Source organism: Bufo bufo, chromosome 5 (genome assembly GCF_905171765.1).
Source record: "Bufo bufo chromosome 5, aBufBuf1.1, whole genome shotgun sequence".
Classification (NCBI taxonomy): Eukaryota; Metazoa; Chordata; class Amphibia; order Anura; family Bufonidae; genus Bufo; species Bufo bufo.
The window spans coordinates 380,851,282-380,923,370 of NC_053393.1; positions in this window are offsets into that span (position 1 = coordinate 380,851,282).

Consider the following 72,089-nt stretch of genomic DNA (forward strand, 5'->3'; position numbering starts at 1 on the left):
CCAATGAACGAGATACTGGAGGGATCTCCGGAGAACTCGAGAGTCCATAATCCTGCTGATCTGAAATTCTAAATTGCCGGCCACCATGACAGGAGTGGCAAGGAGGACGGCTCAACAGGTTCGACACATTTCTTTAGCAATGATTTATGAAATACGTTATGGATTTTCAATGCCTGAGGAAGTTCAAGACGGAAGGCTACAGGGTTAACCATAGCAGTGATCTTATATGGACCAATAAATCTTGGGCCCAACTTCCAAGAATTTTGTATTTACATTTAGTCTAAGACTACTAGTTGCCTGCTCTTGACATGTGCGTGTTTGGTTTTTTGGTATTTTTTTATAAAAATTTACTTTTATTGTTTCTTTATTTAATAAATTGTAAACACTTATATCTAACCTACTAAATTAAAACTCTCTACAGTAGACCCTTTGTGTGCTATACTTGCGTTTATTTTTCTCTTGCAGTAGCTAATATTGCAGTAGCTATTCAGTGTCTATTCCTTCTGACACATTTGTATAACATTGTTGCCCTTGTTTGTTACTGTTATTGGTAGCTATTCGATTGCTGCACTTGCTGCCTTCTAACTATCTCCTTTGGCTCATTCAATTCATGTGCTTCGGTTCTGATGGCGGCGCAATCGCTTACTAAACTACCTACTAGCTACTCGGTAGCTTGCACACTTATACTGGGTCTTCTGTAGCCTAAAATACTAAACACTGCCCCCCGACATGTTTCGCCATATACATGGCGTCTTCAGGGGATCGGGCAGTCTGCAAGAAGGTACCTTAAGTTTAATGTTTCTTGTAGACAACCACACATAATCACCCACTCTCAGGTCCCGACCACTCATACGTCTCCTGTCAGCCACACGCTTATACCTGTTGCCCATCTTTTTCAGGTTATTTTGGATTTTCCGCCAAATAGAAGACAAAGAAGAGGAAAATCGTTCCTCCTCAGGAATGCCGGAATTTTGAGCACCAGAAAATGTACCAAACTGTGGATGGAACCCATATGCCCCAAAAAACGGCGACTTATCAGTGGATTCCTGTCTACGGTTATTTATAGCAAACTCAGCTAACGACAAAAATGAAGACCACTCTTCCTGATTCTCTGAAACAAAACATCTCAAGTAAGTCTCCAGATTCTGATTAGTGCGCTCCCTCTGTCCGTTCGACTGAGGATGAAAAGCCGAAGAGAAGGACAATTGTACACCCAGACGAGTACAGAACGCTTTCCAGAATCTGGAAACAAACTGAGTCCCGCTATCGGACACCACATCAGAGTAGTTTCACAATGTTGTTGACAAACACCTGTGCAAGAGTTTTAGCATTGGGTAGACTAGGTAATGCAATAAAGTGTGCCATTTTACTAAAACAATCTACAACCACCAGAATCACAGTTTTTCCCAAAGAATTCGGTAAATCTGTGATAAAATCCATGGGCAAATGGGTCCAAGGTCTGGACGGGATGGGCAATGGAAGCAGAGATCCGGAAGGCCGAGTATGTGTCACCTAAGCACGTGCACAGGTAGCACAGGCTGACACATAGTCCTCAACACACTTACGCAACCCCGGCCACCAAAATCTGCGAGAGATGAGATCGACAGTCGATCTGCTCCCAGGGTTCCCAGCAAGCACCGTACAGTGATGTTCCTCGAACAACTTGTGACGTAATTCGGAGGGAACAAACAACTTGCCCAGAGGACAAGAGTCCGGAGCATCCTCCTGTGCCTCCAACACCCTGGCCTCAAGATCAGGATAAAGAGCGGATATGACTACCCCTTCAGATAAAATGGGACTAGGGTCATTAGACTCACCCCCCCCCCCCAGGAAAGCTACGCGACAAAGCATCCGCCTTGACGTTCTTAACCCCAGGGCGGTAAGTGACGATGAAGTTAAATCTGGTGAAAAACAATGACCATCTGGCCTGCCTTGGGTTCAGTCGCTTAACCGACTCCAGGTAGGGCAGATTCTTGTGATACGTAATTACCGTAATAGGGTGAATTGCTCCTTCCAACCAATGCCGCCATTCCTCAAACGCCAACTTAATGGCCAGCAATTCCCTATTCCCCACATCATAATTCCTTTTAGCAGTAGAGAGTTTTTTAGAGAAAAATGCACATGGGCACCATTTACTAGGTGAAGGACCTTGCGACAAGATTGCTCCTACCCCTACGTCGGACGCGTCAACCTCAACAATAAATGGCTGAGTCACGTCCGGTTGCATCAGAATAGGGGCCGAAGCAAAACATTCTTTCACAGCAGAAAAGGCCTGTAATGCCGCATCAGACCAGACAGAAATATCCACACCCTTCCTAGTCATCTCTGTTAAAGGTTTAACCACCGATGAATAGTTCAAGATAAATTTACGGTAGTAGTTGGTAAACCCCAAAAAACGCATAAGCGCTTTCTGATATTCGGGTCGATCCCAGTCCAACACGGAACGGATCTTCTCGGGATCCATACGAAAACCTGAGGATGAGATCAGGTAACCCAGAAATTGTACTTCCTGTACAGCAAATACACACTTTTCCATCTTAGCATACAACTTATTCTCTCTTAGGATCTGTAACACCATTCTCACATGATCCTGATGAGTCTCCATATCAGGCGAATAAATTAGTATGTCATCAAGGTATACAACGACAAACCTCCCCACCAGATGATGAAAGATGTCATTGACAAAGTGTTGAAAAACCGCAGGAGCATTGGTTAACCCAAAGGGCATGACCAGGTTTTCAAAATGACCCTCAGGGGTATTAAATGCGGTCTTTCACTCATCCCCCCCTTGATCCTTACCAGATTATATGCCCCCCTCAGATCCAACTTAGAGAACACCTTGGCACCGACAATCTGACTAAACAAATCCGGAATCATAGGAAGGGGGTAAGGATCATGGACAGTAATACGATTGAGCTCACGGAAGTCCAGGCATGGTCTCAGGGTACCATCTTTTTTCTTTACAAAGAAAAACCCAGCAGCCACTGGGGACTTGGATGGTCTAATATGTCCCCTTGCCAAACTCTCGGTAATATACTCTCGCATGGCCTTTCTTTCGGGTTCCGAAAGATTATACAACCGAGATTTGGGCAATTTAGCTCCGGGAATAAGATTGATGGGACAGTCATACTCCCGGCGCGGAGGCAACTCCTGATTACCACTCTCAGAGAAAACATCACAAAATTCTGAAATGAACGAGGGTACAGTTTTAGTGGTCACCATAGAGAATGATGCATTAAGACAGTTGTCCATGCAAAAATCACTCCAATCGAGAATCTGTCTCGCTTGCCAGTTGATGTTAGGGTTATGTTTGCTTAACCATGGTAAGCCCAACACCAACGGAGCAGGCAGACCCTCCAATACATAACAGGAGATAGATTCCTGTTGCAAATCATCCACTCTTAAATGAATGTCATTCACTACCTGCGACAGGCATTTTTGGGTAAGAGGTGCTGAGTCAATTGCAAAGACAGAAATACTTTTCTCTAATGCATTAGTAGTCAACCCATGAATGCATACAAACTCTCCATCAATCAAGTTAACTCCTGCCCCACTGTCGATAAATGCTTCGATTTTCACAGTTTTGGACTCTACCGCCACCTCGGCAGACAGGAGAAAACTGGTACTACCAGTAAAAGACAAATGTCGGTTTTCTTGCTCCCCATCCACACCACCAATAGTAATTTGAGGATTAAAAGGTTTTTTCTTTCTGTTTACACCTTGATGCTGCAAGTACGGACAAATGTTCACAAAATGTCCCTTCTTGCCACAATAAAAGCAGACTCCTTTCACATGACCCAAGCTTTTGCCGGGAGTAGCTCCTCCTAACTGCAAAGGCTCATCACAAGGCGCAACTACCAGTGTCTCTCAACCATAAGTGTCAAAGGAAGCAGTACCCTTATTGGACAGTACGTCCTGAAGGTGAGGACCCCTAGATCTCTCCCTCAGGCGTCTATCTAGACGTACAGCAAGGGACATAGCTGCCTCCAATGACACAGGATTTTCACGAAAGGCCAACGCGTCCTGCAGTCTCTCAGAGAGACCCTGACAGAATTGGTTGCGGAGAGCAGGATCGTTCCACTTAGTATCGGTAGCCCATCTCCTAAATTCAGAGCAATAGGTCTCCGCGGAACGATCTCCCTGCCACAAACTCCGTACTTTGGTCTCAGCCTGAGAGATCCGATCCGGGTCATCGTAGATGAGACCCAAGGCTCTGAAGAATTCATCTACCGACCGGAAGGACAGTGATCCGGGCGGCAGAGAAAAAGCCCAAGATTGGGCGTCCTCTTTAAGCAATGAAATAATCATAACCACACGTTGACACTCATCCCCAGAAGAGTATGGACGCAGCTTAAAGTATAATTTACATGACTCCCTGAACCAGATGAAATGGTCACTACCCCCGGAAAACCTGTCCGGGAGAGCCACCTTCGGTTCAGGACAGGCCTGGGACCCACCACCGGAACAAGCAGCATGTGGACTCTTAATCTGCAAGACAGTTGCACGGAGGTCTGCTACCTCCAAAGTCAGATTCTGCATCTGTTTGACCAGTGCAGACATAGTATCCATAGCTGCACAGATCAGAACAAAAATGGCGGTATGGGCTTGGGATAATGTCACGGATGTAGTAGGGGAGAACACCAAAAGACAACCAAGAAGGAAGGGGAAAGACAGTAGGCCTCACCGCTAGGGAAGGAAAAGGGTCACCACCTATAAAACCCTGCTCCTGGCCCTAACTCCTATCCGTATGGGCACCTCTCGATGGTAGAGATACCCATACACGGGAACCTAGAAAACCCTGGTGACCCTCAGATGCCCTAAAGATAATGACAGGGCAGAGACCACCTGTTCCTTCCCTGGTGAAGGAACTAGCGTCTCACTGAGGCCTAGTAAACAACCGAAGGGGGGGGATACAAAACACGACAAGCGGAACACTTAACTTCAGAGGATGAAGGATGAACAGGACTTCAGCACGAACCACACTCCAGCTCTTCCAAGACCAAATGAAGCTATCCCAAGCAAGGAGTGATGGGAAAAGTCAGACTAAATAGGGCGAGGTAAAGGTCACATGATCCACACCTGAACAGGAGGTGTGGACATACCAGCAACACACATAGTGAAACCAAAAGAGGCTGTCAGATCACTAATGCGTAGATAATCTTTCAGATCTTCTGGGACCTGTCACAGATGTGACACTCTGAAAGTATATTTAGGGTTTTTTGACCTGCTGGAAGGTGAACCTCTGCCCCAGTCTCAAGTCTTTTGCCGTCTCTAAGGTTTTCCTCCATTATTGTCCTGTATTTAGCTCCATCCATCTTCCCATGAACTCTGAACAGTTTCCCTGTCCCTGCTAAAGAAAAGCATCCCCACATCATGATGCTGCCACCACCATGTTTCACAGCGTGTTCAGGGTGATGTGCAGCCTTAGTTTTCCACCACATATAGAGTTTTTCATTTAGGCCAAAAAGTTCAACTTTGGTCTCATCTGACCAGAGCACCTTCTTCCACATGTTTGTTGTGTCCTCTACATGGCTCGTGGTGAACTGCAAACTGGACTTCTTATAGTTTTCTTTAAAAAATGGCTTTCTTCTTGCCGCTCTTCCATAAAGGCCGTATTTGTTAAGTAAACGACTAATAGTTGTCTTGTGGACAGATTCTCCCACCTGACCTGTGGATGTCTACAGCTTCTCCATAGTGACCATAAGCCTCTTGGCTGCTTCTCTAATTAGTGTTTTCCTTGCCTGGGCTGTCGGTTTTGGTGGACGTTCATGTCTTGGTAGGTTTGTAGTTGTGCCATACTTCTTCCATTTTCAGATGATGGATTGAACAGTGCTCCGTGAGATGTTCAGAGCTTGGGATACTTTTTTATAACCTAACTCTGCTTTATACTTCTCCACAACTTCATCCTTGACCTGGTATGTTCCTTGGTTTTCATGATGTTGTTTGATTACTAATGTTCACTAACAAACCTCTGAGACCTTCACAGAACTGCTGTAGTTATGCTGAGAATAAATTACACACAGGTGGACTGTATTTACTAATTAGGTGACTTCTGAAGGCAATTGGTCACACTGTATTTTATTTAGGAGTATCAGAGTACAGGGGGCTGAATACAAATGCACACCTCAGATTTGTATTTATTAAAAATTTTGAAAACCATATATAATTTTATTTTCACTTCGCACATACAGTTAAAGGCTTTATCTCATCTCAATGTTACTAAGGCGAGATGAGACACAGTCCCAACCACCTTCCGGCCGAGAAACAGCAGAGTGCTCCAGCACTCACTGTTTCAGTAGTTCTCATTGTCATGCATGCAAGCTATGGAAATAGCATAGCAAGACATGCAATGCTGTTTTCCTAACTGAGAAACAGCATAGATTGCTGTGCTACGCTGTTTCCGTAGCTCTAATGCACCGCCATAGGTGCTACTGAAACAGCAAGTGCTCTGCTGTTTCCTGCCCGTGAGGTGGTCGGTCGGCACTGTGCCTCATCTCGCCTTAGTAATGGTGAGATGAGACAACCCCTTTAAGTTTCTGAATGTAATGTGAAAAAATTGGAAAAAGTTCAAGTGGTATGAATACTTTTTTCAAGGCACTGTATGCGGGCAGAACAGTGGAGTTGTTTGGAAGAAGTATGAGAAGGTATGTCTGCACCATTTTGTCTTGAAGGAGTTGTCCAACTTTGGGCCCTTTTTAACTATGGACAGTAGTGTGTTGTACTTGTTGAAAAAAATTATACTCATCCCTGCCGCTTTGTTCAGTCCCCTGCCAAGTCTCCCAAAAAGGGTGATAGCTGTAATAAAAGCAAACAATGCACCCACTTAACAATAAAACAAATCATATTTAGCTATTGCAACTTCTGTTACATAGAAGAGGGTATGCAAATCAGCTCTTAACAAGCTCTGCCTTTAATCCTACCAGATGTAAAGTAGCTATCCTATAAATCAATGTTCAACCAGACTTATAGGATAGCTAACTTACATGATTGACTGTGATCATGATTGACTGGTAGCATTAGAGGCAGAGCTTGTTAACAGCTTATCTGCATACCCTCTTCCCAGAATTCTAGACGAGTATTGCCTGGCCGATAAGACTTCTTACACCATTTAAGCTGCTGTCCGTAAGGACATATTGTATTCTCCCATTTCTGTTACATAGACATGATGATTTCTGCTTTTTCTATCTCTGAAAAACTTAATTGAATAAAATAGTAGTTTTGCCATACATCCATGATATGGACAGACCCCTGGGAAGAGGGGACAAAGAGGATTTACAGTTCCATCCTTCCTCAAAACTGAAGTTTTCCAAGCTGAAATACTTATCAGGTTGTTCATAGGACATTTGGTACATTCAAAAATTTTAGATTAATGGGGTTTGGACATTAGAATCCCAACCAATTTTTAAAAGGGTAGAAGGACATAATTAAAGGTAAGTTGGCAGCAGAGTCACAGGGGCTTAAAAACATAAAATACGAAATATTAACCTCCACCGATCCCCACATCTGCTATTCTAATGTTGCCCTAGTCATCGCTGCTCTCTACTACTTATAACACAGAAAATGCTGCAAAATACTCTCTTAGCCAATTACTGACCGAGGTTGGTCAGCACTGTGGCCAGTGATTGGCTGAGAGAGCATTTCAAAGCATATTCTGTAAGTTGAGGAGGGAGCTTCATTTAGTTAGAGATGCAGCGCATACCAAATATGGGACGGAATTTTGGAGGGAATTTTATTTTTCACCTTTTAAAACTTTTTTCAAGGGAAAAAGGTGCATTTTTCTTGAGGATTTTCTTTTAGAAAACATAACTTTTTCTTATTTGTACCACTTAACATTCCCAAAATCGGACTTTCACATGTAATCCTTTTGATTGTCTACATATTAACTGTATTACTTATGTATAGGCACCCTGCGATCACATTTACAGGGGTGCGAAAGGGTAACAGTGGTAGCTCCCTCCCTCTGAAACCATTTAGATGCTGTGATCATGATTGGCTGTGGCATCTAAGGGGTTAGATGGTCAGGATCAGAGGTTTCTCCAATCCTGACTGTTAGAGGAGGCGCCTTACTGTTACTAAACAACGGGACACCTGCTTCACCCAGTATGTGTGTCCCATGTCGGGCTAATCTTGCACTGCTGTAAAAAGGCTATGGTGCAGGTTTAAAGACTGTTAATGTCGACCATAAAAACACGTATAGTCCCTAATGCATTATCTGATCATTAGTGTAGGAATAAGGCTTTGTTCACATCAGCGTTCAGCCTTTCCATTCTCCTGCTTTGTTATAGGACCAGGAGAGCGGAAAGGATAGATTCGGCACATAACTGAGCCAAACAGAACCTAAGGACCCCATAGACTATAATGGGGTCCGTTAGGTTTCCACTCAGAGGAAGATTTTGGAGCAGAGACAAAAGTAGTGCATGCAGGACTTTTGTCTCCACTTCAAAAATCTTCCTCTGAGCGGAAACCTAACGGACCCCATTATAATCTATGGGGTCCTTAAGTTCCATTCGGTTCAGTTTTGTGCCGAATCCATCCTTTCCGTTCTCCTGGTCCTATAACGGAGCAGAAAAACAGAAAGGCTGAACGGTGATGTGAACGAAGCCTAAGACTGTCAATCACAGCTGAGGCGCCTGTGTGATGAATATGCAAGTACTGTAGGTAACAATTATGCGTTACCGGGTTAAAGAGACAACCAGATTTACAGCCAAATCTCAGCACTACACCATTATTCACTTAAAGTGTAAAATAATGACACAATGTAAATTAATAATAATTAATAATGCAATTAATAACAGATCCATCAACAGCAGCTTGCTTAGACTTTCTATGTCGCATCAGTAGAGCAAAAACAAAGTAAAAAGTAAGTGGGAACATAAACTTTATTGAAGCTATAATACAAACTTCCTTGATTTTACATTTGTGAACATTGATGACAAAAAATGAAGCTTTATTATAAAGTAAGGTCTTTAATACCAAGAATCAACAAACTTAACAAACAGTTGCACAGTGAAGACACATCCGTCACTATCTTTAGAGGTTAACTTGTTTACTGATTCAGCCCTTATATTATTTTACTGCATTGTTCCCTTATCCTTGCTTTTACAGATTCTTGTAATGTAAGTCTCTAATTTGTCCTATCACATAACCTTTGATGCAACGAGACGAAAGGATACATTCTGATGTGTTTTCCAGTTGCCCTCATACCTCTGATTTGTCTGTTATTTGGAGCTTCTTTTTTTTTTTCTTGCCTTCTTTTTTCCATTGTCTAAGGGGAAGGATATAAGGTCCAGAAATCATAGCACTTCTTGAAAGAGATTTTAGTTATCTGGCAAAGGATAAGTGAAATATTGTCTTCAAACAAATCGAGATTATGTTTTGGAAAAGTTAGAAGAAATTACCAGTTTGTTTTATAAGCATGATACAGATATGTGCCCCCCTCTTTTCCCCAGACTTGGTGTTTGAGTAAAGAATTTGTAACTGTAAAGGTAAATGAAAGGTAAAGTTACATGTAATCTCCACATTTTAACTTTATGTCATGTTGAGGACTAAAATTATGTGATGATTAATTTCTTAATATAACTGTTTAGGGGTCAAAGTACAGTTTTCCTGATATAGATCTTCAAATACCTTACATAAAGTTAAATAAATAAAAATACAATTTCTGTAACCACCACTAGAGGAGGCTTCGGAGCCTATGATGTACTGTGTTATTCTTCAGTTCAAAATACTATATAAAAAATGCATCAACCTTGTAAGCTTCCTACAGTGGTGGCTTCAAGCAGACTTTCGATCTTTTTAAAATTAAAATTGGGGGAGGGGATGGATGTATCAGTATATGACTTTTTGAAGTCAGTTTTTATTTCACTAAAGGTCCTTTTACACAGGATGATGTACAAGCAGATTGTCGGGAAGGAAACATTCTTTCCTGACAATCTGCTGATCACTAGTGGAGGAGACCAGTGCATTTACATGCAACGATCTCCTCCAGCTCCTCCAGAGTATGGGGAGGAGGGATCGCTAATGCCATTGCTTTTCCCCATACAGACTCGTTGTTTCCCGGTAGTAGATTGTGTTTATCCGAACAAGGATTTTTGTGCCCCATCAGGTAATTGGTGCTACATTTACACTGCCAGATCATCACTAATGAGAGCTCTTTTATTCCTGAAAATTCGATAGCGATGATCTTTTTAATTCTTGGCCCATGTAAAGGGCCCTTTAGAGTTGTGGAAAGATGTGTCAAATGCACCTTGTGTGATACATTTGGCACATCTTTAAATGGAATCTGTCACCTGGTTTGAGCATATTAAGCTGTCACCATTGCCATGTACAATAAACTACTTCTTTCCTGCAGTGGTCTTCTTTATTCTCTTCATGGTTTCATTTTGATAAAAAAGCGCTTTTTGTGATATGCAAATAGCTCCTGAGGGCAACAGCTTCAAAAGTGTCACTGGGCTCCGCGCATGCCCAGTGACACTTTTGAAGCTGTCGCCCTCAGGAGCTATTTGATCGCACAGGCGCAGGCAGTCGGCGGTACTGCGCCTGCGCGAGATTTCCGGCGGCCGAAAGAAAGAAGCCAGGGGTGTAGCTTGAATGTATTAGTTGACGTAGCAGAGGGGGCGGCGCCGTTCACTTCTGCCTAGGGAAGATATTTCATAATGAGTAGGCGTGCTTGGGCTCGAAATTAAGGCGGGCTGGGCACTGCAGGGGGGCGTTACTGGGCTCAAGAGATGAAGAATAACGCCCCTCTGGGCACCTTCGAGGTTAATTTGCATGTCACAAAAGAAGAAAGAAGACCACTGCATGAAAGAAGGTAGTTTATTGTACATGCCAATGGTGACAGCTTAATATGGTCAAACCAGGTGACAGATTCCCTTTAAACTGTCTAAAAATACTACTAGTTGTAAATTCTGGACAAAAATTGCACTTTTCCTAAAATATGCAACTTATGTAGGCCAGTTTTCTAGTGTATAAACTTGATACATTTCCCATGGACTATAAACACTCGGGCAGTTAGGACATATATCTGCACAGACATTTTAAAATGCTGGAGCAGGGAGCCTGCTTTTTACAATAATAAATAGCTTGATGAGAGAAGTGGCTTTTCTTTTACACATGAAACCTTTATTTTTATAAAATGTTTTATTTATTTATTTACTTTTTTTTTTTAATTTTACACTTTATACCACCCCATAAGCTCATACAAGACCTTTGTGGGACATTTAACAGTACATTTTTTTAATTGCTGATTTCTCTTGGAACTGGGGCTGACATAATCGTTCCCATTACTAGGGGAATACATGGACTGTTTTTAACTGCTTCTGCCTTTCCTATTGTTCTATACTCAGAATTCTATGAGTGCTATGCTTTTTTTTTAGTTGGCCTGGATGTGATCTAAGGTCATAGGTGTCTGAACCATAGTCCCTCACCTGCAGAAAAGTATGGACAGCTATGGTTGCTGGTCACTCTTGCTAATTTTAAAGTAGCTTTTCAGAATATCTGTAATTTGTCTAAGTCTCTATAGAGTAGTGGTCTCACAGATGAGTTGGTTCTCTGGTCCCAAAGACCCTAGGACCCAAGAGCAATAGGACATGTTCCTCACTACTCACAGTTTCCCTCCCCTAGCAGGAAATAGGGCCAGCCAACTCCTACCAAGGGAAGAGGAATGAGGCGGTTAGCCTAATTCCTAAATTCCTGATGTCAACCATATCTCATCTGCTGGTATATAGTGGAAACATTAAATAACATTACAGAGCAAATATTTGCAGATTCTCTCTGTACTGGGCTACTGCACATTTATTATTTAACCCCAGAATTTCCAGCACAAGTTGCTTAAATTACTACATTTGGCCTTAAAATGCTCATGGTGCTCTTTTACTTCTGAGCCCTCTCATATTCAGGCAAAAGATTAGGACTACATGTAGGGCATTTCTAAAACCCCAAAGCATTGCATAATAATAAATAATAAGAGGGCTTACTCTTCAAACTGCCATACTATAGACACAATATGTTGGACACAGAAATAACATATACATTATGTGGAAAATTGCAGTTTTTACTTTGCATCATCTTATGTGCATTAATTTTTGCAAAACACATGTGGGTTCAAAATCCTCACTACACCCATTAATAAATATCTTGAGGGGCATACTTTCCAAAATGGGGCGCTTTCTCATGTGTTCCATTCATTATTTTACCCTGGAGCCTCTACAGTTGTCAGCCAGTGAAGCCAATACTCTCTGCTTTGCACTGATGAGGCACAGTCACCTCGAAACAGCTGTCTGCAGATGAGGTGCTGGCTTAATTATTTTTAAAGTCGTGTCTCAAGGCCTGTTTAAAAGGCGAACATTGACTCATGGGATAGCTACCTTACATCTGGTAACATTCGAGGCAAAGATTGCTAAGAGCTCATTTGCATACTATCTTCCCAGCACAAGACCTCAAATGAACATGGTGCTGTTTTACTCCTGATCCGTGTTGTGTGAACCGGACAAAAGAATAGGGCCACTTGTAGGTGTTCCTAAAACTAAGAAGCACGGCATAATAATCAGGGTGCCTTTGTTGCAGAATTTTCCACAACTAGAAATCAGTTCCATTCACCTGAATGGTTCTTGCGAAAATCCATATGCTTGCTGCCCCATCCAATGAAATAGAAATGATTTTCAGTCGTGAAAAATTCTGCAACAAAATCTGCAGTATGTGGAAGCACCCTAGGAGGGCTGACTTTTCACACTGGCACACAATTGCAGTTTTCACATTGCCGCATCTGCTGTGCATTCATTTTTGCAAAACACCTGTAGGGTCAAAATGCTCACTACATACCTTGGTAAATTCTGTGAGAGGTGTGGTTTCTAAAATGGAGCCACTTCTATGGGGTTTTCTTTTATTTATTTCACCTCAGAGCCTCTGCAGTTATTGGCTAGTGCTGTATAAATCTCCAAGCTAGGGCTCAAATACACATGTGCTCGTTCTCTTCTGAACAAGAAAGAAAATTAACAAATTGTGGAGTACTTTTTCTCCCATTACCACTCGTAAAAATTTAAAATCTGGGGCTAAAACAACATTTTATTGGAAGAAATTTTTATTTATTTTTTTCACAGCCAAGTGTTTTAAAATTCTTTGAAACACCTGTGATGTCAAAGCACTCACTGCAAACCTTAATAAATTCTTTGAAGGGTATAGTTTCCACCCCACTTTTTGGAGGTTTTAACAGTAGTGGTACCTCAGGGTCTCTTCAAATATGACATGGCACTCAAAAACGAGCAAAATATGTCCGTCCTCCAAAAGCCAAATGGTGCTCCTTCCCCACTGAGCCTTGCGGTGTACATATACAGCAATACAGCAGTTTATAGCCACATACAGTTGCAAGAAAAAGTATGTGAACCCTTTGCATTGATATGGATTTCTGCACAAATTGGTCATAAAATGTCATCTGATCTTCATCTAAGTCGCAACAATAGACAATCACAGTCTGCTTAAACTAATAACACACAAAGAATTAAATATTAACATGTTTTTATTGAACACACTATGTAAACATTCACAGTGCAGGTGGAAAAAGTATGTGAACCCTTGGATTTAATAACTGGTTGAACCTCCTTTGGCACCAATAACTTCAACCAAACGTTTCCTGTACTTGCAGATCAGACGTGCACAACGGTCAGGAGTAATTCTTGACAATTCCTCTTTACAGAACTGTTTCAGTTCAGCAATATTCTTGGGATGTCTGTTGTGAATCGCTTTCTTGAGGTCATGCCACAGCATCTCAATTGGGTTGAGGTCAGAACTCTGACTGGGCCACTCCAGAAGGCGTATTTACTTCTGTTTAAGCCATTCTGTTGTTGATTTACTTCTATGTTTTTGGTCGTTGTCCTGCTGCAACACCCATCTTCTGTTGAGCTTCAGCTGGTGGACAGATGGCCTTAAGTTCTCCTGCAAAATGTTTTGATAAACTTGGGAATTCATTTTTCCTTCGATGATAGCAATCCATCCAGGTCCTGACGCAGCAAAGCAGCCCCAAACCATGATGCCCCCACCACCATACTTCCCAGTTGGGATGAGGTTTTGATGTTGGGGGTATTGGGTATTTCCACTGTACAGATACCTCAGGAATTTTTCAAAAGCGACATGGCCACCAAAGACATTTACAGCAAAATCTGCCATCTAAAAACCATATGGTGCTCCTTACCTTCTGAACCCTTCCATGTTCCCACATGCCAAAAATGAAATTTTTGTATTTCACTTTCATTTTGCTTTAATTGCTGTGGGACACCTAAAATGTTACCAAAGTTTCGAAATTCAGTTACAAATAATTTAAGGGGTGTAGTTTGTAAACTGGGGTCATTTATGGGTAGTTTCTACTTCATAACCAAATTGGTCCTCAAAATTTTTCTTGAAAATGTGAAAAATTGCTTCAATGACCTATAAAAATAAAATGACATTACAAAATTATGCCAACATAAAGTAGAGATATGGTGAATGGTATAGCTATTTTGTGAAGTATCACTATCTGTCTTAGGCCTCATGCACACGGCCATGTTCCGCGGCCGAGAGCGTTCCGTGGTAACCCGGCCGGGATTCCTTCTGACAGCAGGAGCGCACGGCGTCATTGGTTGCTATGACGCCGTGCGCTTCATGCCGCCGCTGCTGTACAGTGATACACTGGTATGATCTATACCAGTGTATCACTGTACAGCAGCGGCGGCATGAAGCGCACAGCATCATAGCAACCAATGACGCCGTGCGCTCCTGCTGTCAGAAGGAATCCCGGCCGGGTTACCACGGACCGCTCTCGGCCGCGGAACACGGCCGTGTGCATGAGGCCTTAAAAGCAGAGAAATTCAAATTCAGAAAATTGCTAATTTTGTCAAAATTTCCAGAAATTTTTAAGTATTTTTAATAAATACAGGTAAACATATCAACCCAAATTTACCACTAATGTTACTTTCACACTCTCGTTTGGTGTGGATCCATCATGGATCTGCACAGACGGATCCGTTCAGATAATACAAACGTCTGCATCAGTTCAGATCCGTTTGTATTATCTTTAACAGAGCCAAGACGGATCCGTCTTGAACACCATTGAAAGTCAATGGAGGACGGATCCATTTTCTATTGTGCCAGATTGTGTCAGAGAAAACTGATCCGTCCCCATTGACTTACAGTTTTGGCATTGGCTCAGTTTTGTCAGATGGACACCAAAACACTACAAGCAGCGTTTTGGTGTCCGCCTCCAAAGCGGAATGGAGATGGAACGGAGGCAAACTGATGCATTCTGAGCGGATCCTTTTCCATTCAGAATGCATTAGGGCAAAACTGATCCGTTTTGGACCGCTTGTGAGAGCCCTGAACGGATCTCACAAACGGCAAGCCAAAACGCCAGTGTGAAGGTAGCCTAACATGAAGCATGATGTTTAAAAAAAGTGTCTCAGAATCGCTTAGATAAATAAAAGCATTCCAAACTTATTACCACATATAGTGACATGTTAGATTTGTAAAAGTAGGCTTGGTCAGGAAGATGGAAATTGTCTCAGTCTGGAAGTGGTTAAAGTAAGTAGTCAGTGGAATATTCTATGCAGTATATGTAAACCAGATGAGAATAATGTGAATTATTCTCAAAACTTATAACATCACAAAAAACTATTTCCAAGATAGCAATTTTAATTTTTGTTAACAAGCAGAAAGCCTTTTTGATGCTGTTATAGGTATCAAATGGGTGTGGACTAGAATTCTGCTGCCAAATGAATCTGAAGTTTTGGGGATTCGCTTCAGATGAATTGCGCAAAACTGCGCCTGTGCCCTTTTACAGTGGAATTGCCGGGGATGGATGAAGATGGAGGATCACATGACCCTGGGAGAGACGGGGTTTGCCCTGATTGGCTCAGAGGCTGACAGGTGACCTGTCATCCAATCATGGGGCAGGATTCTGGCAGGTCCTTTTACTGAAATGTCATTCTGTGCACAGCTTACGATCTGATAACATGTGTCTTGGCTATATCTGCCCAAAAATCTATTACAGACACATAGAGAGGAGGGGACTGGTCACTCAGAGTTGTGTGTTTCATACTACTGCTGGCAAGTAAAAAGTTTATGTTGCACTGCAAATTCTGCAATCAAATAAGAAAAATCCTACAGCCTCAACTGAACAGCCAGCCATTTAAAAAAAAAAAAACCTCAAGTTTCAGTTAACATATTGTATTGCGTCAAGCTACTGTACTTTATTAGGGTCCATTCACACGTCCGTATGTGTTTTGCGGATCTGCAAATTGCGGATCCGCAAAACACGGACACTGGCAATGTGCGTTCCGCATTTTGCGTACCGCACATCGCCGGCACTCTCATAGAAAATACCTTTTCTTGTCCACAATTGCAGACAAGAATAGGACATGTTCTATTTTTTTGTGGAACGGAAGTGCAAATGAAAATGAATGGGTCTGCACTTGTTTCGCAAAATTGCGGAACGGAGGCGGATCCATTTTGCGGGCGTGTGAATGGACCCTAAGTAAACAATTTGTGCCGCAATAACAGCTTTTATATATCAGTTTCTCACCTCTGTATAGGGATGTGGACTTTTCTGCAGGGAACGAAATAGGCCTCTACGTCCTGGTGTAGTTGATAGCTGACCCATGGGGGTCAGAGGCACCAGTATGAAGCACTAAGGGATTGGGCAAAAGGCATAGGCTACTTTCACACTCGCGTTTTGGGCGGATCCGTCATGGATCTGCAAAAACGGATCCGTTACAATAATACAACCGCATGCATCCGTCATGAATGGATCTGTTTGTATTTTCTGTAACATTGCCAAGACAGATCCACCATGAACTCCATTGAAAGTAAATGGGGGACGGATCCGTTTTCTATTGTGCCAGATTGTGTCAGAGAAAACGGATCCGTCCCCATTGACTTACATTGTGTGCCAGGATGGATCCATTTTGCTCAGTTTTGTCAAGCAGGCAGCAAAACGCTGCAGGCAGCGTTTTGGTGTGCGCCTCCAGAGCGGAAAGGTGACCGAACGGAAGCAAACTGATTAGTGTTGGGCGAGCGTGCTTGGCTGAATACAATATTTGTGACATTCAGTTAAAAAAAAATTTGCTGCTGATGGTAGCGACATTACCTGCGCTACATCTCCTGTATAACGTTTGCGTATCCGAAATATCAGTGTCATTCAGTCAAATTTTTTTGCTGCTGGTGACAGCGACATTACCTGCGCTACATTTCCTGTATAATGTTAGCGCATCCGAAATATCAGTGACATTCAGTGTAATTTTTTTCGCTGCTGGTGAGAGTGACATTATCTGCGCTACATCTCCTGTGTAACGTGTGCGCAGCCTAAAAATATCAGTGACATCCAGTGTACTTTTTCTATAGACGGTGTCCGCTGCGGACAGTTACATTACCTGCGCTACATCTCCTGTATGACGTTTGCGTATCCGAAATATCAGTGACATTCAGTCAAATTTTTTAGCTTCTGGTGGCAGCGACATTACCTGCGCTACATCTCCTGTATAACGTTTGCCCATCCTAAATATCAGTGACATTCATTCAGTGTAATTTTTTATTACCCGGTGGTGACAGCGACATTACTTGCGCTATAACTCCTGTTTAACGTGTGCACATCCTGAAAATATCTGTGACATTCTGTGTACTTTATTTGGGCATACACTTACAAAACCTGCGCTACTGTACGTGTTACATACTTGCAAACATATATACAATTCAATATGCGCAAGGCGAGCAGTAAGGGACGGGGCAGTGGATGTGCTGCTGATGGTGCACGCAGAGGCCGTGGCCCTGGGCGTGGTGAAACTGTGTCTTCTACCAGAACACAAGAAACACACTTATCCACGATACCTAACTTCATGTCCCAGTTTACAGGGCGGTGCAGGACACCACTCTCGAAGTCAGACCAGTGCGACCAGGTGGTCGGTTAGATTGCAGCTGATAATGCTTCCAGTCGGTTAAGCACCACCCTGTCTTCCACAAAGTCCAGTCTTAGTAGCCAAAAGTCTGGTTAACAGAATTCTCACCCTGATACTCCTTCCACCCACCATGGGGAGTCTTGGCAAACAAGTGATCCCACACTCGGATATTCCGAGGAGCTGTTTTCATCGCCATTCCTTAATTTAAGCCTCTCGCCAAGCCCTCTTGAAGAGGGACATGAGGAGATCTTGTGCCCTGATTTCCAAACTCTTGAGCATCCACAGTCAGAAGAAGATGGCGATGGGGAACGGCAATTAGTGTTTCACGAGGTGTATGATAATGATGAGACACAGTTTCAAATAAGTCAACCGCAATTGGTGTCTCAAAAAGTTCATGATAAGGATGAGACACAGTTGTCAATAACTGAGGTTGTTGTTAGGTCAACAAGTCAGGAGGATGAGCAGAGTGAGGAAGTGGAAGAGGAGGTGCTGGACGATGAAGTCACTGACCCAACCTGGGAAGGTGGCAAGCCGAGCGAGGACAGCAGTACAGAGGGGTAGTGATCCAACCCACCGCAACAAGCTTGAAGAGGCAGTGGGGTGGCAAAAGGGAGAAGGTGAGCCACACCAAACAGGCCTGCAACTGTTCCCCCGAGCACCCCCGAGCACCCCCTTGCGACAATCTCACTTGCCAAGGCGTAGGTGTTCCGCAGTCTGGTGCTTTTTTGAGGAAAGTGCAGACGATAAAATAATTGTCATTTGCAACCTGTGCCGTACCAAAATGAGCAGGGGCATGAACACTAGCAACCTCACCACCACCAGCATAATCCGCCACATGGCATCAAAGCACCCTAATAGGTGGGCCGAACACCTGGGTCCACAACCAGTATCTGCGGGTCACACCACTTCCTCCTCTTCCCCTGTGTTACGTGCCGGCCAATCCCCTGTCCAAGACACAGGCCCGGATGCCTCCCGCCATGCACCTGGACCTTCGCAAGCACTATCAGCTAACACATCCACTTCTGTGTCCCAGCGCAGCGTACAGATGTCTATACCCCAGGCCTTTGAACGAAAGCGCAAATACCCAGCCACTCACCCACAGACCATAGCACTAAATGCGCACCTTTCCAAATTTGCTACCCTGGAAATGTTTCCATTTAAGCTTGTGAACACTGAGGCTTTCGGCAGCCTGATAGCGGCGGTTGTACCGCGGTACTTTGTCCCCAGCCGCCAATTTTTTTCACGGTGTGCAGTCCCAGGCTTACATCAGCATGTGTCCCCTAATATCACCCGTGCCCTAACCAACGCAGTTATTGGGAAGGTACACTTAACAACTGACACATGGACAAGTGCTTTTGGCCAGGGACGTTAAATTTCCCTGACGGCACACTGGGCTAACGTTGTGGAGGCCGGGAGCGAGTCATACCCTGGGATGGCACAGGTGCTACCGACACCAAGGATTGCGGGCTCTACTTCCATCAGGGTTTCCCCTACGTTAGTGGCTGCACCCCCCCCCCCTTCTCCTCCTCCGCCTCCTCCTCCACTTCTACCTCTGAATTATCATCTTGCAGCACCAGTCAGACATCAGTCAGTAGCTGGAAGCAGTGTAGCACTGCAGTGGGGAAGCAGCAACAGGCCGAACTTAAACTGATCTGCTTAGGTGACAAACAGCACATCGCCGCAGAGCTGTGGCAGGGGATAAGGGACCAGACTGAGCTGTGGCTCTCGCCACTCAACCTAGAACCAGGCATGGTTGTGTCTGATAATGGCCGGAACTTGGTGGCGGCTTTGGAGCTCTGGAAACTCACACACATCCCATGCCTAGCCCAAGTGTTCAACTTAGTGGTTCAGCGGTTTCTCAAAACCTAACCGAATTTGCCTGAGCTACTGGTGAAGGTGCGCCGTGTGTGCCCATTTCCGCAAGTCATCGACAGCTTCCGCCGGTCTGGCAACGCTGCAGCAGCGCTTGCAATTGCCAGCTCACCGACTGTTGTGCGACGTGAGCACGCGCTGGAACTCCACGTTCCATATGTTGGCCAGGCTTTGTGAGCAGCAGAGGGCAGTAGTGGAATACCAGCTGCAACATGGTCGTCGCCTTTCCAGTCAGCTTCCGCTCTTTACAAGCGACGAGTGGGCATTGATGTCTGACCGCTGTGAGGTTTTACGCAACTTTGAGGAATCAACACAGATGGTGAGCGGCGATAACGCTATTATCAGCGTCACCATCCCACTTCTGTGTCTGCTCAAACACTTGCTGCTCACAGTTAAGGCGGACGCTTTGCATGTGGAAGAGGTGGAAATGTGTGAAGACGGTACACAGGGTGATAACCAGATCACCCTCAGTTCGTCTTCTCAGCGCAAATTGGATGATGATGAGGAGAAGAAGGAGCAGGAGACGGTTGCCTCCGCTACAGAGGGTAGTACCCATGGAAGTTTAATTTTATCTATTCAGCGTGGATAGGTAGAAGAGGATGAGGAGATTGAGAGATTTTGGCCAACACCGATTACTGGTTGTTCACCCTTCTCGACCCCCGCTGCAAAGAGTACTCCCCATCTCTCATTCCTGTGGTGGACGAGCAAAATGGTGCAATACCAGAAGGTCCTTGTGGAAAAATTGCTCCAAAAACTTCTAGCTGACAACGCTGGCTGCAGAGTATGTAGTTCCTTGGCCAACCGAGGAGGGGAGATGAGGGGAACACACAGCAGTTCCAACAGAGGCAGGGCAACACCTCCAAGGCCTGGGACAGTTTTATGACACCCTGCCAGTACCCTCCACCTGATGCACGGCCTAGTGTCACAAGGAAGGAAACATTTTGGAAGATGGTGAAGGAGTACGTAGCAGACCGTGTCAGCATCCTCAGTGATCCCTGTGTGCCTTACAACTATTGGGTGTCCAAGCTGGACACATGGCATGAACTGGCGCTCTACGCCTTGCAGGTGCTGGCCTGCCCTGCCGCCAGCGTTTTGTCAGAGCGTGTATTTAGTGCTGCTGTGGGCATATTAACTGATAAGCGCATCAGTCTGTCAACTGAAAATGCTGTTGACTCTCTTATAAAAATGAACAAGGCCTGGATTGCCCCTGACTTCTCTACTCCACCAGAGAAAAGCGGCTGAACATAAAGGCACTCTAAATGTGAATATTATGGTGTATTGAATACACTGTAATCCCATGCACCCCTTCCACCACTAAAATGGGTATATGGTTCAATCTCCCTTTTCTCGTCCTCCTCCTCCATCATATCAACATGCTTATTAGGCTATCTTCGTTCCTAATGTTTTTGAGGGTCAGCTCAGCAGCAGGCCCTGACCCATAATGTTTTTTGAGGGTCACCAGCAGGCCCTCACCCATAATGTTTTTGAGGGTCACCAGCAGGCCCTCAACCATAATGTTTTAGAGGGTCAGCTTAGCAGCAGGCCCTCAACCATAATGTTTTAGAGGGTCAGCTCAGCAGCAGGCCCTCACCCACAAAATGTTTTAGATGGTCAGCTCAGCAGCAGGCCCTCGCCCAAGCTCGGCAGCAGGCCCTCGCCCACAAAATGTTTTAGATGGTCAGCTCGGCAGCAGGCCCTCGCCCATAAAATGTTTTAGATGGTCAGCTCAGCAGCAGGCACTCGCCCACAATTTTTTTTAGATGGTCAGCTCGGCAGCAGGCACCCGCCCACAAAATTTATTAGATGGTCAGCTCGGCAGCAGGACCTAGCCCACAATATGTTTTAGATGGTCAGCTCGGCAGCAGGCCCTCGCCCCACAAAATGTTTTAGATGGTCAGCTCGGCAGCAGGCCCTCGCCCACAAACTTTTTAGATGGTCAGCTCGGCAGCAGGCACTCACCCACAAAAGTTATTAGATGGTCAGCTTGGCAGCAAGCCCTCACCCACAAATTTTTTTAGATGGTCAGCTCGGCAGCAGGCCCTCGCCCACAAAATTTTTTAGATTGTCAGCTCAGCAGCAAGCCCTCGCTCACAAAATGTTTTAGATGGTCAGCTCGGCAGCAGGCCCTCGTCCACAAATTTTTTTAGATGGTCAACTCAGCAGCAGGCCCTTGCTCCTAATGTTTTTGAGGGTCACCAGCAGGCCATCAATCATAATTTTTCAAGGGTGTGTATGATGCCCTCCTTTATGTGTAATAAAGGGTGTATTGGAGTGAAAGTTCCTTGTAATTTTTGGCAGCCCTTTCCCTTAGTGCAGGGATGGGAAAACTGCGGCTCTCCAGCTGTTGTAAAACTTCAACGCCCAGTCTGCCTACAGCTATCAGCCTACAGCAGGGCATGATGGGATTTGTAGTTTTACAACAGCTGGAGAGCCGCAGTTTGCCCATCCCTGCCTTAGTGCATAGGCTTTATGAGTCCCACTACCTGAACAATTGTGCCACAATGTGAATGAGACCCTCCTTTATGTGATATACAGGTTGTATCATAGTGCCTCTTCCTTGTAATTATTGGCAGCACTTTCACTTTATATACAAGTACATACAGGTAAAACTCGAAAAATTAGAATATCGTGCAAAGTTCATTTATTTCAGTAATGCAACTTAAAAGGTGAAACTAATATATGAGATAGACTCATTATATGCAAAGTGAGATATTTCAAGACTTTATTTGTTATAATTTGGATGATTATGGCTTACAGTTTATGAAAACCCCAAAGTCACAATCTCAGGTACCCTTCGCTCAGGGGGTATGGATCAATTAGCTGACTAGAGTGTGACACTTTGAGCTTAGAATATTGAACCTTATCACAATATTCTAATTTTAAGTTGCATTAATGCAACTCCTTTAAAGTTGCATTATTGAAATAAATGGACTTTTGCACAATATTCAAATTTTTTGAGTTTCACCTATATACAGGAAAGAATGTTTCCTAACAATTTTTCCTCTAAAATCGATTTTATCTTCGGTTTGGTGCGTATTATTGTCAGTCTGTAAAAGTGGTGTACTACTCGGACAACATCGTTCCCAGCAGCGACCTGGGAGTCCAAGATGCATCCAGACATCCTCCCCATGCTGTTCCCGAACCATTTCAGTGGTGTTTCCATCAATTTCTGACCTTTTCCTATGAACCAGACACCATCCCCTCTTCAGAGCATCCATTGACTTCCATTGTGCTCGGGTGCTCGGTAGAGTACCCGAGCATACCGAGGTGTTTTACTCGAGAACCCGAGCACTTTGGTGCTCGACCAACACTAAGGGCTCATTCAGATGGCCGTATGCTGTCCGCAAAAATACTGAATGCTATCCGTTTTTTTGCGGATCCGCAAAAAAAATGAAACATGTCCTATACTTGTCCGTGAAAATCAGGACATGGCCCCATTGAAGTCTATGGGTCCGCAAAAATACTGAATGCTATCCGTTTTTTTGCAGATCCGTTTTTTTGCGGATCCGCAAAAAAACGGATAGCATTCAGTATTTTTGCGGACAGCATACGGCCGTCTGAATGAGCCCTAAAACTGATGCATTCTGAGCAGATCTTTTTCCATTCAGAATGCATTAGGGCAAAACTGATCTGTTTTGGACCGCTTGTGAGAGCTCATGACGGATAAAGATGAAGAAGGTCACGGCACTCCAGAAGCAAATTCAATGTGTTTTAATCCACCAAATGTACAGCAGCAACGTTTCGACAACAGTCTTTTTCAAGCTACATACAAGTTTATAAGTGACTCATATTACATATATATAAGGGTACTAATTCATACCAATTAATCAGTGGGTGTGCTACCACCAATAGACCCGCCTCCTCACAGGTACAAATAATGATACAATTAATTCAGTATAACCACCACAGTGTAAATTAATATAAGGCTTACCAAGCGTTCATACTTGGGCTATTGATCCGTGGTGTGTCCATGATGAGCGGCGTCTTCCGCATGTGACTGCGGCTGCGCAAGCGTTAGTGCGAAATTCTCATACATCACATGTCCAACTATACAATCATGTGTTCAATGACGCTACTTCCGGTCACCTGACAAATGACGCGCCTAAGCGTCTAATCATTGTCATGGTAACCCCATGTCCTCCATAATGAATATGTCTTTTCCTGCGATTCTCTTTATCCAGCATTATGTCCAGTCTATATAACTATATGGCTAGATGCCGGTCACCACGGGCACACCAAACAAAGGATCATTTTATTTAAGGAAAATATAATTTCGTTCCACAGTGACGCTACTCCCGGTCACCTGACAGATGACGCGCCTAAGCGTCTAATCACTGTCATAGTAACCCCAGGTCCTACAGAAAGAGTATGTCTATTCCCGCAATTCTCCATATCCAGCATTATCTCCAGTCTGTGACCAAGGATATAAAAGTATCTATTGCTTTATGATATACCGGGGGTTGGAAATCACTCTTATACCTGGGGCTATATATCAAGAGTGATTTCCAACCCCCGGTATATCATAAAGCAATAGATACTTTTATATCCTTGGTCCGGTCGGACGTTACCAGGTTGAGACGGCAGAATGATGATGTCTCAAAGTCTAACCTGACCAAGGAAGAGAAAGCTGCATTGACCTCCCTTAGTCGGCGCAAAGAGCTCACGATCAAAGCAGCCGACAAGGGAGGGGCAATTGTAGTAATGAATACTACTAAGTACGTTGCTGAAATGGAGAAACAACTGCAAGACACAGAGGTGTATAGACAGGTCAATGGTGATCCGAAATTCGGAGTAATGAAGAAAATAAAAATACTGGTAGATAATGCCTATGCCAATAACATCATTGATGCAAAATTGCACAGTTATTTGATAGAGAAACATCCAGTTACACCAACCCTATATATCTTACCAAAGATCCACAAGGATCTTTGTAACCCGCCTGGACGTCCCATAGTGGCGGGTATAGATTCGGTCTTTGCCCCTGCGGCTGTGTTCATCGACAAATTGTTGAGGACTTCAGCCACAGGGGCAAAGTCATATGTCAGGGATACGACTGAATTTCTCAGCAGGGTCCAACAGTTAGAATTCGGTGCGGGTGATAGACTGGTGTCTTTTGACGTCACCAGTCTATACACTTGCATTGAACATGAAAAGGGCCTGGAGGCTGTCCAGTGGGCCTTGCGACACACTGACTACCCCGCAGAATTATGTGAATTTGTTAGCTCACTGTTGGAGATCCTGCTGAGTAACAACTATTTCAGTTTTGACGACAGGTTCTACATTCAAAATCGTGGGACCGCTATGGGGTCTAACATGGCCCCGACATATGCCAATATCTATATGACATATGTGGAGGAATCGTCTATATACCCATCCACCCTGTTCCAATTTGTGTCCGGGTGGATGAGGTATATAGACGACATCTTCCTCATATGGACAGGGACGGACAGGCAATTAGGGGAGTTTCATGATTATATCAATAGCGTCCATACGCAACTGAAGTTTACTAGAGTGGACTCGCCACACTCTATGCAATTTCTAGACACATTAGTGTATGTGACTGAGAGGGGTCTCCAAACAGATATTTTTGTTAAACCAACGGACAGGAATAATATGTTGCGCTTTGATAGTGCCCATCCAAAAAACATGCTGAGTTCTCTGCCATATAGCCAACTTCTTAGGGTTAGGCGTATCATCTCAGATGATAAAAATGTAGATGACAGATTGCAGGCAATGAGCTCTAAGTTCATAGCCAGACAATATCCCAAAAAACTGGTCAGAAGACATCTAGACAAAGTCAGGCAGCACACACGGACTGATTTGTTGACTATGACCAGAACGAAAGTGGAGAACAAGAGATTACCTTTTGTGTCCACACATTCGGTTCTGAGTAAGCAAATAACGGGAACACTCAGACGAAATTGGCAAATCCTGACACGCTCTTTCCCAGACATTGTGGAGTTCCAGACACCACCGCTCATGTCCTATAGGAGATCCAAGAATCTGGGCGATCAGTTAGTACATTCTTTTCTGCAGAGGCCTGTTAAGTCATGCATCTCCAGAAAGGGGTGCTATCCTTGCCTCAATTGTTGCAACTGCAATAATATACTGAAGGGACAAACCTTTTTCCATCCACATAGTGGGAAGAAGTATGACATAAAAGGTTTTTTCACATGTTCCTCTGAGTTTGTGATCTATACATTGCAGTGCCCGTGTGGTCTCATCTATGTGGGTGAGACCACACAGGCCTGTAAATTGAGGATTAACCAGCATAGGTACTCCATCCGGAAATTTGTTCACGAGGATGGAGAATGCATCTGAAAATTTGGAAGGTGAACTTCCGGTCCCGGAACATTTTTATAGATGTAAACATAGCGTTGCACAATTGAGGTTTAGGATCATCGATGGCGTTCCCGCACCACGGAGAGGTGGTGATCGGGAACGACTATTAAAACGCCTGGAACTCAGATGGATCTTTGAATTGGACACCATTGAGCCCAAGGGACTCAATCGGGAGTTCAAGGTGGGCTCCCTCTTTTGAATCATTATTCAGGATGTGATAATAAGGGTTTTTTTATATATTAAGTGCTAGTACCCGATATTATATCGAGATTATTAACAGATTTTATTCTTCCTTCTTTTTTCCTTTTCCCTTTGTTTATCACTTTTAGATAAGGCTGCCATGCGGGAAACGGGCGAGGGATGGACTAAGGTGTTTTGGGAGCAGTGACCTGGGAGCCGTCCAGCAGGTTCATCTTTACCATCACACGAATTGTGTGGCAGGTTCTGATTCAATTTACTGGATATGCGGGACGGTAGTGACTAACATGCATGATGGGTAGTTTTTTAGCTGGGGGGCTGATCTGTATATGTGGACTAAGTTGAGCCTTGGAGGCGTGGGGTGATGTCTACATAGAATGCAAAAAATTTATAGGAGTTACTGGGGATTAGCGTGGTAGGGGTCTCCCACGTGTTGGTGGGGCCCAGACCGGGCAAGGACACACACTGGTTGTCTCTCCTTTTTACTGAGGGAGACAATAGGTGTGGGACCAATATCCGTCGATCAAATGCATTCTTTAACATATTGAGAGTATAACACACCAATAGATCCTGGAAATTTACTCCATGGGGTGTAGGGGTTTGTTTACTCTACACCGTGTGATACACGGGATTTCCCCCATATGCCATCCTTTGAGCTCATTTGTGGACTTATCTACGGATCAGCTCCGAATATTCATGGAAGGGCTTCCCTTTATGTCTACATGTGACATTATATCAGTCCGTCTTTCACATATCCAGTTAAATACTGAACCGTGTTGTTGATATGATCGATGTGTCATACATCCTGCTCAAGATTGGCTCCTATGACATTGTGGAACGAAACTATATCTTCCTTAAACAATAGCATTCTTCGGTTTGTGTGCCTATGGTGATCGGCATCTAAGCATGTAGTTACACAGACTGGAGATAATGCTGGATATGGAGAATTGCGGGAATAGACATACTCTTTCTGTAGGACCTGGGGTTACTATGACAGTGATTAGACGCTTAGGCGCGTCATCTGTCAGGTGACCGGGAGTAGCGTCACTGTGGAACGAAATTATATTTTCCTTAAATAAAATGATCCTTTGTTTGGTGTGCCCGTGGTGACCGGCATCTAGCCATATAGTTATATAGACTGGACATAATGCTGGATAAAGAGAATCGCAGGAAAAGACATATTCATTATGGAGGACATGGGGTTACCATGACAATGATTAGACGCTTAGGCGCGTCATTTGTCAGGTGACCGGAAGTAGCGTCATTGAACACATGATTGTATAGTTGGACATGTGATGTATGAGAATTTCGCACTAACGCTTGCGCAGCCGCAGTCACATGCGGAAGACGCCGCTCATCATGGACACACCACGGATCAATAGCCCAAGTATGAACGCTTGGTAAGCCTTATATTAATTTACACTGTGGTGGTTATACTGAATTAATTGTATCATTATTTGTACCTGTGAGGAGGCGGGTCTATTGGTGGTAGCACACCCACTGATTAATTGGTATGAATTAGTACCCTTATATATATGTAATATGAGTCACTTATAAACTTGTATGTAGCTTGAAAAAGACTGTTGTCGAAACGTTGCTGCTGTACATTTGGTGGATTAAAACACATTGAATTTGCTTGACCTTCTTCATCTTTGCTGGTATATTGGGGGTCTCTGAGGCCGAGACCTGACGCCACGAGCACCGCCGCAGAGTCTCTTGAATGTTTTCAAGTAAGTGGTGCTGTCCTATTAGACATTTTTTGTTGCAGCTCATGACGGATCTCACAAATGGAAAGCCAAAACGCGAGTGTGAAAGTAGCCACAGTCTGAACACAGTTTAAAGTCAGGACAGGCTGAGTATGTTGTATTCCAGATAGCAATTCCAAGGTCGGGGTAGGTGGCAAGGAGCAGAATCAATAGGTACTGTACATGGATAGTCACACAAGAGATCACACCTCCACTGGTTAATAGATACAAGAAAACCTCAAAGCTCAAGCGAGGAGGTGGAACCATAGCCCACCTAAATAGGAAGACTAATCAGCAGCACGGGAAAGCAGGACAGCATTGGACACGGGCTGCTGTCATAACATGTAGAAGACAAGAGACAGTTAATAGTGCCTTTATCTTCAGAAAAAAACCACTTGTAATTTTACTAGTACCGTTTAATAATCTGTGTATCAAACCCATGACTTTTCATTTACTGGCCTCATAATAAAATGTTTAGTAAATGGAAAAGTGGAAAATGCAAGACCCACGCCTCATCATTTGAGAGTCAGAATGTGGATGGCTGTAGTTCTGCAAACAGTAGTGGCAGCACCAGCCTTCCTGCCAATAGTAGTAGTAATAGCAGGCCACAGTTTTCCCTCTCTTCTGATATGTGCCACATTAATATTGAGGACAAAGAGGATGAGATTATGGACTGGATGGCTCATTCCTCCTCTTAGCCGAAGTAGGATGATGTTGAGGTCCACTCTAAGTCTGACACCGTACCCTGGAGCCAGGGGTCACAGCATTACTCCTGCTCCTCCTTCATGTGGCTCCAGAAAAACCCTCTGTCTTCACTGCCCCCAGCTAGGGGGGCACATTTTTTTTTTCTTCCAAAGAAGAGGCAACAAAACCCCATGCATTATAGAAGAATCAATAGGTACTGTACATGGATAGTCACACAAGAGATCACACCTCCACTGGTTAATAGATACTAGAAAACCTCAAAGCTCAAGCGAGGAGGTGGAACCATTGCCCACCTAAATAGGAAGACTAATCAGCAGCACGGGAAAGCAGGACAGCATTGGACACGGGCTGCAGTCATAACATGTAGAAGACAAGGGACAGTTAATAGTGCCTTTATCTTCAGAAAAAAAAACACTTGTAATTTTACTAGTACTGTTTAATAATCTGTGTACCAAACCCATGACTTTTCATTTACTGGCCTCATAATAAAATGTTTAGTAAATGGAAAAGTGGAAAATGCAAGACCCACGCCTCATCATTTGAGAGTCAGAATGTGGATGGCTGTAGTTCTGCAAACAGTAGTGGCAGCACCAGCCTTCCTGCCAATAGTAGTAGTAATAGCAGGCCACAGTTTTTCCTCACTTCTGATATGTGCCACATTAATATTGAGGACAAAGAGGTTGAGATTATGGACTGGATGGCTCATTCCTCCTCTTAGCCGAAGTAGGATGATGTTGAGGTCCACTCTAAGTCTGACACCGTACCCTGGAGCCAGGGGTCACAGCATTACTCCTGCTCCTCCTTCATGTGGCTCCAGAAAAACCCTCTGTCTTCACTGCCCCCAGCTAGGGGGGCACATTTTTTTTTTCTTCCAAAGAAGAGGCAACAAAACCCCATGCATTATAGAAGACACTCTTGCTGTTGATGAGTGTGACAAACTCCCCTCTTTTGAGGTTGCCACGAGTGCTTGGAGAGGACTACTTGCCAGCCTCTTACCATGTGATTATGGTCCCATGTTGAATGCATCGGTTTTGTGCAGAAAAGCCATGAGTACAGCCAGGCCAAAGAGACTTGTACTAACTTTTGAATTCCTGGTCTAATTTGTGCCATTTTGGGATGTGTTAAATGTATATGTGTATTGTAAAGGGTGGGACATTGTATGTTTGAGTAAGTGATGTCTGTTCCATTGTCTCTCTGTGTGTATTAGCGATTGTCCTCTGTCCTGGAGACAACCGAGTTGTAATTCGATTGTCTCTCAGGACAGAGGGCAATGTGTATTCTCCTGCCTGTGTTCATTATGTTAACCATGGTGTACCATGATTATATCACAAGCAGAGGGGAGGAGTCTATGGGTTGTAACCTTTGTGTTATGGGTTAATGTATGTTTGTTGTGGGTGTCTCCCTTGCATGGGAGCAGGGGATAAAAGCAATTGTATTTTTTCAATGTGAGGCCTTCCAGTAAAGTATTTCTAGCATTCAGCTTGGGCTAATGTAAAGACTTATTTGGCGATACCGGCGATACCAGCGATACTAGCGATAATAGCGATTTATTGCTCTGTGGATTATTTGGCTGTGCTATTTCAAGGGGAGAAGGGAATACTAGACGGTGACACGGATGATACCGTCACAATGAGTTGTGCGAGTTTTTTGACAGCCATGAGGAGTAAGCTTAGGGGAGGTGGGGGCCCCCATGCATAGTTGTGTTTGTGATAGTAATAGTGGCACTTGTAGCCACGGTGGTAGTGGTGGTGGCAGAAGCAGTGGTAGCCCTGGTAAGAGTGGCACTACAGCAAATATACAGCAGGGAATCAGGATGGGAGCAAAGGAGCCCACAATGATATACCAGAGTCTTATAAAAGTGGCGGGGAGGGTGAGGACTATGATTATATGTTGGACAGGATCTAGGAGCTGGATTGGGCTGTTGAGGAGGAGGTGACATCTGATGAGGAGGGTGGTGGCCGCTGCAGCTGCAATAAAGAGCAAAGGCAATGTATTAAGTGATATTGTCATCATCAGTTAATGGTACTCCTGCTCAGACTACTCCTCCTCCATCTACTCCACTCTGTTATCCTCCATTGATCACGGAATGTATGACCAGGAAACAACTCTATGTACAAGCAATCAACTGGTGCGCAAGCTTAACTCCCATTTGGCCAAGTCGCTGGTGGTGCAGTGGCTGCCGTACCACTTAGTGGATTCTGATGCCTTTAGAGAACTGATCATGTGCGCTCAGCCACGCTTCTCATTTAAATAAAAAAGTTCTATTTTGGTTTTAACATTGTTCCAATAGCCTGTTGGCTTCTCAAGATTATCTTTAGCAAACTGCAGATGAGTAGTAGTGCTTTTTTTTGGAGAGCACATGCTTTCTCATTTCAATCCTGCCATGCACACCATTGTTGGTTAGTGTTCTCCTGATGGTGAACATTAGTTAAGGTGAGAAAGGTCTTTAGTTGCTAAGAGGTTATCTAGGGTTCCTTTGTGACCTCCTGGACTATTACATGTCTTTCTCTTGGTGTGATCTTTATTGGTAGACCACTCCTCGGGCAGGTAATAATGGACTTGAATTTCCTAAATTTTTTCACAACCTGTCTGACTGTGGATTGGTGGGATCCAAACTCATTAGAGATGGTTTTGTAACCTTTTCCTAGCCTGATAAAAATCAATAACTCTTCTTCTGAAGTCCTCAGAAATCTCCTCTGTTTGTGCAATGATGCACTTCCACAAACGTGTTATGAAAATGAGACTTTGATAGATCCCTGACCTTTAAATAATACAGTTCGCCCATTCACACCTGTCATCCCATAGATTGAAAACATCTGACTCTGCTAATCTTAAAGATTCACATACTTTTGCCACTCACAGAATGTGATATTGTATTAGGGTTGTCACGATACCAAAATTTTGATTCGATTTTAATACCATAAAAAAGTATTGCGATACTCGATACCATTCGATACCACGTAAAAAAAAATAAAACACCAAAAAACTGCGTGCATTCCGCATTTTATGGAACGTCCGGCCCATAATCAAACAGTCCTATCCTATTTTTTGGGGGGACAAGGTGACTAAAAAATGCACAGTTTTTATTTATTTTTTTCTGTTACAGCGTTCACCACATAGGAGATACTTTTAAATATTTTAATAGTTTGGACTTTTCAGACGTGGCGATATGTAATATGTTTATTTATTTATTGTTTATATATTTTATATGTAAAATTGGGAAAGGGGGTGATTTATACTTAATATTTTGTTGATGTTTTTTCAAACTTTTTATTTTTACTTTTTATTTAATAACCAATTCCCCCTTAGGGGCTAGATCCTGGGATCTTTTGATCCCTTGTCGTGTTCACCCTAATAGAGATCTATTAGGGTGAATAGGACTTCACACTCTCCCTGCTGCCCTGTGCTTTGTGCACACAGCAGCAGGGAGCTTACCATGCCAGCCAGGGCTTCCGTAGCGTCCTGGCTGCAATGGTAACCGATTGGAGCCTCAGGAGTACACTGCTGGGACTCCAATCACAACTACCACTGCACCACCAATGAAGAGGGGATAGGGGACCCTGTGGCCACTGCCACCAATGATTTAATACTGGGGGGGTTGGGGTCGCACTGTGCCACCAATGATTTAATACTGGGGGTTGGGGGTGCACTGCGCCACCAATGATTTAATACTGGGGGGGTTGGGGGGCACACTGCGCCACCAATGATTTAATACTGATGGGGTTGGGGGGGCGCACTGTGCCACCAATGTTTTTAAACCATTAATACAAATACAGGAGGCAGGTGCTGGCAGTAGAATCATATAGCCAGCACCCGACCTCTATTACAGGGATCTGCAATCAGCGGCAGTTAACCCCTCAGATGCTTCAGCTGAGGGGTTAACTGCCGCGGATCGCAGCTCCCTGTCATAGAGGCCAGGTGCTGGTTATGTAATTCTGCTGCCGGTACCCGCTCCTGTATTTGTATTAATAGATTACTTTTCTTCATTGGTGGCGCAGTGGCCACAGCCCCTCCCCTGCTCTGACACTCTCTCTCCTCATTGGTGGTAGCAGCAGCACAGGAGGTAGGGAGGGACTGCTTCCTTCTCCCCTGTGCTGCTGAGGGAACATGGAGCGCACTGAGAGCAGCGTGCTCCATGTTCTCTGATAGTAGGCTGTGCTACTGTGCAGCCTAGTATCGATAAATGGCAAATCCCGGTATCGAATTGATACAGGTGCAAAAGTATCGATTGGGCCTAATGTTTTTGACTCATTTGTTTGATTGGGTTATCTTTATCTACTTATAAGACTTGTGTGAAAATTAGTTGTACATTTATGCATAAATATACCAAATTCTGTAGGGTTTACAATTTTTCAAGCACCACTGTATATTTAAAAGGAGTGTTTTACCTCCCTCAAGCACTATTACTGTAATTGCAGTATCACATGAGTGATACTGCAAACACTGACTTTGGGTTGCTAATTTATGTATGTCCTGATCACACAGGGTCACGGAAAATAATTCACTAAAACAATTGATGCAAACATAATATATGGACCAAGCCCTCACTCTAAAAAAATATACACTTTACGATACATTATTTTACACCAAATTCACGTGTCATTACACCCTACCGTAAGTACACCCTTGGATAATACCTACATTGCTAAGTATGTGAGAAACAACCAGCTGTAGGTTCTTCTTATAACTATCAGTCCCTGGCATCAACTTGAAAAGTTTTCTCCTTCCTCCATGGACAATCTTTTCATCTGTGCAGTTTGAGAGAAATGCCTTGCATGCACAGCCCATTTCAAATTCCCCTACAACATTCATCGATTAAAGGGGTTGTCCGGGTTCAGAGCTGAACCCGGACATACCCTTTTTTTCACCCAGACAGCCCCCCTGAGGCTAGCATCGGAGCAGGGCACTGGCTTTTTTGTTTTCAATAACACACTGCCGGGCAGTGTGTTCAGTGATGTCACCGGCTCTGAGGGGCGGGCTTTAGCTCTGCCCTAGCCGTTTTACTGGCTAGGGCAGAGCTAAATCTCGCCCATCAGTGCCGGTGACGTCACCGAGGTTCCTGTCAGCCCCATGGAGAGCCCCGGTTCGTCACCGGAACTCCTAAAAATGCCTTTGCCCTACGCAATTTAGCGCAGGGCAAAGGAGAGCATCAGAGCATGAACTGCTCCGATGCTCATGTCAGGGAGGCTGCCGGAGGGGGAAATGGAGGGATGTCCAGGTTCAGCTCTGAACCCCGACAACCCCTTTAAATATGGATATATCCCCATATGTCAAAAAACTATGCATGGGGTGTAACTTCAGTTGGGGTTTAAGATTGTTAGCAAGCAAAGATAAACCAAAGGGCAAGCTGAGATATTATCAGGACAAGATATTATCAGGACAAGTGGTAACCAGAAGGCAGATGTACAGAAGCAACAACCTCAAAATAAAGAACTACAGAAGCCCAAAGTCAGGTCAAGCACTGAAGCTCCAGCAAATACTATCTTAGTTCAGTGGGTATTATTAATTTGTCAATGGTGAAAGCACAGGGTTTGAGGCTCTTCTGGAGCAATGAACAATTTTTGACATAGTGAGTAAACAGCTGTGCCTATCCCATGACCACTGATGTTGCATCTAACGGTGAAGAGTAGCAGTAGGTCACTGGGTTTTTGCAAAAATGTTGACATGTCATAGAAACATATCAAAAGTTTTGATCGGTCAGGTACTGAGTGCTGAGACCCCTACTGATCGTAAGGAGACAGAAGCACTTGCATATCATGCTGTTTCTGTCTTCACTGGAATTGAGACGGGCCCATAGACTTTCATTGAGCCCGTCTCCTTTCTCCTTCAGAGAGGAGATACTTTGCAATATATGAGTGCTTTTCTCTTCTCGTTCTAGTGATCGTGAGGGTCTAGGCACTCAGACCCCCACCAAGCAAGACTTTTGATACTGTATGTCTCTATGACATATCAAAAGTTTTTTGAAAGCTCAGTGACCCTTTAGAAATGGAGGCCACTACCTTCAAATCACCTTCACTGATATCTGTTTCAGAAACAATACAAAAGCTCAAAAGTTAATTCATTTCTTTTAGATGTTGTATGTAACCAGTCTAGTTTGATAATGGACCTGAGCATTTTTTTCTGTGTCCTGAAACAATTATAACTGAAAAGTGAGTAATTATGGGTATTCCTTTCTCCTGTCTCTTCACATGAACAAAAGCTGTCATTAACACAAACCTGTGCATATTTGTGGTTCTGCCGTGTATGACAAATTAGCTTGTCAAGCGGCTGGCAGGAACTAATGCACCAGACGGCTTTTCAATAGCTCAAACTATTTCAAAGTTGTTGTGGTATTCACAAGATTTCTTCAACAGGACGGAACGCAGTTCATCTTGCTAACACATATCGCTGCAGGCCAATCATTTTCAATTAATGGTAACCATCAAAAAGCTTTATGTTTGAAAGGCTAGTTTTCTCTAAGTCCTCTGAAGTCACAGCAGATGCAGTAAGGAAAGGTTTAGGTATTCACTGAATTCTAAAGTAGTTATCTGCTTTTGTGGTAATTTCCAATACTGCTGTAATTTTCTGGTCATTTGTAAATTAGGGAGAATAAATGATTAGTGTTCTGGGATTTGCTATATATGATTTGGGGGTATAATTGTTTGCATAAAACGTACTTTAACTGGTTCATTCTCTTGCGTCGGGGAATTGGTGGAAAGAACATCTTCTTTCTACAACTCTCTGACAGAGCCTTTACTCAATGAGAAGCTACAGATCTTCATCTTGATGATGATGCCATGCACTTCAATAATGACTAAATGGGGAACGGAATATTCATTACTGAAGTACTTTAAGAAGAAAAAACGTCTTTTTTCTTTGAAAATATGATAGTGCTGGTCTAAAAAAATTGGGAGAAAGACAATTTTTAACATGGGTCTATCAACGTGGGAATGGTTAGAGTCGACAGTATGTTATAAACAAGAATGTAAGTAAGTTAAGGCCAAAATGGGCTTGTGGGTGTGTAGCACAACAGGGGAAAAGGTGTCTTGGTTGGTGTTTGGAGAGGAAGTGGTGGAGGTGGCAACAAAGTTGGTTGTAGTCCTCATTGTGGCTAATCCCTTCTTCTCAGCACCCCCTGATGCTCTGCACGTGCACTGGTTGGAGGGCGCACCCTTTCTTCTGTTGAATGGTATTTTACTGGATCAGGCTTCTTTTTAGACCTAATTTTCAGGTGCTCATAAAAACAGGTCTTGTCTTGCTCTTCTCAACAACAACTGTACTAACTAGGGGGTAGGACCAGCCCATCACGCTAGCAATTTAATTCGGACTGCCAGTATTAACTAATTACTGTCTATGGACAACCATTAGGGATACATGGAGCACAAGTATAACAAGAGTACATTACCATTATAATGCTTAGGTAACAAATCAGTGACTGGGTCACTGAAGATTAAAACCACAGTGGCACATGACTGCTGCAGTTTTCAAATTGAATGTTATGTTGATATATTGTGGAAACAGCTGTTTCCTGGCAAACAGATGATGTAGCATGGCACACTTCATAAAACTTTAAGGCGCAGCACATAAAAACCTCTTTCAGACCTCTACTGTAGATGTACAGCAGAAGTCTTAGATGTACTCTTTAGCATTGATCCACTGGGTCCCTTCAGATAAGAACCACAGTGGCGCATGACCACTGCAATTTTCTAATTGTGATATTGTGGAAACAGCTGTTTCCTGGCAAACCGATGACGTAGCATGGCACAATTCATAACAGTTTTAGGCACAGCACATTAAAACTGCTTCCAGACCTCTGCTGTACACGTACAGTGGAAGTCCGGTATTTAAATATGGTGCCCTCTCAGGAGCTGAGCAGATGCTGTTGTCGCCAGGTATCACGGTGGGGAGTGGGGGAGGGAAACTCCACACCGTACAATGTAGGTTGGCGGGATATGCCACTAGGCCTGTAAACAGGAAAAAAGGGAACAGGTCACCTTCTAACACATCCCTAAATCCTAGCCCTGATCTCCTAACTTTATGAGTGAACCCTAATGGTGGGAGGGCTCATACCCGGCCCTACTAACCCTAGAGATACCTGGTAATAATGTCAGGGCTAGGAGATGACCTGTTCATCCAAGACACGGATGAGCCAGAGTCTCCAGCAGGCCTAGAACAAGGAAAGGGACAGACAGTAGCATAAACCAGATTGGCAGGTAAGCACCCAGCACAAACAACAAACACTGGAACAACAGCACTTACCTGCCACAAACTCGAAGAAACAACAACTGCTACTGACTAGTGGTCCCCCCTCCAGGAAACCCTGGAACCCACTTCTGCAGGCAGGTGGTCAAGACGGTTCCCCCTCCGAGGAACCCAGGAGCCCCCTCATCGGAAGCACAACACACAGGGAAACGCCTTGCATACATGCTAGACGAACAACACCAAAAGACCAGACATGAAACTACAACAAGATGTACACCACACCCTGAACATAAACCCACATCAAACATCAACACAGGTAAGGTAGGGAACATGGAGGATACATAAGGGAGGACAATCTATGTCCAACAAGGTGGCCCCTCAAACTGGACAGATGGAAAGGTCCAGGATGGCAGCATAACTCCAGTTCCACAAGAAGCTGGAGTCCCACTAACCTCAGGCTCCAAGCCCAAGTACTATAAGAGCCCACAACCAGCTCCACCTTGCTCATACAGGGAGTGCAGAATTATTAGGCAAGTTGTATTTTTGAGGATTAATTTTATTATTGAACAACAACCATGTTCTCAATGAACCCAAAAAACTCATTAATATCAAAGCTGAATATTTTTGGAAGTAGTTTTTAGTTTGTTTTTAGTTTTAGCTATTTTAGGGGGATATCTGTGTGTGCAGGTGACTATTACTGTGCATAATTATTAGGCAACTTAACAAAAAACAAATATATACCCATTTCAATTATTTATTTTTACCAGTGAAACCAATATAACATCTCAACATTCACAAATATACATTTCTGACATTCAAAAACAAAACAAAAACAAATCAGTGACCAATATAGCCACCTTTCTTTGCAAGGACACTCAAAAGCCTGCCATCCATGGATTCTGTCAGTGTTTTGATCTGTTCACCATCAACATTGCTTGCAGCAGCAACCACAGCCTCCCAGACACTGTTCAGAGAGGTGTACTGTTTTCCCTCCTTGTAAATCTCACATTTGATGATGGACCACAGGTTCTCAATGGGGTTCAGATCAGGTGAACAAGGAGGCCATGTCATTAGATTTTCTTCTTTTATACCCTTTCTTGCCAGCCACGCTGTGGAGTACTTGGACGCGTGTGATGGAGCATTGTCCTGCATGAAAATCATGTTTTTCTTGAAGGATGCAGACTTCTTCCTGTACCACTGCTTGAAGAAGGTGTCTTCCAGAAACTGGCAGTAGGACTGGGAGTTGAGCTTGACTCCATCCTCAACCCGAAAAGGCCCCACAAGCTCATCTTTGATGATACCAGCCCAAACAAGTACTCCACCTCCACCTTGCTGGCGTCTGAGTCGGACTGGAGCTCTCTGCCCTATACCAATCCAGCCACGGGCCCATCCATCTGGCCCATCAAGACTCACTCTCATTTCATCAGTCCATAAAACCTTAGAAAAATCAGTCTTGAGATATTTCTTGGCCCAGTCTTGACGTTTCAGCTTGTGTGTCTTGTTCAGTGGTGGTCGTCTTTCAGCCTTTCTTACCTTGGCCATGTCTCTGAGTATTGCACACCTTGTGTTTTTGGGCACTCCAGTGATGTTGCAGCTCTGAAATATGGCCAAACTGGTGGCAAGTGGCATCTTGGCAGCTGCACGCTTGACTTTTCTCAGTTCATGGGCAGTTATTTTGCACCTTGGTTTTTCCACACGCTTCTTGCGACCCTGTTGACTATTTTGAATGAAACGCTTGATTGTTCGATGATCACGCTTCAGAAGCTTTGCAATTTTAAGAGTGCTGCATCCCTCTGCAAGATATCTCACTATTTTTGACTTTTCTGAGCCTGTCAAGTCCTTCTTTTGACCCATTTTGCCAAAGGAAAGGAAGTTGCCTAATAATTATGCACACCTAATATAGGGTGTTGATGTCATTAGACCACACCCCTTCTCATTACAGAGATGCACATCACCTAATATGCTTAATTGGTAGTAGGCTTTCGAGCCTATACAGCTTGGAGTAAGACAACATGCATAAAGAGGATGATGTGGTCAAAATACTCATTTGCCTAATAATTCTGCACGCAGTGTACTTTACCTCATACCCACTAGAATGGGAAGGGACAACAACCTCAAAGGGGAAGTGTGTAAACATGCTAAAAACTACCAGGTTCCCACCGGCAACACGCATGCACGGCTAAAGTGTCACGGTCCACTACCACCAGACCATGACACAGATGTGACACCAGGTCCATGCTGCTTTACACAGCAGACACCCTGAGTTAATGTCTGTGATCTGCGACATTTAAACATTTATTTAGATGCTGTGGTCAGTTATGGAATTCTGAGAGCCTCCCCCTGCTAGAGGCACTGATGCCTGCCACAGCAATGTTGCTATGCAGCCAATCCTGTTGGCAGGGCTCCATAGGAACATAATGAGACTCCTATAGGCTGCAATGGTAATGGCTGGTACCTCGATACCAAATCTCAGTATAAATACCTATTTTAAATTGTTTTTAAAGACGCAGATATGATTACAGTTTTAATTCACCAAAGTCTCGCACAACTTCAGTCGAAACGAACTTTGGCATCACAGAGCCAGCTCATTTTAATGCTGTACTGAAACAGTATTAAAATTGAGGTATTTGAACAAAACGACCTCGGATCTATGATCCGAAGGTCAACTCTCTCAAGCCCATTTAATGGTGACATTAGAAAGTACAACTTGTCCTAAAAAAAAACTATCTTAAAAAGTTCTTGGGTTGCTTTTGCAGTATATTTTGGGCCATTATTCATCTGTGCTGTGAAGTGCTGCCCTATCAGTTTTGCATCATTTGACGGGATCTGAGAAGAATGTATCACTCTATACACTTTTGAATTCATCCTGCTACTTCTGTCCAGTCACATCATTAGTAACACCAGTGGCCCAGTTCATACCATGCCATAAAAATAGCTCCAACATGTTTAAAGGGAGTGCAGTAAAAGTGCAGTGCTGTCTGCAGGCAGAATATCATAGAGCAGGAGAAGCTGAGCTGAGCAGATTGATAAATAGTTTGTAGGTAAAGACTCAATGTAACCTGATTTAATTCTTTTAATTCTCTGCTCATTCTATACTTAGGAGTCCAGTAGGTGGTCCCAGGGGTGCACCAAGCTTTTTTGCTGCCTGAGGTGAAAACTAAAGCGCCCTCTTTCCAATGTCAATTTCCTAACCTAACCCCTTCCCTCCAGCCCTACTGTTAAAGACATATTTGGAAAACATTACATACAGCACTACAAAACATACAGGGTAATACAGGCCACATACCTCTTACATCCAGTGATGTCTCCTCTGATGTAGACATTCTCTTTTCTTATTGTCTCCATTCCGAGAAGACCACTATGATGATTTCTCTGTAGAGTTTGACACACAGACATTTCAGTTTCCTACTTTTCCATCATCCTCTCACCTTCTGAACACCCCATTCTGCCACCCCTAATACTATGCTCACTGTGCTCCCCAATACTATACTGCAGAAACAGTCTCCTAAAAATACTTAAACCACACAGATAGTGTGCTCAGCAAATACTTCCCCTTACACATAGTGCCATAAACAGTGTCCTCCAAAAATAATTGTGCCAAGCTTACACTGTGCCAGGGTCCCCCCAGTTGTAACAGTCCTCCCAAAAGTCCCACCAATAGTAATAATTCTCTGCCAGAGTCTACCATGTGGTAACAGTGCCCCTAATAGTAATAATGTCCCTCATTTTGCTCCAGAAGTAATCATGCCTACATAGTGCCCATGCTAGTAATCATGTTCCACAAAGTCCCCCAGTAGAAATTATGCCTACGATAATGCCCCCAGTAGTAATAATTCCCCCCATAATGTGTGGCAGGCGCAGCACTATGAAGTGCCTTTTGCGCTGTGGCATTAGAAGAATTTTTATATCTCTGACTTTTTAGTCTAACCCGACTGTCTATTACTATGTAATTCCTCTAGTGCCGTTCTATGGAAGCAGTAGGTTTAAAGAGCACACCAAATTCTTGAAATAACTTCTTTATTAACTTCAACTTTTCTTCATATATAACACTGCCACCTCCGCAGCAGATAGTCCATGTACAAAACACTTGTTGAATAAAGTTTTATAAAATGGCAGTATGCATAAGATGGTGGTTCAACTGTTCAATCTTGTCATTCAACATAAAACGATGGATATATTTCTCTCTTGAGTATCTGTACTCTCACTTTATATTATTTAAGCACTTTATGATCTCTCTGAGAGGTATATCTGAGGTTAATCAATAGTTCACTTGCTCTACTTGGTTTGCAGTTTGCTCTATACAATTGCTTATGATCTGGTATGAGCAGTTCGCATTTGTATGCAATTTGTTTGGATTGTATGTCTGTATGGCTCAGTAGTTTGTTTGTATGGTGGAACTGTAAGTTAATATACATATAACCAGTTCAGTATACAGTTCTAATTACTATATTAACAGTAGGAACATTATATAACTGTTTTAAATACCTATTTTGCCCTCTTGCTTCCATAAAACACAGCTCTTAGTGGAGTGTGTGTCTGTTCAGCTCCTCTCTCTGGTGAATAATGATTCCAGCAGCTCCTGCTAGGGGAATTTCCCACGCAACCTGTGTGAGAGGCTGGCTGTAATTGGTCAAAACCCCTGGACTGTGTGAGGCTAGCTAGGATTGGTCAAGACTCCTGCTTAGCAACAACGCTATGCTTTCTATTGTGTCTGCTGTGTCATTGAGCTTACCTTACATTATATAATGAATCTTAAAGGCACATTATATTTTTCTGCTTCTGTGGACACAAAATATAACTATTACATGGCATCCAAACATGAAAGTCACTGTAAATAACTCTGCTTTTGTCTTTAACACACAAACATAGGAACTGTATTAAGGTTATTGGCAGGTCTAGCTGTATAAACATATAAGCTATGTTAGCAACCTAGGACAGGTCTTCGCTGACCAGCTACATAATGTGTGTCTTTACAAAAATGCCCCTATTTAGAGCCCCCCATAGTGCTTCCTCTAGTTATAAAATAATGACCCACTCCCCCTATTGTGGCCCAATAGCATGCTGCCAAATAAAAAGAATAAACTAAAATACTTACTGCTGTCAGTGATTTGGTGCAGGACACAGACCTCTTCCGGCCTGTTCCCTAAGCTGTATGCTACTTAAATCAGGCAACACGATGATGATACAGCTAACAGGCACTAGGATTAAAGCCTATTAAAGGGAATTGTGGGACAGGGAGACATGGCTCCCAAGCCATGTCCTTAAAACAGTGATACAGTTGAATATGTAGAGATGAGCACTTCCACAATGGAAGCGCGCATTGCCCATGGCACTTCTGCTGTCCCCCAGTTGTCCCTACCTGGCGCTGCCTGAGGCAATCGCCTCACCCCGCCTCATTGGCGGTGCACCCCTGGGTGGTCCCACCAATGATCGACAGCCTTCTTTCTATGCACAGTCATACAGAGAAGGCTGTCAAACACTGATAAGACAAAAGAGAGACCAACAGCTCCAAACTATAAATAGAGAATATAGGTGCACGCTACTATGGCTGCAGTACAAAAGCAAACAAGGACTACAAGTAGCAGCACTCTGCTTTATGCACAAAGACACATACAAAACATGAATAAATGTAATCTACATTACTGCCATACTTTTTATATGAAAATGTAAAGCTCTTTATGTATATTTTTGATCAAGAATATGTCAAGCACATCTACCAGTGATAAGTTGGCTTCTATCAGACAGGACCTACACTGGACACCCACCAGACTCCTAAATATAGCAGGGATTTTTACCGTTCTAATAAGTAAGATCAGAGATAAGATTCAGATCTGGTAAAAGTTACTCCTTTCAATGGCAGGTAGAATATCCCTAATTAAAATGTGTATTCTCCCCATGATTAATTATGTACTGTGGAATTCACCGATAGAGATACCGAATAAAATATTGGAAAGCCTCCTTAGTGAATTGATATGGAGGGGGCGGCGACCCCGAATGAGAATCCGGCTCCTTTAACTTCCCGAAGTGGAAGGTGGACTCTCAGTCCCTGACTTGAATCTTTACTTTTTGGCAGGTCAATTAAATAATTGTTTGGAATGGGGTAAAACCCCCTTGTATAGGGCTATTATTAGAACTGAATATAGATTTTTTTAGTAAATAAATGATACATGAGTTAAAACCAGGTATAGGTGCAGGAGAAAAAAGGCGACATCTACTGAAGGATAACACAGTGGGAATAGTTTATATATGTCCATAAAAGAGAAGGGGACCAATAAAGTGCAAGTGAAATAATTATCAATAACAAAATGTGCAGGACAAGAACCAATTACCAATACTGTGTCTCCTCCAGGATGGCGCCAGCCCCGACACGTGTTTCGGCGAACCTTCATTCAAAGGTTCGAATGAAGGTATTCATGTTATTGTTACATTTATGCCATAGGCTTACACACACTATGTATGTGATCAGTAGTGGTGTATCACTTCTATGTATCACCTTTCAATTGGTTGAGCCCATTCTCTCGCTTTTTGGTTGTCTATTATTATTTTTTATATACAGTGGGATGCGAAAGTTTGGGCAACCTTGTTAATCGTCATGATTTTCCTGTATAAATCGTTGGTTGTTATGATAAAAAAAAGTCAGTTAAATATATCATATAGGAGACACACACAGTGATATTTGAGAAGTGAAATGAAGTTTATTGGATTTACAGAAAGTGTGCTATAATTGTTTAAACAAAATTAGGCAGGTGCATTAATTTGTATATAATTACATATCTCTTAACTTTGATCACTAGATATATCATTGAATTTAGGTGTGTTTTGAGAAAACCAGACTCGAGTAATTAAAGGGTTTGTCCGGGTACAGAGCTGAACCCGGACATACCTCAATTATCACCCAGGCAGCCAGCCCTGACTTGAGCATCGGAGCAGTTCATGCTCTGATGCTCTCCTTTGCCCGGCGCTAAATGGGGCTGCCAGGAAGCCCGGTGACTGATGGGCGGGCTTTAGCGATGTAAAAAAGATAGGGCAGCGCTAAAACACACCCATTAGAGCCGGTGATATCACCGAACACACTGCCAGGCACTGCAGTGTGTTATTGTAAACAAAAGAGCCCGTGCCCTGCGCGATCTAGCGCAGGGCAAGGGAGCGCATTGGAGCATGAGATGCTCCGATGCTAACATCAGGGGTGCTGCCTGGGTGAAAATATGGGGACAACTCCTTTAAGAGTCTGGCTAAGAGTTTAATTTTAACCAAGAGAATCTTTCGGTTCTTATGGCAAATTACATTGGAGAGATTATTCAATATCGAACACACGGGAGAAAGCGGGGTTACTATCTTTAGTTAGTGAGTAATAAAATCTCAGATAGAATCCCAGTATGTTTTTAAATCTGCCCCCTGTGATCCACATTTAGGGCAATTCAAGGATTCTCGTAGGCCACATTTATTAAGCCAGATCGGCGTGATATAGACTGTGCATAATATTATATTGAATCAATATGTGATAAAAATTGTGCAAAACTAATTTTAAATAAATTAATATGTTTCCCCACCCCTGTAGCGTATCCATCGGACAGTCATTTTCCCAGGCCCTCTGACCCAGTGAGACAACCTTAGTGAAAAGTGACTTATTTAGTAATTTATATAGTTGGGACATCTTACCCTTATAGCCAGAAGTCCCCAAAACAACATTCAAAGGTGAAGAGGTGTCTATCTCTAAAAGTGAAACCTGCTTAACCCTTAACAGGGCTGAACGTATCTGAAAATACCAAAACCAACTTAGGTTACCTAAATTTCCCAAAAGTGCTAGATTAGTAGAATAGAGATAGGCAGCACCTGTCCCTGCTTCACCACCTGTGAAAGATACATAATTCTACTTTTTTGCCGGAATCTATCACCAAATAATTTGTCAACCTTCTGTAGAAAAAAATTATGCCATAAAGGAGTGCACTGAAGAGAGCCCTTTATCCCCATCCATCTTCTGATAGTACTCCACGCTCTGGAAAATAACCTCTTTGTTACTGTATAATCTTTTTCAACATTAATCAATCGCCCCGATTCTAATAAAGTAAACAAATTATCAAAGGGGGATTGATTCACCAGGATCTTACAAAGTGCACTTTCCTCCCAGAGACAATATAAGAATAATTGCCCAGCTATAAAATAACCCTTAAAATAAGAAAGATTCAATCCTCCCTGTTCCAAGTGCTTTTAAAAGTATTCCAATTTCAACCTCGCTCACTTTCTTCCCCAAAGTAAATCATTCATCATTCTCTCAAGGAGTTTGAAGAACTTGTACTCGATCCAGACTGGGGAGTTCTTAAGAATAAAAAAAAAGTTGGGGCAGAATCACCATCTTAATTAAAGATAATCTATCATCTCTTGTTAAAAATAATCGCTTTGCAATTTTTTATCTCAACTTACTTATCAATGGTATCAGGTTAAGCTGAATGTAATCCTCAACCCTAGGTGATATAATCATACCAAGATATTCTACTATTTCAACTACCTTTAACATTGAAAGGAAAACCTCACTCAGGTAATCAAAATTATCCAATAACGTAAGTGTCGATTTTGACCAATTAATATCTAAACCAGAGACTCCCCCAAAGGATTTAACTAGATGGATGACTCTTGGAAGAGTAGTGTTAGTATGGTTTATGTAAAATAATACAGCATCCGCATATAGTGAGATCCTGGTCCCGATACCCTAAAGCCCTCAATGCTTGTATCCTGTCTAATACTAAGTGCTAGAGGCTCAATATAAATGTCAAATAGTAATGGTGACAAGGGTCAACCCTGTCGGGTACCTCTAGGCAACAAAAACTAGGGGACAAACTACCGTTGATATTCAGCCTCGCAGTAGGGGAATTATACAAAAGCTTAACCATACTAATAAATGTAGGGCCAAATCCCATCCTTTCCAACACCCTCCAGAGGAATCTCCATTCCACCCTGTCAAACGCCTTATTGATATCCAGTGACAGGATGGAGTGGGAACCCCCCCAGGAGATTGTATGTTTGCAAAAAGACGGTTATGATGGGTACCTTTATTGGGAATGAACCCATTCTGATCAGGATGTATAACACAGGAAATAACTTTGGAGAGGCTGGTAGCCAGCACCTTTGCAAAAAGTTTAACATCAGTATTTAAGAGCGATATCGGTCTATAGGACTCCATCTCTAGGGGATCCTTTCTCTTTTTTAATATTAATACGATAACCACCTCGCCCATTGACTCAGGCAGAAAACCCACCTCCAGGGAGTTAACAATTACCCTCAGTAAGTATGGGAATATGACATCACCATATTTACGATAGAACTCGTAGGGGAGGCCATCTGAGCCGGGGGAGGAATTTCCCGAACAGGCCTTTAATGCAGCCTCTAACTCCTGTGTGGAAAATTCCACCTCAAGGGAAGTCCTCTGGGCTTCAGTAAGAGTCGGGAACTTAATGGAGTTCAAGTAGGTCTCTATCTCTTCATCCGACCTGATGTTGCTAGTTGTATATATTTCTGAGAAGTGTTTTGTAAAAACTCCCTTTATTTTTTCCTGATTTACAATAATAATAATACCCTCAGATTATCTTATGCTACCTATTTGTATTTTTTTTTTCTTGATTAGATATCACCCTAGCCAGGAGTTTTCCTGGACGCCCTGCTTCACAAAATTGTTTTTGTCCCCTAAAGAATAGCTTTTGCTGGGCCTTGTCCAGAAGGAAATTGGAATACTCCTGACTTGCTTTTTGCATAACACTCCTATTTTTCTCAGTTTTTTCCCTAGAAAACTGCTCCATCCCATATGACGCCGCTGCTTTTAAAGCCCTCTCTTTCCTCCCATACCCCCTTCTTAGATGGGAAATAGTGCTAAGGAATAACCCCCTCACCATGGCCTTGAACGTATCCCAAACGAATTGGATTTCAGCTGATCTATAATTGACCTTCCAATAATGTCATCTCCTGTTTAATCCAATCGTGGCTATCTATTACAGACAGCCAATAGGGTTTTAATCTAAAGGGGGGTTGTCTATTATTAGAACTATAGACAAATATAAGCTCAATAGTGGGATATGCCAGGTATTAGAAGCAGGTATTCATTTACAAGAGCAATTGAGAAAGTCTCCTACCATTGCACTGATGTATAAAATGTGGTTAGCAATCAAAAATTATAGGATATTTAAGGAATACACAGAAATACCCTGCTATGGAACAATGTTTTTTTTTAAAGAACTAAGTGCATTAGATAAATTACCTTGGCAGAGGCATGGTATATATTGGGTTGAATAGATTTGGAGCAATGGGAAATTGTTAGGCTTTCAAGAATTTAAGGATTGATTCGGTTTTGTAGATGAAGATTTTTTTTATTATATTCAGTTAAGGCATGTGATTAGATCAGGTCAGTTATTTATAACTGGTATACCTGAACTCCCACTACTGCTACAAAAAAATATCAAATTGACAGAAGGTAAGAAAAGGGTATTGGTAATTTACAATACTCTATCACAACAAAAAGGCAAAGGGATTTCATCTCATCTGGGAAAAAATGGGAAGGGATAGTGGAATTCCTGAACCCAGAAGGCTTGAATAGAATTTTAAGGGAAGTTAAGAAGATATATTTGAATCCTGCTCATAGATTGACTCCATTTTTCATGGTCTATCGGGAGAGAGAAGGGTCCTAACAATTGAAATGTGGGAGAGGACGGTTAAATGTTCGATAGCTTGTGAAAAAATGTATTATAAATGAAATAAAAAAATACTAAAATTTAACGCAAGGTGGTAGAGATGGGTTAAGGAAGTCGAGTAGAGGACTAGCGAAGAAGGGGTGGGAGGGAAGAGAGAGAGAGAGAAGGAAGGAGTTTTTTTTTTCTTTAGTTTTTGACTGGGCTACATGGGTAGGGTTTATAGTCCTGTTTATGTAAAAGTCAATTGTATGTATACCCTGAGAAAAATGTACATTAAAAAATGAATTGTGGATGATTATGTATTGGAAAAGGCTGATATATTTATCACATGTGAAATTATGGCACAAAATAGTTTCATTCAATTATTTAATAAAAATCTATAAAAAAAATAATAATATAGCAGGGATTTTAATGGATAAAATGCAAGTTATACTGAAGATTTGTTTCCCACAAAATTAAATCTCATTCCTGATCAGCTCCTCCTGCTCTACAACCTGCTGCCCACAGATAGGACTCTACGTACAAAGTGAAAGGTTACCTTGTGGTATGCTTCAAATCTTTAAGAATCTTGTTCTAGAATTGTGAACAGTGCTCCCAGTGCCCCAGAATAATAAATACCCCCATCCTCTGCAAGCATGATGATGTTTACACTGCCTGGCTATGTCAATCAAAGTGGAGGGGGCATAGCAGTTGTAGAGAATGCTGAGCCTCTAGGAGTAAAGGAAACGCCCCTGTTGCTCCTTGAAGCTCATTTGCATATAATACACTGCTCAAAAAAATAAAGGGAACACTTAAACAACACAATGTAACTCCAAGTCAATCACACTTCTGTGAAATCCAACTGTCCACTTAGGAAGCAACACTGAGTGACAATCAATTTCACATGCTGTTGTGCAAATGGGATAGACAACAGGTGGAAATTATAGGCAATTAGCAAGACACCCCCAATAAAGGAGTGGTTTTGCAGGTGGTGACCACAGACCATTTCTCAGTTCCTATGCTTCCTGGCTGATGTTTTGGTCACTTTTGAATGCTGGCGGTGCTTTCACTCTAGTGGTAGCATGAAACGGAGTCTACAACCCACACAAGTGGCTCAGGTAGTGCAGTTTATCCAGGATGGCACATCAATGTGAGCTGTGGCAAGAAGGTTTGCTGTGTCTGTCAGCGTAGTGTCCAGAGCATGGAGGCGCTACCAGGAGACAGGCCAGTACATCAGGAGACGTGGAGGAGGCCGTAGGAGGGACACAACCCAGCAGCAGGACCGCTACCTCCGCCTTTGTGCAAGGAGGAACAGGAGGAGCACTGCCAGAGCCCTGCAAAATGACCTCCAGCAAGCCACAAATGTACATGTGTCTGCTCAAACGGTCAGAAACAGACTCCATGAGGGTGATATGAGGGCCCGACGTCCACAGGTGGGGGTTGTGCTTACAGCCCAACACTGTGCAGGACGTTTGGCATTTGCCAGAGAACACCAAGATTGTGCTCTTCACAGATGAAAGCAGGTTCACACTGAGCACATGTGACAGACGTGACAGAGTCTTGAGTTCTGCTGTCTGCAACATCCTCCAGCATGACCTGTTTGGCATTGGGTCAGTAATGGTGTGGGGTGGCATTTCTTTGGAGGGCCGCACAGCCCTCCATGTGCTCGCCAGAGGTAGCCTGACTGCCATTAGGTACCGAGATGAGATCCTCAGACCCCTTGTGAGACCATATGCTGGTGCGGTTGGCCCTGGGTTCCTCCTAATGCAAGACAATGCTAGACCTCATGTGCCTGGAGTGTGTCAGCAGTTCCTGCAAGACAAAGGCATTGATGCTATGGACTGGCCCGCCCGTTCCCCAGACCTGAATCCAATTGAGCACATCTGGGACATCATGTCTCGCTCTATCCACCAACGTCACATTGCACCACAGACTGTCCAGGAGTTGGCAGATGCTTTAGTCCAGGTCTGGGAGGAGATCCCTCAGGAGACCATCCGCCACCTCATCAGGAGCATGCATAGGCGTTGTAGGGAGGTCATACAGGCACGTGGAGGCCACACACACTACTGAGCCTCATTTTGACTTGTTTTAAGGATATTACATCAAAGTTGGATCAGCCTGTACTGTGTTTTTCCACTTTAATTTTGAGTGTGACTCCAAATCCAGACCTCCATGGGTTGAAAAATTTGATTTCCATTTTTTTTATTTTTGTGTGATTTTGTTGTCAGCACATTCAACTATGTAAAGAACAAAGTATTTCAGAAGAATATTTAATTAATTCAGATCTAGGATGTGTTATTTTTGTGTTCCCTTTATTTTTTTGAGCAGTGTATTAAAACTAAATTTTTCTCAGCAATGCGGGCACATATGAACATGGGACCAACATAGATGTCTTCAGCTGCCAAGTGCACATGCAACAGGTCAGCCAGTGTCATAGGTCCAAATCTGCTGACAGATGCCTTTTAACTTTGTATACATGAAGTGAGAAAACCCTTTTAATGAAAACAGATGCATGTCTGCCGCTCCATTCAAATGGGGACATCGGTCCCCTTTCTAGTGATCAGCAGCGGCCACAACAGTCACCCCCCTCCACCAGCCCAATCAGACACATCACCTATCCTGTGAATAGGGAATAAATTGTTGTGATGAAGAAATCCCTTTAACTATATTGGTTCACTTTGAGATTGGATCTGTTTTCTCTGCTATATTAGCAGTCAGAAAGGCTTTTTTTTTCTTTCTTGCTTTCATCATTTAATATATAATGGGAATGAATAAAGTTTTTGCACTGTCTCTACTGGTGGCTCTCAGACAGACTTTTATCTTTTAAAGGGTCATTGAGTTTTCCAAAAACTTTTGAAATGTGAGAGGGAGATCAAATGTTTTGATCATAGATCGCGCTCTCTCTCATCGCTGCAGGAGGTGGGCTCAATAGAAGTTTATGGGCTTGTCCTCTGCAGAGAGGAGAAAGAGTGTGATAAACAAGCTCTTCTCTATCCTTGTTCTAGCGATTGGTGGGAGTTTCCGCCTCTCTGACCCCCACAGATCAAAGGTTTTGATATGTCTCTATGACACATCGAAAGTTTTTTTTTTAAATTAGCGACCCTTTAGCAATAAGGCCTCTTGTACACGGCCGCTGTGGGTCCGTTCCGTGCATTGGGGACCACAACTTGCGATCCCCAATACACGGGCAACCTCCGTGCGGTGGCCGGGACGGATCGAGACCCATTCAACTTCACAAGTTCTATTTTTTTTGGTGCGGAGGCACGGACAGAAACACAGAAATACTTTGGGGCTCCGATCCGTGCGTCCGTTCCGCATCTCTGTGATTACGGACCCATTCACAGGCACACAACGTTCGTGTGTAAGAGACCTTAGTCTGTTCAGGGGATTTGGAGCTGTGTGTTAAAAAGAAAGGCTGTTCCAAGAAACCAAGAATAGTTGGCAGTAGGGGCATGGGGGCTTAGAAACATCCTTCACCGATTCACCGTCATTGATGTTTTTACACTGCCTGTGTCTCCACTGGTCTGTACTTTTTTTCATGTGTGTATTTTTAATTTTTTTTAAACAAAAATATATTATTAATGTGAAAGATGGTTTATTTATCATAGTTTTTGAGGTGGGACATGTGGTCGGGTAGTGGAATTTGCATGCAGACTAACATGCTATGAAGTCATTTCAATGAATCTGTTACTGCAATATTTAATTCATTAACAAACAAGGGCCTACATTTGTAATGTAGTTTACGTCAAGTTTAAGTGTAAGCTGTGCCAAAAAAGGGGTGATGTGCATCACATTTTTTGGTAAATTTGTGACTTTCATTGTCACATGCTAAAGTAGGACAGTGAGAAGAAAAGTGGCCATGCTCTCCAAGGAGACATATTTGAAAGGGAACCTGTCATGTTGAACATGGTGTCTGAGCTACAGGCAGCAGGTTATAGAGCAATAGGAGCAGAGCAGATTGTTATATAGTTTTATGAGAAAAGATTCAGTATAAGGGCTCATGCACCCGATCGTTGCATTCCGCATTTTGCGGAGCTGAACATTTGGACCATAATAAAACAGTCCTATCCTTGTCTGTAATGTGGACAAGAATAGGACATGTTCTATATTTTTGCGGATGCCACGGAACAGACATACGGATGCGGATAGCACACATTGTGCTGTCCACATCTTTTGTGGCCCCATTGAAGTGAATGGGTCTACATCGAACCTGCAAAAAATGCAGATTGGATACGGACAAACAATAGGTTCGTTTGCAGGAGACCTAAGCCCTGGAGCATTCACACGACCGTATGTATTTTGCGGTCTGCAAAACTCAGATCCGCAAAAAATACAGATCATCCATGTGACGTCCATGTTGCTTTTTTTTGCGGACTGATTCTAACAAGGCCTATTCTTGTCTGCAAAAGCGAGAAGAATAGGACATATTCTATCTTTTTTTGCAGGACTGCGGAACAGACATATGGATGCAGACAGCACATGGTGTGCTGCATTTTTTGTGGCCCCATTGAAATGATTCGGTCCGCATCCAATCCGCGAAAAATGCGTATCAGGGCTCATTCACACGGCCGTTGCCCGTCCGTTGCCGTATTGCGTCCCGCAATACACGAGCACCGGCTGCGTTTCATTCCTCATCACGGATGCTGAAACATTCACTTGAATGGGTCCGCAAATCCGAAGATGCTGTGCGGAACGGAAGCACGGAACAGAACCCCATGGAAGCACTACAGAGTGCTTACGTAGGGTTTCGTTCTGTGCTTCCGCACCGCAATAAGATAGAACTTTCTCTATCTTTTTGCGGAACGGACGGATCGCAAACCCCATTCAAGTGAGTGGGTCCACGATCCGCATGCGGCTTGCCGATGGTCGGTTCCCGTGTATTGCGGACCGCAATTTGCAGTCCTTAGCATGGGCAGGGAGCCCGTGAAAAAGCCCTCAGACACGGACTGCAAATATGGTCATGTCAATGAGGCTAACTTGTATTTTATGCATTTATGCATTTAAATTACTGCTCATTACTGCTCATTCTGAACAGTGATTGACAACTATCTCTGTATACACAGTCATAGGGAAATGTTTTCAGTCACTGATAGGACTGTCTCCTTGACTTAAAAGCCCAGAATGAATAAGACTTTAATGCACATTTTACTGAATCATTTCCCGTAAAACCATATATCAACCTGCTCAGCTCCTCCTGCTCTATAACATGCTGCCTTCAGCTCAAACACAATGTTCAACGTTACAGGTTCCCTTTAAGCCACATTTACTTTGGGTGAATTTCAGGTTCAAATCCACACCTGCTATATTGATTGTGTGACTGGGCTCCAACTGGCCCACAGTGGAATAGGTGAATCTCCCGGTGGGCCCCTGAGTATAGTGGGCTCCTAGTCGCCTAACCCCTCCACAAGTGGCACATGGCACAGTAGAATGACTGCACTACTACAGGTAGCATACAACACTGCAACCAGCCTATTGTCATATAAAAAACCTAGGTAGATTATGTAACAAATTACCCAGTTTATCATTATAGATGAATCAGGTGGCTGAGGTGACTTGTAGGTACAGAGGTAGGTCAGCCAGTGTCCTCTTTTATGAAGGACTTGCCTTCTCAGTAGCAACTTGCCTCTGCTTGCCTCTGCGTGTGAAGATAATATTTGCATGTAGCTTCACAGTGGGCCCCAAGAATAAATTTTACTGGTGGGCCCTAAGCACCCCTGTCTGACACTATGTCTAACCATATTTTTTAATATGGTGAGCCTTTGAATGAGTTTGAGGCATATCACTCCAAATAGCTCATTGACACAGACTGGTGTAAGATATGCCAGTCTGAATAAATATGGTCCAATGTGTATATTGTAGATCAGGTCGAGTTGCTGTGCAGGTGTGGCTGTTTTTGTAGACTGAGATTGTGATAAATGTATATTCTACACACCTCACTAGTCAGTCCAGCTGATATGTTTACATGAAGAAGCTCAGATGAAAGCACACACTTCTACAATGAACATATATATTAGTTGGCTTTCAAACACAGTAGGCTGATGCCAATGAAACATAAACCACAGATTCTTCCCAAAGTAGACATTGACATGATCCCACTTGTTAGTCATGGCTGATGAATTTCTCCCACTGTCTTAAGTGCAAGTGCTGATCGTTTTTCCCCTAATATTTCCTATCTAATTCCGGACATTTGTCAGTACATACCAAAACAAGTAAAGAACCCCTGAGAAATGTGAGACTTCTTTTCACAGAAGAACATAAAACAATTACAATCCTAATTATGGTTATCGGAGCAAATGGAAGGCAGGCATATGAAAGACAATAGCGAGGTTTCTAGAATTTCTAAAACATTTTGGGAGAGATTCATCATGAGAGTAATTTTTAAAGTAGGTTTTGCAGGAGACTGAGGCCCTGATTTATCAAGACTGGCGTAGGCTGCACCGACTTGATGGGACCTAAGCAGTCCTCGTCATAAATGAAATGCCTCCTCTGGCAGTCCGTGCACCAGACTGAATTCTACTCGAACTCGTAGCTGGTGTAAATTACAGTCATCATTTACACCAGTTCCTTATTTCTAATTTTCATTTTTATGCCATGTTTTGTGCATTTTTATTGTTTTGTTTTGTTTTTTTTTAAAACATTTTTTGTCGCTTTCCTGTACATTTTTAAAGGGCCTTTTTTCTGGCATCTCTCCTATAGAGAGGCATATGGGAAGAACACAAGAAAAAAAAGGAATACATAGAACATAATGGGGCAGATATACTAAGACTGACGTTATAAATGCCTGTCTTAGTATAAAGTCTGTCAGCACAGAACGGGCCAAATTTACTAAGAGGCACAAATTTGGCTTATACCCAGGCAGTCCATGCACCAGAAATTCAAATGAACTGACATTTATGCAAGTTTCTGGTGTAAATCATAAATTTATTGGGCTGTGGGAGGTCTTATAGCACTAAAAATACGGTATATTGGTGGGAATTACCTTTAAAGAAGACCCATCACCACAAAATGCAGCGCAATCTGTAGGCAGCATGTTATAAAGCATCAGCTGATTGATACATACATTTTGTGGGAAAAGATTCAGCAAAATGTGTTATATATACATTTAAACCTAATTTATTTATTTTTGTTCATTGCATTTTGTGTTCAAAACTATTTTAGTTTTATTTTCCATAGACATAAAAAAGGTGTTTAAAAAATCCTGTAAAAATGTGTAAATAGAAAGCCACCAGACAGAAAATACAAAAAAAACAAAAAATCTTAGGGGCACATTTATTAAGACCGGCATTTTAGACGCTGGTCTTGATTAGCCCCTTCACAGGCAGTGGATCCGCCAAAGTTATATAGTGGCGCAGGCCTCTACATAACTTTGGGGGATCCCCTGCCGCTTCTAAATGTAAGGCAGTTTCCCAACTGTCTTACATTGAGACTATTTTCTACGCCTAAACCAAGCGGAGAAAAAAAAGACAAAACAAAAAAGGTGCATGTGTGTGTGTGTTTGTGCAGTGGGCTGCCCCCTGGGGCCCTGAAGATGACCCGAGTACCCAGGTGTAGGAATGGCTGAGTGGTATAGGGTGGCCTAAAATGTCCCTTTTTGTTGAGTGCCAGTTTCACGGTACTCCTACCTGGATACAGCTGGAACCCCAGGCTCGGAAGCAGACAATGAATTAATACCGATATAAGACCAACGTTAGCCCCCACGCCAAAACTACAATGAGTCAATACAACACACGTTGCCGCAAAAATAAAGGGGGTAAACTATCAGAAAGTACAATGAAGTACCAGCTCTTTTAACAAAACAACGACCTACAAGAAGCGAAGCCAAAAAGTACAAATGCAATAAATGTATATACTTTATTAAATGACATGATTACATACAAAAAAGACGTTATATAACAAAGAAGTAGCAGCAGGAAAAAACCACCATCTCAGTGGTAGACTACACTAAAAATAATAACATGATGATAGTCACAAATGGATCTCTATAACATAAGGCAGTCTCCTATATTAAGAGCAATCAATATCTCTCCATGGAACATAAGAGTCATTACCAAAGATAATAGCAGCAGTCAAACCTGCAGATGTAACCAAGACATATAAAGTCCAAATGGAACCATGACATCTAGCAGGATACTGACCATAGAAAGCAGATAATGGTCATATATGGAGGAGACTCACCAAATGAGGTAGTGTATCCAAACCGGGATGGCGTTACCCCAACGTGCGTTTCGGCGTTCCTTTGTCAGGGGGTGGAAGCAGACAAATAGGGGTAGTAAGTGAGGGATGAAAGAAGTTACTTGAGTCCAGACCTGGTATGAAGTTCAATAGCAGCTTTACTTGAATAAACAGTCATCAAAAACAGTCTTCAAACTTTGTCTTGGTACCAGCAGGCATTAGCTTTAAACTCTGGCAGAAGGCAAACTCAACTCTACTACACCTGTTGCTCTCTGACTCTGCTGTACTGACAGGCTTGCTGTATGACTTAGCTACTTCTTTATGATGCAACTTCTCTCTTTGTAGTCTGTCTCTTAATTAGGCCGGGGAAATCTCCTCCTGGCTCCTGAGGCTCCAAACTGTGGCCTCCATATCCAGCAGAACAGAAGGTGCTCTGGCTGGCTTGGCTTTGCTTGGCCTGGGCACATCCAGCAGAGACATGCCCAGCACTTGCTTCCTTCCCCTAGCTGGGGGTAAGCTAGACTGCAACTAAACTTGGACCCACCCTTCCTGCAGGAAGTTGGACTCTCCCACTCCTCTACAGAGGGGGTTATAATGGAATGGAAAGCTCCATTTCTATGTACCTGTAGCTCTGCCGTGTTTTCTGCCACCTGCTGGTGAACCAGGCACATTACGTGTGAACATAAACAGTTACAACATAGGAAATGCACAGTGTTTGGACCTGAAATAAATACAGTTGCAAGAAAAAGTATGTGAACCCTTTGGAACTATATGGATTTCTGCACAAATTGGTCATAAAATGTGATTTGATCTTCATCTAAGTCACAACAATAGACAATCACAGTCTGCTTAAACTAATAACACACAAAGAATTAAATGTTACCATGTTTTTTTGAACACACCATGTAAACATTCACAGTGCAGGTGGAAAAAGTATGTGAACCCCTAGACTAATGACATCTCCAAGAGCTAATTGGAGTGAGGTGTCAGCCAATTGGAGTCCAATCAATGAGATGAGATTGGAGGTGTTGGTTACAGCTGCCCTGCCCTATAAAAAAACACACACAAGTTCTGGGTTTGCTTTTCACAAGAAGCATTGCCTGATGTGAATGATGCCTTGCACAAAAGAGCTCTCAGAAGACCTACGATTAAGAATTGTTGACTTGCATAAAGCTGGAAAGGGTTATAAAAGTATCTCCAAAAGCCTTGCTGTTATTCAGTCGACGATAAGACAAATTGTCTATAAATGGAGAAAGTTCAGCACTGCTGCTACTCTCCCTAGGAGTGACCGTCCTGTAAAGATGACTGCAAGAGCACAGCGCAGACTGCTCAAAGAGGTGAAGAAGAATCCTAGAGTGTCAGGTAAAGACTTACAAAATTCTCTGGCATATGCTAACATCCCTGTTAGAGAATCTACGATACGTAAAACACTAAACAAGAATGGGTTTCATTGGAGGATACCACAGAGGAAGCCACTGCTATCCAAAAAAAACATTGTTGCACGTTTACAGTTTGCACAAGATCACCTGGATGTTCCACAGCAGTACTGGCAAAATATTCTGTGGACAGATGAAACCAAAGTTGAGTTGTTTGGAAGAAACACATAACACTATGCGTGGGGAAAAAGAGGCACAGCACACCAACATCAAAACCTCATCCCAACTGTGAAGTATGGTGGTGGGGGTATTATGGTTTGGGGCTGCTTTGCTGCGTCAGGGCCTGGACGGATTGCTATCATCAAAGGAAAAATGAATTCCCAAGTTTATCAAGACATTTTGCAGGAGAACTTAAGGCCATCTGTCCACCAGCTGAAGCTCAACAGAAGATGGGTGTTGCAACAGGACAACGAACCAAGGCACAGAAGTAAATCAACAACAGAATGGCTTAAACAGAAGAAAATACGCCTTCTGGAGTGGCCCAGTCCGAGTCCTGACCTCAACCCGATTGAGATGCTGTGGCATGACCACAAGAAAGCGATTCACACCAGACAGCCCAAGAATATTGCTGAACTGAAACAGTTCTGTAAAGAGGAATGGTCAAGAATTACTCCTGACCGTTGCGCACGTCTGATTTGCAACTACAGGAAACGCTTGGTTGAAATTATTGCTGCCAAAGCAGGTTCAACCAGTTATTAAATCCAAGGGTTCACATACTTTTTCCCCCTGCACTGTGAATGTTTACATGGTGTGTTCAATAAAAACATGGTAACATTTAATTCTTTGTGTGTTATTAGTTTAAGCAGACTGTGATTGTCTATGACTATCAAATCACATTTTATGACCAATTTGTGCAGAAATCCATATCATTCCAAAGGGTTCACATACTTTTTCTTGCAACTGTACACATGATGACATGAGGTTAACCAGTATCGCGGTGCAGAAGTGGTAATGCCACTCTGGGGCTTTACATTTGTATGCATGTGTGTGTGTAGACCTAAACCACATAATGCCTTTGATTAACAAAAATCAACATCTAACATAAAAGATTTCTAAGATGTATTTTAAAACAGCAACATTATGAATTATTAGTGTGTGTGTGCAGTGTAATAAGAAAAGCAACAATAATTTAATATATCTCTGTTTATTAGCAAAATGTTGTGGGGTTTCGCTCTGGTAGACAGGATAAGCGGGCGCAGTACAGAGGCAAAATACAAGTTCTTAACTCAAAACGTCAGGGTTTATTCACACTTGAGGCAATTGCACAAAACAGCACATAACTTTTCAGTCTTGGTGTTAAGTCACACACAATGGAAAGTTCATATAACAGTCACCTTGCTGGCAGTTCTGCCTCCAGTAGTCCACAGCAGACTTTAGGGGGCCTGTTTCCACAGTGTGCGGCTCTAAGCCCTCCAGCACGGCACAAAGCCTCAGATCCCAAAAAACATAGACATCTCTGCTGAGCCCAGCTGCCTATTTAAGGACAGCCAGGTGCTGCCAAAACCCGGACTGTCACTTAAACTCCAATCTGGTATTTGACCTCACCTGGCTGGAAACCAGCCCAGCTGCACATGCTGGGAGAAAAATACCTGCCTTGCCAGACACAACCCCTCACTGTGTCACATACCCCCCCCTTTGTTCAACCCTGAGGGGGTGGACACACGCCAGACAATGCACCCGGGACAGGGAATCTGCATTTCCCAGCAACCGGCCTGCTCTGTGTTCTACCAAGAACTTAAAGTTCTGCAGAGACAAAAAACAACCTGTGACCCGGGCATTCCTGTCTTTGGCCTGGCTCATCCACTTGAGAAGGGAGTGGTCGGTCACTAGGCAGAACTTTCTCCCCAACAAATAGTAGCGGAGAGACTCGAGTGCCCACTTGATAGCCAGGAACTCTCTCTCCACTATACTATACCTGGTTTCGACTGGGGTGAGATTGCAGCTTAGGAAGACAACAGGATGCTCCTCCCTGTTGACTTCCTGAGACAGTACAGCACTGAGGCCTACCTCGGAGACATCCAATCACCGCCAGTTCTGTGAGAAGGTCTGACAGACGTTCTTCTCTACCTCTTGTATGACGTTCTTTGTTTTGGTTTCACTTTGTCATCTCCTTTCCTTCTGCCAGGTGTCACTTATTTAGACTAATCGTCTTCCTTTATATTCCCTCCCATACTGCCTCACTTTGCGGTTTATACTACTTCCTGGATGAAGTGTTCACTGCCGGAGGCTGCTGCTGCTGTTTGCTCAGATAAGTCTTTTCCTTTATTGTGTTTCCTCGCTGGCTTGATACTAGGTGACCCTGACTCCGTCCGTATTAAGTGCAGGGAGCCGGTGGTCGTGTCCCCTCACTATTATAGGGTTTTCAGGTGTCACACAGTCTTAGGTACGTGGGCATGCAATCATCTATCATTGAGATCCTTGCATGTGCATAGCAGTCAGGGAGAGCTCTTATGGTTTTAAAGGGTTCACCTATATGCTCCTTAGTTTGGGATCAAGCCAGTCGCTCATTTATTTCTAAGTTCCAGCTATCTGCAACTGCACCCATGACACATCCGTTTGTACCACGAACTCTCACTTGAAGTTGGGCATCAACAAACCAGTGACCCACACATGGCCAACTTCAAAGCGGCAAAAGCCTCTTCCGCACGATCATCCCAGCGAACTATCACTGATTTTTGTCACTTCAAGAGCCCTGTCAAGGGTGCGGCTAGAGTAGCAAAGTGGGAAACAAACCTCATGTAATAGCCCACCATTCCCAGGAATGAATTTATTTGCCTAGTGGTGACAGGTCGGTGCCAATTCCGTATCACCTCTATTTTGTTCACTTGAGTTTGATTACTCCGCGCCCAATGACATACCCCAGGTACTTAGTCTCTTCTAACCCTATCGCACATTTTTTGGGGTTAGCGGTTAGGCCAGCTTTCCTAAGGGAGTCCACCACAGCCTGCACTTTGGGTAGGTGAATTTTCCAGTCGGTACTGTGGATGACAATATCGTCCAGGTAAGCCGAAGCGTACCAATGATGTGGACGAAGCACAATGTCCATTAGTCACTGAAAAGTGGCGGGGTTGCCATACAGACCAAAGGGTAAGACCTTATATTGATACAGCTCCTCAGGCGTCATGACGGCAGTTTTCTCTTTGGCAGCCTCTGTTAAGGGCACCTGCCAGTACCCTTTCGTGAGGTCCAAAACAGAAAAATACCGGGCTTGTCCTAACCTCTCCATGAGCTCATCCACCCGGGATACGCATCGAATTTGGAAACCTCGTTAAGTTTTCAAAAGTCGTTACAAAACTGCAACGTCCCGTCCGGCTTGGGTATCAATACAATAGGACTGGCCTACTCACTTTTTGAATCCTCAATGACGTCTAGCTGCAACATTACCTGCACCTCCTCTGATATGGCTGTCTCCGAAGCCTCGGGTACCCGGTATGGTTTTAATCAGACTTTTGTCTGAGGCTCAGTGACAATGTCATGCTGGATTATGGAAGTGCGTCCAGGGAGGTCCGAGAACACATCCGTGTTCCGACTAATGAACCCCCTGGCCTCCTGAGTCTATTTAGAGGAGAGGCTGTCAGCAATTATTGTTGTGGCAGCCACCTCTCTTGCATCGACAGAGGGGCAGGTACCTCTTCTCCTAGAAAACCTGAACGCGGGTTGTCTTCTGTACAGGTTTCCCTATCTTTCCACAGTTTCACATGGTAAACCTGCTCTGGTTTTCACCGCCCTGGCTGGTGTACCTTGCAGTTTACATCTCCAATTTTCTTGAATACCTCATAGGGCTCCTGCCACCTAGCCGGGAACTTACTGTCCACGGTTGGCACCAGAACCAAACCCCGATCACCCGAGTTAAAGATCCGGTCCCGAGCCAGTCGATTATAGACCTGACTCTGGGCTCACTGAGCTGCCTCCATATGCTCCCTAACAAGAGGCAACACTGTCTCTATCTGATCTTGCATCTGGCTAATGTATTCAATGACACTTTTATGTAGAGTGGGTTGTTGTTCCCACGCCTCTTTGGCCACATCCAAGAGACCGCTAGGGTGTCTGCCATATAGCAGTTTGAAGGGCGAGAACCCAGTAGAGGGGTACCTCTCGCACTGCGATAGGGCAGAAGAAGGTCCCAGTCCTTCACATCTTTAGACACTACCTTTTTCAACTGATTTTTTAATGTTTGGTTAAACCATTGTACCAGACCGTCCGTTTGCAGATGGTAAATGGTAGTGTTGATCGAGCACCAAAGAGCACCCGAGCACAATGGAAGTCAATGGGAGAACCCGAGCAGTAAACCAGGCACCCCCTGCTCTAAAGAGAGGAGGGTGTCTGGTTCTTAGGAAAAGGTCAGAAATTGGTGGAAACACCACCGAAATGGTTCGGGAACAGCATGGGCAGGATGTCTGGATGCATCTTGGACTCCCAGGTCGCTGCTGGGAACGATGTTGTCCGAGTAGTACGCCACTTTTACAGATTTACACGAATACGCACAAAACCGAAGATAAAATCGGTTAGAGGAAAAATTGTTAGGAAACATTCTTTCCTGTATATTTACTTGTATATTAAGTGCAAGTGCTGCCAAAAATTACAAGGAAGAGGCACTCCTATACAATCTGTATATCATATAATAGAGGGCCTCATTTACATTGTGGTACAATTGTTCAGGTAGTGGGACTCCTACACTCATAAAGCTTATGCACTAAGTGAAAGGGCTTCCAAAAATTACAAGGAACTGGAACTCCAATACACCCTTTATTACACATAAAGGAGGGCATCATACACCCTTGAAAAATTATGATTGATGGCATGCTGGTAACCCTCAAAAACATTAGGAGCAAGGGGCTGCTGGTGACCCTCTAAAACATTAGGGGCAAGTGCCTGCTGCTAATCTAAGTATTGAAAAAATTATGTGCGAGGGCCTGCTGGTGAGCTGACCCTGTAAAACATTATGGTTGAGGGCCTGCTGGTGAGCTGACCCTCAAAAACATTATATGCCAGGGATGCAGGTGAGCTGACCCTCTAAACGATTGTAGGTGAGGGCCTGCTGGTGAGCTGACACTCAAAAACATTATATGCAAGGGCTGCAGGTGAGCTGACCCTCTAAAAGATTGTAGGTGAGGGCCTGCTGGTGAGCTGACCCTCTAAAAGATTGTAGGTGAGGGCCTGCTGGTGAGCTGACCGTCAAAAACATTATATGCCAGGGCTGCTGGTGAGCTGACCCTCTAAAACATTATGATTGAGGGCCTGTGGTGAGCTGACCCTCTAAAACATTATATGCAAGGGCCTGCAGGTGAGCTGGCCCTCTAAAAGATTGTAGGTGAGGGTCTGCTGGTGAGCTAACCCTCTAAAACAGGCATACTCAAACTGCGCCCCTTCATTATATGCAAGAGCTGCAGGTGAGCTGACCCTCTAAAAGATTGTAGGTGAGGGCCTGCTGGTTAGCTGACCCTCTAAAACATTATATGCGAGGGCCTACAAGTGAGCTGACCCTCTTAAATATTGTAGATAAGGACCTGCTGGTGAGCTGACCCTCTAAAACATTATATGCATGGGCCTGCAGGTGAGCTGGCCCTCTAAAAGATTGTAGGTGAGGGCCTGCTGGTGAGCTGACCCTCTAAAACATTATATGCGAGGGCCTACGGGTGAGCTGACCCTTTACAACATTAGGAGCGAGGGCAGACTAATAAGCATGTTGATATGATTGAAGAGGAGGACGAGACAAGGAAGATTGAACCATGTACCCTTTTTTGTGGTGGAAGGGGTGCAACGGAATACAGTGTATTCAGTACATTATAAAAAACACATTTAAAGTGCCTTTATGTTCAGCTGCTTTCCTCTGGTGGAGTAGAGAAGTCAGGGGGAATCCAGACCTTGTTCAAGAGTCAACCTGTCAGCATTTTCAGTTGACAGGCGGATGCGCTTATCAGCTATATAAGGTAAAAAAGTGGAGTAGACGGCTCTACTGCTCAGGTAAATGGTAGAGGTGCAAGACTGCTTAGTCTGACTCACCCAGTCAGAAGCGTAAAATTACAAACAATAAGGGATAAGCAGGCACACTCTTTATTTGGGTACAAAATGTAATTTATTTATATTCTGTTATTCATGTAATAGGTAAATAGAGTATAAGTATGAAATAGGTAAAAATAGGGGGTGTTGGAGTGATCACCAATAGGTGAAAAAGTGATAGATGCCCTGGAAGAAGGTCCTAGGAAAAAATGAGAGTGTATATAGGATTGTGACAGGAATACCCGGGTAGGGGTCTTATTTAAAAATCCTTCAAAAATATTTCAAAAAATATAGTGTGCACAATGTCTTTTATAGGACAGATGATAATATAAGTAAGAAAACAATGAAAAAGGATAAAAACTTAGAAAAAATAGTCCTTCATAAAGATATGAAAAATATGAAAAAATTAAAAATGTAAAAATTGTCCTTCATAAAAATATGGATAATGGAATAGTTTGTCTTGCAGTCTTTTATAAGGTAACCACTGTATGGTGGATAAGATCGAATAAAATAAAAGATGTTATAGCGAGGATATTATCCTATGTTGCCCCTTTGTATAACTCAGTTCTTGGGGTATAAAGTAAGTAGCAATTTGGCAGTATACTGCTCAGCAGAGGATGGTGCGTCTTTACAGGTATGGTTAATAATATTACATATAAGTAATAGTTGTTAGTGGTGATAATCCATGTGTTATTCTGTAAAAGGCAGGGGTGCTCTGTGCCTGAGTGCCGCGTCCCGCACTGTCTCTGGCTACAGAGATCACTTACCCTTCTTGACGCTTGTATCCTTTTGGTTCTCTGATAGTGGTTCCTGGTGGTTGGCTGTTGTGATCCAGTCCAGCTCTCCGGAGTCAGCGGCGTAGCCTCGTGTTAGGACGCCGGGGGGCGTGGTTCGCACGTCTGAAGAGTGACGTATGTGGTCACGTGATCGCGGACTCTGTTAGGCTTGTTCGCAATGCTTCTCCTGCTCTGTAGAGAGTGGTGGATAATCCAATAATCCAATGATCCTCTTAAACGCGTTTCGGGAGTCTATCCCTTCATCAGTAAGTGGAGGATTATAGTGGATACTGTGGTTTTTATAGAGCGATGTCAATCAATTAGTTTGCCAATCAATTAAACCTAACAAAGAGGTTGGTGTATTCAATGGGTTGTTTTGTTTCAGTTCTCTTTGGCCAATTAGGTTTGTGGCCAGATTAAAATATACAAGTTATCAAAAAGATCGATAGATAGATAGGAGTGTATAGCAAAAATTAAAAAATTATACAGGTGTTGCCTCTCAATATGAGGCCTGTGGTAGTCCTGATATGCTCCAGCCCTGGATACATGTGGGAGATATGCCCATGATGTCACTGGTCCGTAGTATAAAAGACCTAGCGAACACCTGGGTCCATCATTCCCACATGTACCAAAAGGAGATGGACTATCAAGGTATGACCTTTGGTATAGTATTTGAGGTGTAGGGAGCTTGTTAGTCTCAGGGGATACACGCATATTATAATTTTTGTAATTTTTGTTTTCTTTATTTTCTAGTTGTGAGTATTCTATCACTATAGAAAGCCTGTAGTGGTGCTAATGTGTTCCAGCTGTGGATACGTGTTAGGGACATGCCTATGATGTCACTGGTCCGCAGTGTGAAAGATCCAGTGGGTATTTGGGTCTGTTACTCCTGCATGTATCCAAAGGAAAACGACTACAGACAATATAACCTAGGCAGTGAGATTTATTAATTATGAACTCAGAAGTCTTGATATAACTTAGTTACTGGCAGCAATCCTTTTTGGTACACAATGGGAGATATCCATTGCATCACTGGTCCGTGGTATGGAAGACCCAGTGGATACGCAGGTTAATCCTCCCTGTGTATATCCAAGGAAGGGGGACAAGGAAATGGGGACAAGGAAAAAATATGTTTGCATGGATGGGTACATAGGGGTATCTTGGATATAGTGGTGATATCAATATGGTGACAGCCCCAAGTTTGGGGTATGTCAGACACTGGGCATATTTCCAAGTGTGGTAGGGGGCTCATCACATCTCGAATTACGAGGCCTAGTTGATGTGAGGGTCTGTTTTTTCTTTATCTAATTGTCTTTTGTATTTTCCTGATGGCCTAGTTATTGTCCGAGTTTTTTTATTTTGGTATTTACTTGTCTTGTGTATTTTGGAGTAGTGATGCAATGGATATCTCCCATTGTGTACCAAAAAGGATTGTTGCCAGTAACTAAGTTATATCAAGACTTCTGAGTTCATAATTAATAAATCTCACTGCCTAGTAGGTTATATTGTCTGTAGTCGTTTTCCTTTGGATACATGCAGGAGTAACAGACCCAAATACTCACTGGATCTTTCACACTGCGGACCAGTGACATCATAGGCATGTCCCTAACACGTATCCACAGCTGGAACACATTAGCACCACTACAGGCTTTCTATAGTGATAGAATACTCACAACTAGAAAATAAAGAAAACAAAAATTACAAAAATTATAATATGCGTGTATCCCCTGAGACTAACAAGCTCCCTACACCTCAAATACTATACCACAGGTCATACCTTGATAGTCCATCTCCTTTTGGTACATGCGGGAATGATGGACCCAGGTGTTCGCTGGGTCTTTTATACTACGGACCAGTGACATCATGGGCACATCTCCCACATGTATCCAGGGCTGGAGCATATCAGGACTACCACAGGCCTCATATTGAGAGGCAACACCTACAAACAAAAATTAACAAGCATAATATATCTGTACCCCCTAAAAGTAACAAGTCCACTATATTATAAATACTACTAACAACCAAATACCTGTTTAAAAAGCAATCCACATTGCTAAACCATACTCAATACTACTATTCCTATATATCATCAAACAGGTAATAGATATAAAGGCTATATGAGGGTTCCTCCTTGAAAATAAAGAACTAAAACCATAAAATCTGTCAGATCTACCAATTTGTATAAATAATAACCTTATTACAGGACTGATCAACACCATCTAGATAATTACACAAACATGTTGAGTTGTATAATTTTTTAATTTATGCTATACACTCCTATCTATCTATCGATCTTTTTGATAACTTGTATATTTTAATCTGGCCACAAACCTAATTGGCCAAAGAGAACTGAAACAAAACAACCCATTGAATACACCAACCTCTTTGTTAGGTTTAATTGATTGATAAACTAATTGATTGACATCGCTCTATAAAAACCACAGTATCCACTATAATCCTCCACTTACTGATGAAGGGATAGACTCCCGAAACGCGTTTAAGAGGATCATTGGATTATTGGATTATCCACCACTCTCTACAGAGCAGGAGAAGCATTGCGAACAAGCCTAACAGAGTCCGCGATCACGTGACCACATACGTCACTCTTCAGACGCGCGAACCACGCCCCCCAGCGTCCTAGGCAACACGAGGCTACGCCGCTGACTCCGGAGAGCTGGACTGGATCACAACAGCCAACCACCAGGAACCACTATCAGAGGACCAAAAGGATACAAGCGTCAAGAAGGGTAAGTGATCTCTGTAGCCAGAGACAGTGCGGGACGCCGCACTCAGGCACAGAGCACCCCTGCCTTTTACAGAATAACACATGGATTATCACCACTAACAACTATTACTTATATGTAATATTATTAACCATACCTGTAAAGACGCACCATCCTCTGCTGAGCAGTATACTGCCAAATTGCTACTTAATTTATACCCCATGAACTGAGTCATACAAAGGGGCAACATAGGATAATATCCTCGCTATAACATGTTTTATTTTATTCGATCTTATCCACCATACAGTGGTTACCTTATAAAAGACTGCAAGACAAACTGTTCCATTATCCATATTTTTATGAAGGACAATTTTTACATTTTTAATTTTTTCATATTTTTCATGTCTTTATGAAGGACTATTTTTTCTAAGTTTTTATCCTTTTTCATTGTTTTCTTACTTATATTATCATCTGTCCTATAAAAGACATTGTGCACACTATATTTTTTTAAATATTTTTGAAGGATTTTTAAATAAGACCCCTACCCGGGTATTCCTGTCACAATCCTATATACACTCTCATTTTTTCCTAGGACCTTCTTCCAGGGCATCTATCACTTTTTCACCTATTGGTGATCACTCCAACACCCCCTATTTTTACCTATTTCATACTTATACTCTATTTACCTATTACATGAATAACAGAATATAAATAAATTACATTTTGTACCCAAATCAAGAGTGTGCCTGCTTATCCCTTATTGCTTATCAGCTATATAGCTGACCAGCAGTACAAAATACCCGCTCTGACAAAACGCTGGCGCCAGGGCAGGCCAGCACCTCCAAGGTGTAGAGCGCCAGTTCATGCCATGTGTCCAGCTTGGACACCCAGTAGTTGTAAGGCACAGAGGGATCATTGAGGACGCTGACCCGTTCTGCTACGTACTCCTTCACCATCTTCCAAAATTTTTCCCTCCTTGTGACACTAAGCCACACATCAGGGTGAGGGTACTGGCGGGGTGTCATGAAACTGTCCCAGGCTTTGGAGAGTGTTGCCCTGCCTCTGTTGGAACTGCTGTGTGTACCCCTCGTCTCCCCTCCTCGGTTGCCCAAGGAACTAAGTGCTCTGCCGCCAGCATTGTCAGCTAGAAATTTTTGGAGCAATTTTTCCACAAGGACTTTCTGGTATTGCTCCATTTTGCTCGTCCTCTCCACTACAGGAATGAGAGATGAGAAGTTCTCTTTGTAGCGGGAGTCGAGAAGGGTGAACAACCAGTAATCGGTGTTGTCCAAAATGAGTAAAACGCGTGGGTCACGGGAAAGGCAGCCTAACATAAAGTCAGCCATGTGTGCCAAAGTCCCAACAGTCAAGACTTCGCTGTCGTCATCAGGAGGATGACTCTCAATCTCTTCATCCTCTTCCTCATCTTCTGCTCATCCACTCTTAACATATGGAATTAAACTTCCATGGGTACTACCCTCTGTAGCGGAGGCAACCATCTCCTGCTCCTTCTCCTCTTCCTCCCCATCATCATCCAATTTGCGCTGAGAAGACGATCTGAGGGTGGTCTGGCTATCACCCTGTGTAATGTCCTCCCCCATTTCCACCTCTTCCACATGCAAAGCACCGGCCTTAATTGTGAGCAGCGAGCGTTTGAGTAGACACAGAAGTGGGATGGTGACGCTGATTATAGCGTTATCGCCGTTCACCATCTGTGTTGATTCCTCAAAGTTTCTTAAAACTTCACAGAGGTCAGACATCCATGCCCACTCCTCGCTTGTGATGAGCGGAAGCTGACTGAAAAGGTGACGACCATGTTGCAGCTGGTATTCCACTACTGCCCTCTGCTGCTCACAAAGCCTGGCCAACATGTGGAACTTGGAGTTCCAGCGCGTGCTCACGTCGCACAACAGTCGGAGAGCTAGCAATTGTAATCGCTGCTGCAGCATTGACAGACCGGCGGAAGCTGTCGATGACTTGCGGAAATGGGCACACACGGCGCACCTTCACCAGTAGCTCAGGCAAATTCGGTTAGGTTTTGAGAAACCGCTGAACCACTAAGTTGAACACTTGGGCTAGGCATGGGATGTGTGTGAGTTTCCAGAGCTCCAAAGCCGCCACCAAGTTCCGGCCATTATCAGACACAACCATGCCTGGTTCTAGGTTGAGTGGCGAGAGCCACAGCTCAGTCTGGTCTCTTATCCCCTGCCACAGCTCCGCGGCGGTGTGCTATTTGTCACCTAAGCAGATCAGCTTAAGCACGGCCTGTTGACACTTCCCCACTGTAGTGCTATACTGCTTCCAGCTACCGACTGATGGCTGACTGGTGCTGCAAGAGGATAATTCTGAGGTGGAAGTGGAGGTGGAGGCGGAGCAGGAGAAGTGGGGTTTGGAGCCTCAGTGTCCACAAGCCTAAATGGCAAGATTTTCAGGGCCAGTAATTTGGAAAGTTGTGCATTTAGTGCTATTGCCTGTGGGTGGGTGGGTGGCTGGGTATTTGCGCTTGCGTTCAAATGCCTGGAGTAAGGACATTTGTATACTGCGCTGGGACACGGAAGTGGATGTGGTCGCTGATGGTGCTTGCGAAGGTCCACGTGCAGGGCGGCAGGCACCCGGGCCTGCGCCTTCGACAGGGGATTGCCCAGCACGTCACAGAGGGGGGGAGGAGGCAGTGGTGTGATCCACAGACACAGATTGTGGACCCAGGCGTTCAGCCCACCAATTACATGTGGCGGATCATGCTGGTGGTGATGAGGTTGCTAGTGTTCATGCCCCTGCTCATTTTTGTATGGCACAGGTTGAAAATTACAATTCTTTTGTAGTCCGCACAAAAAAGCGCCAGACTGCAGAACACCTACCCCTTGGCAAGGGAGATTGCTGCAAGGGGGTGCTCGGGGGAACAGTTGCGGGCCTGTTTGGTGTGGCCAGCCTTCTCCCTTTTGCCACCCCACTGCCTTTTCCAGCCTGTTGGGGTGCTGCGGATCCCTCCCCCTCTGTACTGCTGTCGTCGCTCGGCTTGCCACCTTCCCAGGTTGGGTCAGTGACTTCATTGTCCACCACCTCCTCTTCCACTTCCTCACTCTGCTCATCCTCCTGACTTGTTGACCTAACAACAACCTCAGTTACTGACAACTGTGTCTCTTCCTCATCATCAACCTCTTGAGACACTAATTGCCGTTGACTTATTGACAACTGTGTCTCATCATCATCATCCACCTCGTGAAACACGAATTGCCGTTCCCCACCATCATCTTCTTGTGACTGTGGATGCTCAAGAGTTTGGGAATCAAGGCACAAGATCTCATGTCCCTCTTCTAGCGGGCTTGTCGAGAGTCCCAAATTAAGGAATGGCGCTGAAAAGAGCTACGCGGAATATCCGAGTGTGGGATTACTTGTTTGGCAAGGCTCTCCATGGAGGGAGGAAGGAGGATCAGGGTGAGGATTGTGTTGACCAGACTTTTGGCTACTGAGACTGGACTTGGTGGAAGACAGGGTGGTGCTTAACCAACTGGAAGCATTATCTGCTGCAATCCAACCTACCATCTGGTCGCACTGGTTTGACTTCGAGAGCGTTGTCCTGCGCCGCCCTGCAAACTGGGACATGAAGCTAGGTATCGTAGATGATTTTTTTTCTTGTGCTCTGGCAGCAGGCACAGTTTCAACGCCCCCAGGGCCACGGCCTCTGCGTGCACCATCAGCATCACGGCCACTTCCCTGTCCCTTACTGCTCGCCTTCTTCATATTAAATGTTATATATGCTTGAAAGTATGTCACAAGTACAGTAGCAAACAAATAAAAAAAAATACAGGGGTCGTCACAGGTATTTCGGATGTGGTAACGCTACACAGGAGAAATACCGCAGATAATGTCGCTGATGTCACCAGCGGCTAATAAAAAATTACAGGGAATGTCACAGGTAATTGGGATGTGGAGACGTTACACAGGAGATGTACCCCAGGTAATGTCACTGTTCGCAGCGGACACCGTCTACGGAAAAAGTACACTAGATGTCACTGATATTTTTTGGATGTGCACACGTTACACAGGAGATGTAGCGCAGCTAATGTCACTCTCCGCAGCGGACACCGTCTACGGAAAAAGTACACTGGATGTCAGATATTTTTTGGATGTGCACATGTTACACAGGAGAAATACCGCTGATAATGTCGCTGATATCATCAGCGGCTAATATAAAATTACAGGGAATGTCGCAGGTATTTGGGATGTGGAAACGTTATACAGGAGAAATACCGCAGATAATGTCGCTGATGTCACCAGCGGCTAATAAAAGATTACAGGGAATGTCAAAGGTATTTTGGATGTGGAAATGTTACACAGGAGATGTACCCCAGGTAATGTCACTGTCCGCAGTGGACACCGTCTCCGGAAAAAGTACACTGGATGTCACTGATATTTTTTGGATGTGCACACGTTACACAGGAGATGTAGCGCAGCTAATGTCACTGTCCGCAGCGGACACTGTCTGCGGAAAAAGTACACTGGATGTCACAGATATTTTTGGGATGCGCACACATTACACAGGAGATGTAGCAGAGATAATGTCGCTGTCTGCAGCGGCCTAACTATTGCACGCTATTTAGCGCCGGATGCGCTAAAAAAAGATATTGCTGCCACACACAATAGTCCTTAAAAGGACTTTTGGGTCTGTAAAGTTTTAGAAATGTAGCGCAGGTAAAAATATATATTGCTGCTGCCACACGCAACAATAGTCCTTAAAAGGACTTTTGGGTCTTTGACAAGTTTTTCAACAGAAAAAAAATCTAAATTTGACTCCCTACACTATCTTCCCCTTCTTCAGCACAGCTCTTCCTGACTAACACTGAGCCAAACACGTGTCATCGGGTGCTATATAGCACCCGATGGCGCGTTCTGGCCAGCCAATCACTGTAATGGCAGTAACCAACATGGCTATGGCATTACAGTGAAGGGTTGTACTTAGGCCTCTTTCACACTTGCGTTGTCCGGATCCGGCGTGTACTCCACTTGCCGGAATTACACTCCGGATCCGGAAAAACGCAAGTGTACTGAAAGCATTTGAAGACGGAACCGTCTTCAAAATGCTTTCAGTGTTACTATGGCAGCCAGGACGCTATTAAAGTCCTGGTTGCCATAGTAGGAGCGGGGAGCGGGGGAGCGGTATACTTACAGTCTGTGCGGCTCCCGGGGCGCTCCAGAATGACGTCAGAGCGCCCCATGCGCATGGATGACGTGTCCAATGCGATCACGTAATCCATGCGCTTGGGGCGCCCTGACGTCACTCTGGAGCGCCCCGGGAGCCGCACGGACGGTAAGTATGCTGCTCCCCCGCTCCCCGCTACACTTTACAATGGCTGCCAGGACTTTAGCGT